We start from the raw sequence: 72,089 nt of genomic DNA, 5'->3' as shown, positions 1-72,089 counted from the left end.
TTGATGTATGTATTGTTATAATTATCAAAATCAATATCTTCACTAAGAAGTGCAACACTTGATCTTTCGTCTTCATTAGAATCATAGTGATCAGACATTTCATCAAGATTTGCAGCAAGACCTTTGTTCCCAGTGTATTTTCTACGGTTTGGACACTCATTCACAAAATGACCAAAACCTTTACACTTGAAGCACTGTGGCATATCCTCGTCATCAGCCTCGTCAGCATCCCTATTTTTAGGAGGAATGCGATTGTGAGGTTTAACTGGTGACCTAGGTTTATCTCTGGTAAACCGTTTACTTCTCTTTAATAAGATATCTCTAAACTGTCTTGTGATCAAGGAGATTGGCTTGTCAAGATCTTCATCTGATGAATCAGCCTCAGAGACATGAACACTTTCACTTTTGTCAAGTAATTTAGTGTTCTTTTGTGATTTGAAGGCAAGATCCTTTCCGATTTTGGATGTATGCTCATGATCAAAGGTCTTTAGCTTTCCAACCAGCGTGTTTCTGGAGAGAGCATCAAGGTTATTTCCTTCAATGATGGCATGCTTCTTAGAATTGTATCTAGATGGCAGCGATCTGAGAATTTTCATCACAATGTCCTTTTCAGGAATAGTCTTACCCAATGCAAAGGATGCATTAATAATTTCAGAGACTTTGTGATTAAACTCATCAAATGAATCTTCATCTACCATACGAAGGTTTTCCCAATCGGAATTAAGGTTTTGAACCCTAGATTCCTTTTCACTGGTATTCCCTTCGAATACGGTTTCTAAGATGTCCCAAGCATCTTTAGACCGAGTGCACGTAGTCACATGGTGCTGAAGATCTGGGGTAATGGCATGTATAATGGCATTCAAACTGTCGGGGTTTTGCTTTGCATCAAGAATCTCAGCAACGTCATATGCACCAATATATTTAGGAACTTTCGCATTCCCCACTGCCACAACGGGAGCATCATAGCCATTAACTACATAAATCCATGATTGAAAATCATGTGCTTGAAGAAAAACACGCATAGCAATTTTCCACCACAAGTAATTTAAGCCATCGAAGACTGGTGGTACGTTTATAGAGATAACACCTCTGTCCATATCAAATCGCTACAAACACAGAATTATGAGGTCTTTAATGTGTTCGCCTGCTCTGATACCAATTGAAAATGCGGGGGTATAACAACCACGCCCAACAATTCGTTTGGCAATCTGAGAGGACTTACTCCAATATACTTTCTAGAGAATCAACTAGACAGTCAGACTCAATCTAGAGTAAAGTATATCAAAGAGTTTAATATCTCTAAATCTTAATTCAATCCGCAATCAGCAAATAGAAATGTGCGAGCCCAGTTGAATATAAGAGGAGTTACTTGAACGGTACCAAAGACCAATGTTCAAGTGTCATTCGATGTAAATCAACAACCAAAGGTTGGATATTCTAATTGATTGATCTTAACGCACAACCTGTGGTATTATAATTATATAACAGAATATAATGCGGAAAAGAAATAACACAGACACCAGAATTTTGTTAACGAGGAAACCGCAAATGCAGAAAAACCTCGGGACCTAGTCCATATTGAACACCACATTGTATTAAGTCGTTACAGACTCTATCCTAATACCAATTAACTTCGTATTTGACTGTAGTTGAACCCTAATCAGTCTCACACTGATTCAAGGTACAGTTGCGTTCCTTACGTATCTGATCCCAGCAGGATACTACGCACTTGATTCCCTTCGTTTATATCACCCACAACCAAGAGTTGTTACGACCCAAAGTCGAAGACTTGATGAACAAATCTGTCTCACACAGAAAAGTATATAGATTGAATAAATCTGTCTCCCACAGAAATACCCAAGAGTTTTTTTTATGTTTTTTGATAATTCAAGGTGAACATGAACCAATTGATAAACCGGAATTATATTCCCGAAGAACATCCTAGTATTATCAATCACCTCACAATAATCTTAATCGACTAGCGAAACAAGATATTGTGGAATCACAAACGATGAGACAAAGATGTTTATGATTTACTTTTATCTTGCCTATCTGAGAAATTAATCTCGAGTCAATTATTTCAATTGTACTCAATACGATAGAATCGGGCAAGATCAGAACACGCAACCACAAAGAAAATAGCTGGGTCTGGCTTCACAATCCCAATGAAGTCTTTGAAGTCGTTAACCTACAGGGTCTCGATAGAAACCTAAGGTTAAATGAGAATCGACTCTAGTTATGCAACTAGTAACACACATGAGGTGTGAGGATTAGGTTTCCCAATTGCCAGAGTTCTCCTTTATATAGTTTTCAAATCAGGGTTCACAATCCAAGTTACCTTGGTAACAAAGCATTCAATATCACCGTTAGATGAAAAACCTGATTCAACCAAGCTAATATATTTCAACCGTTAGACCGAACTTAGCTTGTTACACATAAATGAAACGTAACCTCATTTAGGTTTATGTAACCGTACCTAAACGTGTACTCCATGTTGGTTCACAAATAGTTAACCGAGGATAGCCATATGATTACTCTCATATCAACCTTATTCATCTTAACCATAACTAGTTCAAATAACTCAAATGAAACTAGTTAAAGAGTTGTTTAGTTGCTATATTCTCATAGAATTATACAAGAACACAATTGAAGCAAAATCGGTTTGATTCACTCGAATCAATCATGAAAATCATAGCCACGGTTTGCAAAGATTGCATTCCTTATTATATAAATGTTTATGTTCATGTTAAAACCGATTTTAGAACTTTAAACTTCAAGTATGCAAACGGGTACGCATACTTGAAATACCCGGACTAAGATTGAGTTACGCCAGTACGCAAACGGGTATGCAAACTTTAAGTCCCAGCAGAAATTCTCGGACATGAACCTGTACGCCAATATGCAAACGGGTATGCATACTTAGGTTCCCGGATTTCTCAAACCAACAGGTACGCAAACGGGTGCGCATACTATGGTTCCAGGACATGGATTACATATGTGCAAGAGTGCACAACATGATATATCCAATAATGGTTAAGTGTTCTAAACTCTTATTTCAATCATTGAAACTTTCTTAGAGGATGACAATAGCCGTTTTATTAGCATCAAAGCAATTTTTAAGTTATTGAAATAATCATTACGAAATATTCCAAGACAACACCAAATGATTGTATCACACAAACCATGTAGATTGTTACTCGGAAATTTTCACATGATATAAGATGAACTTGGTCGAAGCGAAAGCTTGCCAACACATATTTCGAGAAATATGTAAGCGAGTTAAACTCAGCTCGAAATCTCGAATGTGTATATAGAAAACTATATCGTAATACGACTTATGTCTCAATATAGGAGATAGAGTAGAAATGGACTTTCCAAGTGATAGATGTGTTTAATTCTCCACATACCTTTTGCCGATGAAGTTCCACAAGCTCCCCTTAGTAACTCTTCGTCTTCAAATGATAAACGCCGTGAAAACTAAGCTCCACTACACAATCTATGTCCTAGTCCGAGACATCTATATATAAGCTAGAAATTAAGACTTATAGTTTTGATCACTAACATTGACAAACATGCTTGAGATAGCAACGCATGCGAGTTCGACCGAGCAGTGTTCTAACAATACCTAACCATAAAAAGAACTCGGTTGGTTTACCTAACGATTTCTGCTTTTACGACTCGGAGTTCCATCCGTGTTACCACTCCTACGGTTGGGAAACCCAGCCGTGGGAAGGAGGGTTGTTTTTAGATAACAATTATAGGAACTTACGTCTAGGTATTATGAAGAAACGACCTAGCCGTAAGTGCTCAACAATTTCCATTCTATTGATTTTTTCATCATTGTACTTAGATTTAGACAAAAAGAAAGACTAACATTGGTTCATAATGCAAAGTTATAAACATTCTCATTGGAGGGAGTATCCGAGTCCTCGCTGGAAGAAGGAGACATAACCCTCTTTCTTCTCCTTGGTCGGTCCTCTTCATAAGCATATAGACCTCCTTTGTCAGGTTTTATTATGCCTTTGACTCGATTCCAGAGTAATATATGTTCAAGGACCGTTATATTCTCACTCGAATTAATGTTACGGGTCAGGTTGTCAACCACCCAGTTAACTCGTTCAACCTATTTTTTCATATCAAATATACAAACTGTAAGTATTCATAGATAATTAAAAAAATAAACATATAGCATAAGTACCACCATGTCCCTCCAGTCACTTTCATCATTCGTTGATGTCATTGATTTCAAACTCTCTCTTTACTTGAAGTATTTCCTCGCCTCCGGATCCAAGTTTTCCACATAAGTAGAAGACCACTCTTTATACTGTTCCATGTAATTCTCATCTGCATCGGAAGTTCCTTGAGAATCTTTAAGCGCTCTTCAACTCATTTTGTTTACTGCTCCAGAGCGAGCATTCCAATGATCAATCAACAATGTTGGTTTATAGGTAAACTTGACATTTTTGTCCTCAAATTGGGAGTTGCTTACGCTCAGTTTAAAATGAGAGGCTTCAGGTACTATTTTTTGGAAATACCAATTTGACGAGGAGTGTTCTACGAGGATCTAAAATGATGAACCCAGATGGATGAAACAAATACCCCACATAGGTCGCCACATCAGAAAATACTCTATCACCAACTTCATCTTCTGCATCCTCATCAAGTCTCAAATATGGATCAAAAACCACATCATCTATTGCCAAAGCATCCAATGTTTTCCTCGGTTAAACAATTTCTTTCTATTTACCCTTGTGTTGGGTCCCTCGAAAGGGGTATCTTCCACATGTAGGTTTTTCTAGAACCTAATGCTTATCCGGAGAAGGCCTCAAGACTATAGGGAAAAAAAATTTGTAATAAGATATTACACCCAAACCAATATAAAAGTAAAATAAATAAATTGTTATTTGGAAACAAAAAGATACCTGGATAGAGCAACACATCCCATAATCTGTGTTTTGTTCCACATAGAAGCTTTGCAAATATTTTCCATTTCACTAGAAAGGAGGACGGCTCCCTACGAGTACCTATGTACCTTGTTTATTTTCAGATCGAGACTGAGAGTCTTCAACCACTGCAAATAACAAGCATTTATCTCATTTCCTGATAAATCGGGAAAGAAGACAGTCCTAAGAGAGTGAAACAAATAAGCCTTTTTTGATTAATAAAATTTGCTTTTTTTAAAAAAAAAAGTTATAGTTGTATGTCTAGCTCTTGCTACGTCTATCAACACCCGTCCACTAGCAGTCTTGGGACCAGAATCCTCAAACTTCTCCCTCAGACGAACCATGTTAATCTTCCTTGCCATATTAACTGTTTCTTGACGTTCACCTGGTGCTCTGTAGCTCTAGGCAAGGCCCCGCCACCTATCTCAAACTCTTCTTCCGCTTCAAGTTTACCCCTCCCAAGACAGTCTTTCTCCAAGACATAAATCTCTTTAAAAGGAATATAATTGTTGAAACCCACTAACTTTTCCTTCTAAAGCCAGACCGGTAATTTTCTTTGCATCATGCAGAGTGATAGTCATCTCGTTGAACAAGAGTAGTATAGTCATGGTTTCGGGCTAGAATATTTTTCTAAACTCACAAACATTCACAATATTATAGGTCTTATGCAAAGCCTCGATTCCACAACATAACCTTGAAGCTTTTAACAAGGCTACCACATGTGGATACTCTCTATCTAACAACCAAAACTTTCCTTGTTGGTGATTTAGTTTAGGGACCGATTTATCGAAAAATTACAAACAATAAAAAAAATTGGTTGTTACAATTAACAATCCATAATAAAATTAAAATAACTCACATTAAATTTGATGTATTACCTTTGCGGCAAAAACCCTAGTATCCCATGATGACTGGTAACCAAACAAGACGGATCGATCTTTTAGCTCACCCCAAGGTTTCCCATTTTTCTTGGCTGATAAAAACTGCATAGAATCAATGATTTGTCTTGCCGAGTATTTTGGTGGATACTTCTTCTCGTCCTCCATCATGCCTTTACCCTTATCAATAGCAGCAGCACTTATTTCGGCCAAGAATTAATCTTCAATCTCTAAATTTAGTTGTTCAACAACCACATTTGCACTTTCTCCATCGGCGGTAACTCCACCTTCATTTTCCGCACCTTTCATTCCTCCACCTTCATTTCATCCACCTTTAATTCCTACACCTTCCATTACTCCACCTTCTATTCCTCCACCTTCACTTCCTCCACCCATGACAGCTCCACTTGCATTCCTTGAATTTGCACCCAATGATTTTATGTGACGAGGTTGCATAGTCAAGACATTATAAGGTGTTTCTTATTGTGATGTTTTCTTCATTTCATTTACTTTGTTCAAAGTTGATTGCATATCAATACAAACAAGACCAAAAAAATAAATAAAAGCAAACAAGTAAATACAACTGGAAAATTTAGAAAGAACTAAGTCGTGACACAAAATAACGGCTAAGAAAATTGATAGTTCCAGACACAACCCAGTGTAAGGATGGAAAATTAGTAATCGACCAAGACGTAATGAAAAAAATGGCTAGGAAATAAAATTTGCAGCTTGGTTACTCAAATTACGAATAGGAAAATCCGAGACGTAAACGCTACCGCTGGATTAATTTTCAACATAGTAGAAGATACGGCTAGGAAATAAAAACTTAGGGATGAGACTGAGTAACCGACCAAGACGTTACACACGAAGCATCTAGGAAATGACAATTTACGGCTAGGAAAGAAATTACGGTTAACCTAGACGTAAACAATACCGCTGAATTAAATTTAGAACACGGATGAAGATACAACTAGGAATAACCAAGCCGTAAACAAATTATTGTGGTTAGGATTTCTCAATTCTTCTGTATCAACTATGTTACGGCTAATAGATCTTAGTGACCCCAACCGTAAGCGGTATTTACGGCTGGGAAAAAAGGAACTCCTAGCCGCAAGAAGTTTCAGAAACTGTTTTTCAGACCTAATTTTTTTTCGAAACCAACTGAATGATCATTCAAACACTTAAATAAATAGTGGATTTTTCTATTCATACCTTAATCCAGTCATATCAGGAGTCTCAGAGGCTGGTTCATCTCCTTCATTCACTTCTTCTTGAATTTCAGTTTCATCTTCACTTTCAGACCTTAATATATCTGGTTTAGGGGGAGGTTGTTTCGACGATCCTTTATTTTCCTTTGTCTTCAACATGGTTTTAAACAATAAATTTAATCGACGATGAATTTTTTTGAATCGTCGAGTAATCGTCTCAAATGAAGAAGAGAAGAAGAAGAATAAAAGAAAGAGATGAGAAGAACAGAAGAAGAATAAAAGAAATCGATCGGTTTTTTCTAGTTAATGATTTTCAGTTTCTTTTTTTTTAGTATTAGATTAATTAGTTAATTGAAGGTCAAAAGGGTAATAAGTTAAATTTATTGAGGGTATTTTTGAACTTTTACATAGATTACCCTCCCCTCATATCCACATCTTGGTTATAGCTATCATATTTAACCTTCAAAAGCCAATCCTATTTGTTGATGGTGGTTTCTAGCTTAAGGCGAAAACTGTAAAAGTCTGTCTACCTGACCCCGCATCAGAAGTAGTAGACCTTGATATATATATATTTCGCAACCATAGGCGGCCCAATTTTCTTCCCAGTCGATCGACTTTCTCATAGTAAGTCAATGACGCATCAAAATATTCGATCGAACTAGGACGGACGCGGCTGCTTTGAAACCCTAATTTATGTTTGCGGCGGTATGTTACTTCCGCAAATCGATTATGACCGCCCATCTTCGACAACCTAATCGGATGACCTAGATTCGATCTCACTCAACGAGTAAGGTACGGATACGTTCACCGGCAATCCAGCTACACCCATGGTTGATCGACTTGCTCACGGCAAGTCAGGAGCGTATAGAATCGTTCACCCAAAGTAGGGTGAACGCGCTGCTTTAGAAACCCTAAGTTGCGTTTGCAACAACAAGGTACTATCGCAAATTAATCACGATCGTCCGTCTTTGCGTGCCAAAGTAAGTGGATTAGATTCAATTTCATGCGGATCAAAAGAGGTCAGCGCGCTCACTGGTGCCCTTCCTTTGCGTAGGATCGATCGGGCTGCTTGAATTAGCACGCAGCGCTTCAAATCGTTTAGCCAAAATAGGGTTGGACGCACGGCCCCTAAACCCTAAAACTACATCAACGGAAATAAACAACTGTCGCAAATCATCTCATCCATCCAACTTCGCTAGCCTAGTTGGGTGGTGTAGATTTATTTCCAGAAAACCAACAAGGTAGAATTGTGACCACCGGCCATCACTCCTCCACAGGGAGCGATCGACCAAGTGATATCTTACCCATAAGGCCCTTAAATGATCACCCAAAGGTGGATGATCGTGCTCCTGTTTTAAGACGCTCAATTCGTGACTGATTCAATCGAGCTCTAAAACTACGATGCATCCAGCACATCGATTATTTTCAGCTGCTTGTTTGAAAGCGTTGCTTTATAAACATCTACTATAAGCGATGCTATGCAAATATTGATTTCACAAATAACTTATTATTTAACCTAAAAGCACTATGTGCTGATTTTAGCGGCGAGTCTCATGACTTGACCCATTTATTCGAGACATCAAACATGTCACAAACTGGGGGATACTCACTGAGGTATTGGTCTGGCGGTGCGGCGTGCAACGCGCCCATTACGAGAAAGTGTCAGGAAGGACGGACGGTTAACAGTAATGAGAGTAGTGGGTGAAGGTGTGAGTAGTCTTCCTTCATAACGGAAACACGATGATCACCACCTTCCGCACTTCTCCACTACTTAACTTTCTCCACTTCCTATAAGATCAGGGTGCGTTCAATGACTTATGTAAATAGTTTTTCAACCTATTTCAAGAACGGAAGTGTTACCAACACAAGTAGCCAAAAACCATTTTCTGATACAAGTCATAAAACAGCCACACCTTCATAATTCAGCATTCTGATCTCAAACACCTTCTTCGCTTCCCTCCCTAAGATCAACCCTTCTCCTTCACCTTGTGACCGAATTTAATCTGGAACGACCATTTCTTGGTTTAGGCCAGAGTCTTACAGATTGATCTCTCGAATCTAAAACTACTCTCTGCATTGCATTTTTTTAGGGTTTGAATTCGTTTCTCATCAACACACCAAAATTTACCAAAAACAGCAGAATCAGTTTTTACCCCAAAACAAGTGGTGACCACAGTGGGAGATTGATCTCTCGATTGAAAAAAATCATTTCCCCTATCTCGTTTCCAATTTCCTAAACTTCTCAATATGGTTGATCTTAGGAATGGATCAGAAACCCTCACTCCCAATTTTACTTCTCCCAGCACTGACAATACTTCACATGTTATTCTTGAATCCGTTCTTTCATTCAAAACCCTCGTCAAGGCTATGGAGTCTCAATATTAACAAGTATTCATGATTTGATGAAAATCATGAATGATATTGTCAGGAATCAAGCTACTATTGTCAATACGCAAGACGGAGTATTTGCGCTTTTGAAAGTCCTCACGGATCAACTATAAAAGGAAACGACGCGCATTCATTCTGAAGGAAACACCACCAATAATTCATTTTGGATCAATACTGATGGTAGTAGTCCTTCTTCCAAGATTCATATTCCTATTCCTGGTGAGGAAGATGAAGCCTATGGTCACGTCGAATGGAAAGGAAGCCACCAACCTAACGTGTCTGCTCATGAAGATCGAGAGATGTTTCCTCAAACTCAGAAAGAAGACTCGTTGGATTTATCACGTTCTCATCAGAGTCCTCGCAATGAAAAGGTGATTTCATTATGTGCGTCCTTCCTGGAAATATCAATTCTCATATTGCATCAGAAGCTTCTAAGAGATCCGCTGCTGCTTTACTCAATCGATCAGAACCGTCCCAGAATGAAGAAACTCGTAAAGATGTTCAGGAAAGCAAGCGTCCTTCCAATAAAAAATCCAACCTCCAGACAATCGCTAGTGAGGGTGGAAAGAGAATGCATCTAGGGAACGGCTATCGACAACCCAAACGTGCGGCACTAGCGCAGTATACAACTCAAACCCGGAAAGCTGCGACTAAGACGCCTGCACAAAAATAAGAAACTGAGAGGCTGCTCAAATTTTCCCGTGTACAATTGAAGAGGTAATCGAAATCCTAGAGGCGTGGATTCAAGATGGCGTTATCAAGCTACCTCCTACCAGACGTCCTCCAACTAAAGAAGAAATGGCAAATCCAAAATATTGTCGTTACCATAGGTTCGTCCATCACCCCACCAACGATTGCAACAAATTGAAGCGCATTTTCAAAGAGAAGGTGGATGCAGGAGAACTTAAACTAAGCACTGAAGGAGTGCACAAAGATCCTCTTCCGGTCAGGAGTTGCATAGTTTCTGGGGACTCCGTCCACGAAATCGTACAGACCATGATGGAGCATTCATACAAGCAACAATATGAGAGTTTCCACACACAGAGAATCGGGGAGGAGCTGCATCACCAAAAATAAAGAAGGCAGAATAAACTCACATACGTGATTTATCAAAGCCCGTCCATGTTCATGGTCGTGGCCGACCAAGGTTCGTGCTCGTAGCTGCCGCTCTTTCCTTTCAAGATCCATGATCGTAACCACCACTCATCACTGCCAAGGTTTGTGCCTGTAGTTATAACTCGTCCCTGTCAAGGATCTTGATCGTAGCCATCCAAGATCCAGCCTACTTGTTTTGTACATAGTCATCAACATGGATGCAAGAGGGTGATACCCTCATCATGGTAAACCCATCAACCATACAGGATAGAACCACGTAAACTAGGGATTGAGGGTCAGCATGAAATTCCTTCGCCGTCATTCAAGGACTTCTTCAACACAAGAGAGACGTTCAATCAAGAAGCATGTAATTTGCAAGGGAAAATCAAACTGAAGGTTGGTCGAATCCTTAACCATTATTGTTATCTCCCCTATTTCGAATCACCGAAGAGAGCGTCGCATGTGTTGAGATGTTACAATAGAAACGATATTCTTTCCCATGAGGAGAAAACACGACTTGCCGGCCAGCACTATTTTTGTGTCGTCTTCTCATCTGCCATATCGTATCGCCTTAGAAGAATGATAAGAACTCATTTTTCGAAATCAAGGGTTAAGGGCGCCCTCACTGGAGTTCTCTCCTGAATCCTCTTTAACTCTCTCCAAAAGAAGCCGCTTCAATGCTATATCCAGAAGCCGCTTCAACGCTCTTTCCAGAAGCCGCTTCAACGCACACTCTCTCCAGAAGAAGCCGCTTCAACGCTCTCCAGAAGCCGATCCAACACACGCTCTCTCCTGAAGCAGCTTCAACACTCTCTTCAGAAGAAGCCGCTTCAACGCTCTCTCCAGAAGCCGCTTCAACGCACGCTCTCTCCTGAAGCCGCTTCAACGCTCTCTCCAGAAGAAGCCGCTTCAACGCTCTCTCTAGAAGTCGCTTCAACGCACGCTCTCTCCTGAAGCCACTTCAACGCTCTCTCTAGAAGAAGCCGCTTCAACGCTCTCTCTCCAGAAGCCGCTTCAACACATGCTCTCTCATGAAGCCGCTTCAACGCTCTCTCCATAAGAAGTCGCTTCAACGCGCTCTCTCCCGAAACCGCCGCTTCAACGCTCTCTTCAGAGGCCGAAGCCGCTTCAACACCTCAGCAAGCCACACAGACCAACTGCATCATGTCTGCCACATCACCGACAAAATCAGAATCAGTGTTTCTAGATTTCCAATTTCCTATGGAAGGGGTGCATGAGCTGCCAAAAGTTTGGATACAATACAGATCTATCAAACACGACTCTGATCAACAATTGACGAATCCAAAAGATTGCCGCCTTCATCAATTCGTCAACCACCTTGCCAGCAAATGCAATGGAAGTACGTCTTTCAAGAGAAAATAGGCTCAGGATAATTATACCTGGGGACTGCCAACACGGGATGCCTTCACGTCCCTCAACCAGGTTATTTCTGATATAGCATCATTACTGTCAAAGCTTTACGAGTTGCAGGAAGTTCTCAACATGAAGCCGTACACTGCATCAAAGACTCCAAAGTACGCTGAAGAGATATTTTATGTATCCGGCCACGCCATCAGATCTAGTACACATCTACACCTCCTTACAAGACCGCATTGTATTCCTAAGCCGACTCAAAAATATAGCTCTGGTAACCATACAGAAGTGTAATTGGGGACTGCTCATCGCATCCCATTCCATACAACAATCCAAGATTCAGAAGATGATTCAAAGGATGTCTCTTGGAACGAATTCGTTGAAGACTTGATAGCAGCGCGTCGGCAACAGAATGCCTCTCAGCTCATCTACTTCTCTCAACGGCTCCGGAAGATCTTGACCGTACAAGCTTTCCAACCATGTCATCATCGCAATCATAAAGGAAAGAATAGGTCTATGAGCTAAAGAATCAGAATAAATACAATTTCGTGCCAGTCAATGCTCAAGAGTTTAAAGAACATTTCAATTGCAACTCAGCAGTCCAGACACTAAGCAACTTAAAGTCAAGGCCTCTTGCAATTGAGCATAATGGAGTTTGGTAAATTTCGAAACCCACTGGAGAAGATCGATGGTACTGTTGGATGACTACAAATAGAAAAGAACACCTATCTTGAGTTCTCCTGGATCGCCTTGCTGCTAATTATAACTATTGGGGATTGCTTTGTTGCTATTGACGCTCGCTCTACCGCCGCTAACAAAGAAAGTCATTCACACCGAGCTAAATATACAAGTTTGATCAACCACCCATGGAAATTACACTCACAGCTAGGATACGAAGACAAGATGAACTTACCTTGCCGCTGACGATTGGAACGCTTATGATCGAGCTGCTGACAGTGATGAAGAAGAGCCGACAGCTGCAGACGAAAGTACGGAGCCAGAAGAGCAACAAAGACAGAAGAGCGTCGATACCCCTTTTCATACGAACGGAGTTTCTAGAGTTTGAACAGACGAAGGATTCATTCTTACTCCATGAACAGGAATGGATGACCGATCGCACTGCACCCATACCCCATAGCTGAGCTAGCAACATGCTACTACGAAAGCCATTGGCCGCATGATCCCGCTGCTGAAGGTCGATTTGTATTTCCCTGGTAATATCTACCTGCTTCGTCTTTTCAATTTATTTTTTGCCTGTCACCATCTAGTGCATACCCCGCAACAATGTCATTGTTACGTGCTAAGCAGGGGACTTAATATTGATGGTGGTTTTTAGCTTAATTCGAAAACTGTAAAAGTCTGTCTACCTGACCCGGCATCAGAAGTAGTAGACCTTGATATATCTATATTTCGCAAGGAATTTGGAGAATATATCATAATCTGATGAGTGCCTATGTCTCTCTTCACATTATATTGAAACTCAAGCTCCTAGATGAATTGTTCACTAGTATAGAGCCTAATGAGTATTTAAGCTCCTAGTTGCATTACTCACTAATGCCGGAGCCTGCCTAGTGTTTTCCTATGCTATGTTCTTAGCTGAACTCTCAATATTGACATGACATGACGATTAATGTTCACTCTCAACGGAGTATCATAAATCTCCCGAAGTGTCAATATTGAGACCTGCATGAAAACACTCACATAGGCTACATCACCCTTTGACAAAGAGATTAGCGTGTTAACACGCCTTTAGTTAAAAGTTAGCGCGATCGAACGCGTTTAAATTCCTTAAAGGAAATCTAGACTGTCCATATCAGTCTTATGAAACAATCACTACCACATGATTTGGCCACACAATTCAATACACCTAGTCTACTTCTGGCGGAACTAGTCGATCAAAAGATGACCACTGGCGGGTCCACTAATACCCCAACCGGTCGTACTCCATCTAGCGCACTCCAACATCATTGAACGCTAACCCCAATGTGGGTGATCGTGGTGTTGGCAAACCGATCTCAAATGAGCTTAGACCAGCAAAAACGGTCTCAAAATCCATCGCGCCCGTCCAACTTTGCTATCCTAGTTGGAAGGCTTAGTTGGACGTCCATCAATGTGTTCATAGGCGGCCCAATTTACTTCCCAGTCGATCGACTTGCTCATAGCAAGTCAATGACGCATCAAACTTTTCGATCGAACTAGGACGGACGCGGCTGCTTTGAAACCCTAATTTGTGTTTGCGGCGGTATGTTACTGCCGCAAATCGATTATGACCGCCCATCTTCGCCAGCCTAATCGGATGACCTAGATTCGATCTCACTCAACGAGTAAGGTACGGATACGTTAACCGGCAATCCAGCTACACCCATGGTTGATCGACTTGCTCACGGCAAGTCAGGAGCGTATAGAATCGTTCACCCAAAGTAGGGTGAACGCGCTGCTTTAGAAACCCTAAGTTGCGTTTGCAACAACAAGGTACTATCGCAAATTAATCACGATCGTCCGTCTTTGCCAGCCAAAGTAAGTGGCTTAGATTCAATTTCATGCGGATCAAAAGAGGTCAGCGCGCTCACTGGTGCCCCGCCTTTGCATAGGGTCGATCGGCCTGCTTGAACTAGCGCGCAAAACTTCAGATATTTTAACCAAAATAGAGTTGGCCGCACGGCCCCTAAACCCTAAAACTACATCAACGACAATAAACAACTGCCACAAATCATCTCGTCCATCCAACTTTGCTAGCCTAGTTGGATGGTGTGGATTTATTTTCAGAAAACCAACAAGGTAGCATTGTGACCACCGGCCATCACTCCTCCACAGGGAGCGATCGACCAAGTGATAGCTCACCCATAAGGCCCTCAAACGATCACCCAAAGGTGGCCGGTCGTGATCCTGTTTTAAGACGCTCAATTCGTGACTGATTCAATCGAACTCTAAAACTACGATGCATCTAGCACATCGATTATTTTCAGCTGCTTGTTTGAAAGCGATGCTTTATAAACAACTACTATATGCGATGCTATGCAAATATTGATGTCACAAATAACTTATTATTTAACCTAAAAGCACTATGTGCTGATTTTAGCGGCGAGTCTCATGACTTGACCCATTTATTCGAGACATTAAACATGTCACAAACTGGGGGATACTCACTGGGGTATTAGTCTAGCGGTTTACAGCGTGCGGCATGCAACGCGCCCATTACGAGAAATTGTCAGGAAGGACGAACAGTTAACAGTAATAAGAGTAGTGGGCGAAGGTGTGACTAGTCTTCCTTCATAACGGAAACACGATGATCACCACCTTCCGCACTACTCCACTTCTCCACTACTTAACTTTCTCCACTTCCTATAAGATCAGGGTGCGTTCAATGACTTATATAAATAGGTTTTCAACCTATTTCAAGAACGGAAGTGTTACCAACACAAGTAGCCAAAAACCATTTTCTGATACAAGTCATAAAACAACCACACCTTCATAATTCAACATTCTGATCTCAAACACCTTCTTCGCTTCCCTCCCTAAGATCAACCCTTCCCCTTCACCTTGTGACCGAATTTAATTTGGAACGGCCATTTCTTGGTTTAGGCCAGAGTCTTACAGATTGATCTCTCGAATCTAAAAGTACTCCCGTGCAGTGCATTTGTTTATGGTTTGAATTCGTTTCTCATCAACACACCCAAATTTACCAAAAACAGCAGAAACAGTTTTTACCTCAAAACACTATTGAAGGGCCAATAATAGGATTCCAATATTATACTGTTTCCGAAGGGTGTGGACATTGTCTTGCTTTTACGAGATTATATTGATGATTATACTCCCTCCGTCCCACTATTAAGTGACCTATTTACTTTTAGATTTTATCCCACTATTAAGTGACCAATATCACTAAACAAGGAGATATTTCTAAAATTATCCTTTTAATTGATTATAAGAAATATAAGAAATATGCATAATTTGATAGGCATTTTCTTTATGTAGGTGTTTTAAAATGCTTTTCAATGGTATGAAGTTTGCGAACACCTGTGGTGTAGTTTGAGAGATAAATCATTTCAAAATTTTACTAATTATTATCCATACGGGTATAATTGTAAAAAATGCTTAAATATACTATTTTCCCTTACTTGCCTTAAAAATTGTGCAAACTTGAACTTGGTCACTTAATAGTGGGACGGAGGGAGTACTTTTTTGTTATTATGTGGATAGAAAATCACGTCGTCGCGTGGAAGAATCTTAAAACTCAAATAAGAGAAAATAAGATATAGAAGAAAACACCAAATGTAATCCGAACAATTGATTTTGTTTGAATCGAGATATCTACTCCTATCCCAGGATGGGTGGAAAGTCTTAGCCAGGTCGACAATCAAGATTAAAATAAGTAGACAAATATTCAAGTATGATTCAGAAGGATCAGAGCGATGGAATTATAGTTTGACTGGACATGTGGCGAACGAGCATTCGTCGGGGAGCAGTAAGATAACAACATCTCTATCGAAGGTCACCAAATTTACTTCGTTAGGAAGAAGGTTAATAATGAGGATAGACCCTACGCAAGTAATATTGTTGAAAAAGATCATGTTAGAGCATTGCTCGGTCTAACTCACAAGTGTTGCTATCTCGAGCTTGTTGTCAAATTTAGTTGTCAAAACTATATCTTGATTTCTAGTCTACAATTAGTTTAGTCTTGGATTAGGATAGAAATGTAGTTGAGAAACGGACATCACGGCAGTCATTATTGCGTTCTACCATTTGAAGGCGAAGATCAACCGAAGCTTTTGGAGAGTGTCTTCAACAAAAGGTAAGTGAAGACTGAACCACCTGTTTCTCAAGCATCTTTCTATCTATAAGACGTTGTCGCATAACTAATTAGACTATCGTAAGCATATTAAGAATTTCGAGTCAAAATTATCTTGTAATTAGTTCTCGAAATATGACTAAGCTTAATGAACATTTATTCATACTTGATGAATTTCGATTAAGAACAATTTATTGTTCATAATCAAAATCATGATTAAAGAATTATCATTAGAAAATAGTCTGGAACAGTGATATGTGTCATTGAAGTTATTCGGAAATATTTCGAATACGTTTAGAGAGAAATATAGAACTACTATAAATTCAGATATAAGAAAGTATACATGCCAGTCTTATAAACTAGGAAAATTGTTACACGTCTGAAGTCGTAGTACATGTACTCTGTACACGTAACGCAGTATTTATATGTCGACAAACAAATTTTTGGTACGCATACTAGTATACACACCTTAAATAGTCTGTGAACTCGTGAACCCAGATCGATACGCAAACCAGTATGCGTACTAGAAAAGAACTGTTGGTCCCGGAATCGGTTTGGTATCCATACCGGTACACGTACCAGAAAAGTTCTGTGAACTCAAAAACTCGGTCATGTCATAAGGAATACATATCGGTACATGTACTTTGACTTAACTGTTCACAAACATGTTAATTATTTGTACCTTGTACATCTACTTACCATGTCTATTAAACCCATTTGCACGTAAATTATTTCTCCTAAATAATTAGCATTTGAATAATCTCGAAAGTCACTATAGACGTATTTGATCACATAATTGTGACTCAAGGTAAAGTCTTAAGTGTTTATGAAAATGCTCAAGCTTATAGTTCAGTTGGCTAGTTTCGACTAACCATTCATGAGCGTGGTATGTGTACACGGTTCAGTTACGCTTCATCTAAACAGAGTGTATATCTTGTTATGTAAATCAGATTCAAAGATTCATCTAATGGTGGATATTGTTTGCTTTGTTCCAAAGCTATCTTAGCTTAAACCTAAAGCAACCTATGCTTTGAATGTCTATAAAAGGAGAACCTCAAAAAACTGGTATCTTTGAATACCGACATTACTTTTTGGTGTGCCCTAGTTGTAACTAGAGTCATCATCTTCTTAAAAACTTTTTAGATTTTGGCGACTACAAAAACTTCATAGGGATTCATGAAGCCAGGTCCAGCTATTTTTTATTTGATAGCTCAAGTATCCTGATATTGATCGATTGTTGAGCTTGCTCCATCCATCAAGATAAATAAAAATCATCAAAGTTCACTTCGTCTCAGACTTTGTTGATTCCACAAGTTTAATACTTATGAGGTGAATAATAATCTAGGATTCTCTTTGGGGAAGCATAAGTCCGGATTTTGAGGTTAGCTAGACTTTGTCTATTGCTATCGATTTCCATTCTCACCTTGATTTACGACCAAAAATCAAATCACACATATAGGCTTATCGGTGTGGGGGAGGGGTGCATATTGATTTAAAGTCTTCAATTGAGTTGAAACAACTCTTAGGATGTAAAAGACGTCAGCTAAGGGAATCAATTGCGCAGAGTCATGTGGGAATTCAAGAGGCATAAGGAGCTTGACTGTAACTGAATTGATGTGAGGGTTTAATTTTGTTTCAACTACAGCCCAGTCCGAAGTTAATTGGTAGTAGGCTAGTGTCTATAGTGGCTTAATACAGTTTGATGTTCAATCTGGACTAGGTTCCGGGGTTTTTATGCATTTATGGTTTCCTCGTTAACAAAACTTCTGGTGTATGTGTTATTTCGTTTCCACATTAAATTGTTTATCTTTATAATTGAAATATTACAGGTTGTACGTATATTCAATCAAGTAGATGCACCCATTCTTGTTTGTTGGATACGATTTGATAGATTACTTGGAAATTGATCTTTGGAATCACCCAAGTACTCTCACACGTAAATCAGGTTCACGGACTAGTCTCGATAAAATTTCTGATTGTGAGAGAAAGAGATATAAGTCTATATATTATTCCTTGATTAAGATTCATTAAGTTGAACTCTCGGAATTGTATTTAACTTTGTCCATACAGGTTGCCTAAGAAAAAATTGGTAGTGTATTTCGATACCCCCGTGTTTTCAGATCATACCGAATACTATATAGGGTGCCAATAGCAAGGATAAACCCACTACGCAAGTAATATTGTTGGAAAATATCATATCGAAGACTAGCTAGGGTTCCAACCAGTGACATAACCTGCTATCAACTATCGAGTTTTGCTTATATGAGGAAAATGTAAAGGGTGTAATATGGGTTGTGATTTTTAAGGTTCATAAGAGAGATCGAGCTTTGAGAGAGAAAACACCCTTGTACCATAGAGAAAATGCTTGTAAACATCTTCCAATTATAGTGAAATCATCACGTGGATGTAGGTTTTAACAATGAACCACGTAAAACTACTCGCTTTTTTAGCATATAACTTATGTAGAACCAAAAGAATACCCAACTGTGAATCACCTACTTGTCCAAGGCAAACCTAAATTCAAAAACCTCTCATCTCTCGGTGTCATATTCTTCAGAAGCCTTCAAACTCTCAATCAAAGAGTACACCTTCGATAATGGTGCCTCTAACTTCATCACGCATATATCGACGACGACAAACTGATTCAAGATCCAAACGATCAAATTGTAACTTAACAACAATCGGTAAGTCTTCACTATCCCCATAACAAGACTCTTGAAGCAGATGCAACGCCATTCTTCCATGGATGCCACAAACTCCTTCAATATATATATATTTCTTCTAAATGAATGAACACCTCTGGGATGCACTGGGGACTTGATCTTATTGGAAAGATCAATTCAAATCTATTTTAATAAATTTTATCCACATAACAAGTCATTGCAGATTGATGTGATTCCATGAAACATCATCAACGACACCTCTATACATCATAAACCCTACACGACTGAGGAACTTCCTATCCTCATCGATCACATCCAAAATGGCGACTATTGCTGTTATCTGCTACATCGATTCCCTAATGAATCCACCTAACGGTGAAGTCATACTATTCAGGAGCATTTGGGTTGAACTCCCAGTACACCTTCATTTTTGAAATACTCAACCCACCAACTAGTTTTATCATAATATTTCATTACTTCAATTCACGGATTTTCACAGCTGAATTCCATGGACTAGTAGTAGATATTCACTTTTCGGGCATATGGACCACCACTAGGGCTGCACAAGACCCGCCCACGATACCCAAACCCACCCGTACCCGCTAAAACCGTGGGTTTTTAATCCATACCCGCCCGTTGTGGGTGCGGGGTTGGTTATGAAAAAAAAAAACCCGCTGTCTGTGGGTGCGAGGTTGGTTTAAGCTAATACCCGCCCATACCCGCCCAAAAAACCCGCAGATTATATATCATTAGATAAAACTAATCCTAGTCGTCCATTATGAAACCCTAATACTAGTAGATAGGATAACTGATAACCCTCATTCACTTTCTACACTCTTCTCTCTGTTCGGCCTCTCCTCTTCTTCCTCCTCGGTTCTTCTTCTTCACCTACGAACGACAATTACCAGAAATCTTCACCAGAAATCGACAACAACAACTTCGAATCTTCACCAGAAATCGACAACAACGAAAAATCAACAGATTCAACACTTAATCTTCATCTGTGAACTTCCTAGATATGAATATTTTGGGGGTTTTGGTTTTTTTTTCTCACTTAATCAAGGAGAATAGAAGTTACTCTAAATACTTGAATATAAAGCGGGTTTAAACCCGTTTAAACCCATACCCGCCCAACCCGTAGCGGGCGGGTAACAAAACCCGCCCGCTGTTTGTGGGTGCGGGGTTGGTTATGAAAAAAAAAAACCGCAGTCTGTGGGTGCGAGGTTGGTTTTAGCTTATACCCACCCATACCCGCCCATGTGCAGCCCTAACCACCACCGAGTAAGCCCTGAGAAAACGGTGTGAGTGTCCTTAGCAATAATGCACGAACGATCACCCAAAAATATAGACGAATGAGGAAATATGAAGAGCTAAGCAAAATTGGAAAAGGAAGATATAATAATATAAATAAATAAATAATAATAATAATAATAATAATAATAATAATAATAATAGCGGGCACCTAGCTCAGCTGGTCATCCCCGTTTCCCAAAGTTTCATGCGCTCCAGGAGGTCCCAGGTTCGAGCCCCCAACGGCGTAATATTGCAGGAATTAACATGGAAGGTAGAATTAGCTTCCCCCCTTGTGACACAATCCGAGCCCCCATCCGCTTCGTCTCCCTTGGCTAGGTTACTCATGAGGCTCGCTGGTAGGCCAGCACGGCAACCTGTTTAAGTAATGTAGTAGTACATTGTTGGAGCTTAGCTTGTCAGATTTCCAACTAGTTAATAATAATAATAATAATAACGTAGTAGTACGCTGTGGGAACTTATCTTGTTAGGCTTCGAACTAGTTAGTGTAATAATACTCTTTATCCAATAATAATAATCATTTATAATAATAATAATAATAAGAGGCATCATGGGACCGGGACCGCTGGCCAGCCATGCCACGACCATGGTCGGTCCCACGCCTTTCCAACTCTTTATTATTATTACTATTATTATAAAAATAAAAATAAAAAACTGAAAAGTATTTACACAGGGTTGGCTGGGAGTTTAGCAACAATCTGCGTTCCCACACCTTTTTGAATAACAATACCTAGCCTATGAAAGAGGGAACCACCAAACTTATGGTTGGCATCATAACTAACTTAGTAATTCCTTAAACGTTTCAGTAAAGAAATAGTGTCGACACCGAGTTCACCTAATGTAGAAAAAGCCAAAACACCAAAACCGTACCCATGAGTCACACATTTGTCGAGATAATTAGTGCATTTACGAGTGACCGCCGCAGAAATAACATGCCCTGGTATAAAATTGCGAGTCCTAGCACTTGTGAAGGGAGACACACCCGTGACATCGAAGCATACGTCCTTCCCATCTTCCCAATTATACACAAGAATATCAGCGGGTTTCAAACCATTTTCAGTATCCGACAAAAAACCCAAAGATACTTCCTTCCTCGCTGCCACACCAGCTTTATAAAGCATATCCGCTAGGGCATCTCTAACCAGGTCGTGCCTAAATTTGGGACCCACATCCTTAGCGCAATGCACCGCATATGATCTCCAAAGATATCCACAGCATGATTACAACTGTGACACATACTTTCTTTGGCAAAGAATGGGATGCCCAGCCGATACATGAGCACAGAACTGAACTGTCGTGGCGCAACTGTCTGATTAATCCCACTAATTGGGATGGCTTTGAGAAAGTCCATTGCATGTTCAAATCTATTGTACTGCCATAGAATGGCATCTCGCTCAGTTAAGTTGTAGCAGGTAGGAATTCGTTCCTTAAAAACACCAAAGTATACAACTTCCAGGGACTGCATGTACTTGGGGGAAGCATCTTGATGTTGAAGTTGGCAAGAGATAATCCACAAGCTTGAGTGAACGACTGCAGAGCATGCTGAAACCTATGGACATGATCTATATCTGCTGGTAACCGCATGACAGTGTTTTGCAAATAATGAGTCTGAGCTTGAGAGTCTAAGTAGCAATACTTACCAGTGTCTGCCATAGTAAGAACACCTAAACCTCCATCTTTAATTGGCAAAGTGGCAATAAGTTGTTGAACCAAACCAAAGCCCGCACCATCACCCACAATTAACTGCCGCAAGTACTGCATAAGATTGCTATCAAAAACTGAGGTAACTTCTTGCAAATCCATAGGACTAGTGGTACGGAGTGCAAAGTAAAGTACGGAAACACCGCTGCAATTATCTAAGAGAAGAAGCTCACTCTGTGGGTCTTGGAGTTTCCTAACTTTCTGCATTAGCTATAAAGTTTTATCAATCGTGCTCATAACTAAATCACTGTAATATTGCATATCTAGACTGACAAGCCCTCCGAGAAGTTTGACTCCACCTGCAGGTTTACCAATATGTGCTGGAAACACACCTGCTGGCCAAAAGATCTCTGTTTTCATGACATTAAGATATAAGCCTCTACAGGGACCTTCATCTTGTATTATTCTCAAAGCTTTAGACACTTCCAATGTGTCACCTGCTAGAGTGTCATCATCTAAATACCATGCGTGAAAATCAAGGGTGCAATGAGAAGCAATTTTTTCCGCCAAAGGATGTAATGCTAATGCAAATAAAATGGGACCAAGTGGGTCACCCTGTTGAACACCTTGAGAAGATGAGAGCACTGAGTCATTGTAATATAATCTGGCTGGGGTTGAGTAACAAAACTCTACCCATCTGGAGATGCTAGGGCAATGTTTTCTGACTTCGTTAATCATGGTAGATCTATCCACCAAATTGAAAGGATTAGAAAAATCAATCAACAACATGGTCTTAGTGTTGTCACTACCCTTCATGTCTAATAACCTGTTTGCTGAGTGCAAAATCCCTTCACCGCCACAAGGTATGCCTACACCAAATTAGTATGTGCCTAAATATGTGATTAAATCTTTGCAGGAAGATGTTGCAGCTAATTTAGCACACGGTCTTCTCCAAATGGTCCCAACTGCAATGGGCCTTAGGGGAGCACTAGCAAAAAAATTCACCAAGAACTGAGGGGCACTTACCTGCCAACCATAAGTTTACGACACCTGCTATGGACTGTAAAAGATCCTCCGCAAAAGCTGCAACATTAACACTCAGTGCATCTAATAAATGCTGATCTCTAAGACCGTTTCTTCCACATGAGGTGCCCTTAGGAAAACTACGTAGAGCAGCTAACACAACTTTAACATCAATTGCCAGCGCAGGAGTAGAGATTTCTTCAACAGGTATATATGGTGGTGAGGCAGGTGGGTATTTTTGTCGAAGCTCATGCAAAGTGTCTGGAGTTGAGGGTGCAACACCGTCGGAGGGGAGACTACAGATAGCATCAGAGTAATGGCCATAACTCAACTTTTTCCTGCAAGCAAGCAAAGTAGAATCCTGCTTCTTCATGTTAGAATGCTCTTTCCTGGGGATTGGGTGAAAGAGTCCCAGCAATTCTTGAGTCATGATAAAGCATCCATTGGGTTCTTTCCATCTTGTTAGTGCCTGATTAATTGCCGAAATTTGGAGTTTCTTTCTATTGCTAGAACGGGCTTCTCTAGAACTTTTTGGCACATAAAGATGCAAGGTGCATACAGTAAGTAATAAGAGTTGTAACCAAGCAGTTACATCAGAGGGATGGGCAAGCACATTATCAAGAGCCTTTTTCAGGGTTCTAGAAAAGTGCAATCTACATGGAGGGGGGATACTTACAATTGTAGGGATTTTTCTCTGAAGTATAGTGTTAAGCATCTCCACTGTAATGTGCAATGTAGCATCTCCACTGTTAAGATTGCTTGACTCTGGAGAAACAACTGCATTATGATCAGTACATGTCTGTGGTTTAGTTACTCCATGAATGAGAAAATCAGTACCTAAGCCATTAAATGGACCTGCTATAATATCCACATGGTGTAAAGGGGAGCAACAAGTCTTCTTCCAAGCATGGATATGCAAACATTGAATGCATAACCAACACTGCAAATCATTCAAAACTTTTTCCCAAGCTATAAAGCAAGCCAAATAATTACGAATCCTATCACTACAAACCTCCTTGGCACTTGTTGTAGGAAAATGCTTGTCAGACAAATGTCGATAAATAACACTTCTAGCATATCCACTACCTCTAACACCATTGCCACATCCATCATAATGTTTGAAAGGATAGTGAAACTTATCCTTTTGGGAACATGGTAAGGACCTGTCTTCAACACCAGTTGTACAATCAACAAAATCCCTGGGAGAGCACTGCAAAGATCTGTTAGCAGATTGTAAAACACAACCTTGAGAGATAGGACTCTAGCATTGTACCTGTTTAGACCTGGTCAATAGGCATACTGAAGCAGAAGAATTAGAGTTTAGTGTATGGAAATCTAAGGTTTCAAAAAGCAATGAAAACTTAAAGTACCATACAGAAAAACACTAATAAAGCCTACACAAAATCTTCAATAGACTCCTCAAAGGAAAACTACAGATTCTCTTAATCAATCACTCAGAGACCAAAATTCAATCTTGCTTCAACAAACATAAAAAATAAAAAGCCCGCAACTTCAAACCAATTGCAGAAACCCTGCTTCTAATTCTTCCCAATTACTCGAAGTAAACCCCCCAATTCAAATTCTACAAACACACGCAGACGCAAAACCCCAAATCCTTAAAACAACATCTTCAATTACACCTAAGAAAACCTAGGGTTACGAAGAATTCAAAACCTCCTATACTAATTGAGAAAAATAAGGCTACAAAACCCTAAAAGAACCAGAACCCTAACTCTGACAAACTAAAATCCTCTCTACAACTAGTGAAAACAAGAATTCAAAAATCAAATCGAAACACCAAAAACGCTGAAGAATTGAAGAAAACTATCATTGATTGTTAATTCAAACACCATAAAGAAAATTGATGGAGAACGAGAGGGGAAAAAAAGTTTAGAGGGGAAAAAACAAGAGAAAACTATCATTGATTGTTGTTATTATTATAATGAATCAAAGCGCCGAGGTGGGCATTTTATTAGCAAAAGCAAATACAGTATATTACATGTCGGTAGTAGGTAGCCTAGCGACCAGCTGGGCACCTACACCTTTTTGAATAACGATACCAAGCCTATGGAAAAAAGAGTTACACGACTTGTAGTTAGCATTACGACTAAGGAGACAGTTGCGTAATCTCTTCAAAAAGGATATCATTTCTTCACCTAGCTCGCCTAATGTAGAAAATGCTAGGACATTAAATTCGTATCCATGAGCAGAGCACTTCTCCATATATTTATTACGCTTCCGAGTGACATCCATGGAAATGGTTCGGCCTGGAGTGAAATCGTACGTACTGGCTGTAGTGAAGGGGGAAACACTCGTAACATCCATGCATACATCTTTCCCATCCTCCCAGTTGAGTACGAGGATATCAGTAGGACGGAGGGAATTAGCATTATTGGACAGAAAACCCAGTGAGACTTCCTTCCTTGCGACCACTTCTCCTTTGTAGCATATATCTGCAAGAACGACTCTCACCATGTCATGCCTAAATTTTTTCCCTACTTCTCTGGCACAATGAACTGCGTGGCCGCCAAAAGTGTCCATAGTTCTTTTGCAACAAGGGCAAACACCGTCTTCGGGGAAGAGAGGTATGCCAAAACGGTACATGAGAACTGAACGGAACTGCCTGGGACCTATGGATTAGTTGAGGCCTTGAATGGGGGTAGTCTTGAGAAAGTCCATCGCATGCGGTGTTCTGTTGCTATGCCACAGGGTTAAGTCACGTCTTGTTAACGAGAAGCTGGTGGGAATGTTTTCCTTTAATACCCCAAAGTAGATGACTGCCAATTTCTTCATAAACCGGGGGGGGGGACCTGTGTCTGGAATATAGAACTGTAGACTTCCCAAGGATTGAGCTTTGAAGGTGTTGAGTCTGCGCACAGGAGGCCAGGAAGCAATACTGGATAGTGTCCTTCATAGTGTACACTCCTAGACCACCGTCTTTAATAGGAAGCGTAGCAAGGCGTTGTTAAAGAATGCCGAAGCCGGCACCATCACCCACAACAATATACTGAAGATATTGCATAAGGTGTTGATCATACAAAGCAGCAGCCCCTTGAATATCAAGTGGGTTCGTAGTACAGAGTAAAATATAACCTAGCAACTCCACTACAGTTCCTCAAGATCAATAACTCGCACTGAGGGTCCCGTAGTTGTTTTACCTTGTCCATGAGCAGAATGGTTTTCTTAACCCTGCCGTGAATCATATCGGAGCAGTAGTGCATGTCCAAACTGACCGGGCCTCCTAAGAGTTTTACGCCAATAGTTGGCTTGCCAATATCTGCAGGAAAAGTCCCCACGATATCTCTCCTTGGATCCAACGCAGGCCAGGATATTTTCGTTTTCATAACATTCAAATGTAGCCCTCTCTGTGGACCGTCTTCTTGGATAATTTTGAGTGCCTTAGAAACTTCCATTGTGTCGCCTGCGATGGTCTCGTCGTCCAAGTACCATGCGTGCAGATCCAAGGAGCATTCAGCTGCAATTTTCTCCGCGATGGGATGTAAAGCAAGGGCGAATAATAAGGGTCCAAGTGGGTCGCCCTGTTGTACTCCTTGGGAAGATGAAAGGATCAATTCATTATAGTATAGACGAGCTGGTTTGGAATAACAAAACTCGATCCAACATGAAATGAAAGGACAATGGTCTCTGACTTCTTTAATAATGGTGGACCTGTCGACCAGATTAAAGGCATTCGAGAAGTCTATGAGCAACATCGTCATTGTATTATCAGTTCCTTTCATCTCCAGAAGTTTGTTCGCTGAATGCATTATGCCTTCACCTCCGCATGGGATACCCACGCCATATTGATATGTGCCTAAATAAGAAGCCATATCTTTGGTGACAACAGAGGCAGCAAGTTTAGAGAATAATCGTCGCCAGATTGTGCCCACGGCTATAGAGTCTGATGCCCCCACCTGGCTTAAGTAGGGGGTTAATGGTGCGCTTGCGACGAATTCGCCAAGGATGGATGGGCACATACTTACGAGCCATAAATTCACCACACCAGATATCGAAGCCAACGGTTCTTCAGCTACAGCAGCAGATGCTCCGCTTAATGCGTCTAAGAGGTGTTGCGCACGAAGTCCATCGCGTCCACAATACGTCCCTTTAGGAAAACTTTTCAGTGCATTCAGAACTGATATAGAGTCGACAGTCAATGGAGGATTTAAAATGTCTTCCTCAGGGATGGAGGGGGTGGTGCGTAGGGATGCTTTTGCTGGTGATTGAATAGTGTGTCTGGGGTAGATGGTGCAATACCGTTAGACGACAAAATACGCACAACAACTGAATAATGACCCAAGCTAATTTTCTTCCTGCAGGCGTCAAGGTTGGGGTCTGTCTTCTTCTTATTCTTGGCAGATTGCTTAGGAGGGGGCTTTTGCTGTGAAAGCAAATTGTGAATCATCTTAGAGCATCCGTTAGGTTCAGTATAAGTCTGAATGGCTTGGTTAATGGCTGCAACCTGTAGTTTTTTCCTGTTTCCTGAGCGCTCCTCCATGGAAGATTTCAGAACGTATATCTTCAGTGTACAAATAGGAAGAAGAAGTAGTCGCATCCAGGCATACAAATCCGTAGGGTGTAGCATTACCTTGTCCAAGGCAAACTTCAAGGCACGAGAAAAGTGCAATCTGCACTTATGGGGAATGCTTGTGATGGTGGTAACACATTTCTGGAAAATAAAGTTTAACATCTCTACCATAAGATCAGTGGTGTCATTGGTGGTGGTGCTGGCTTCAGATAACTCGTTATTAGAATCTGGTTTCGAAATCCCATAGATAAGGAAGTCAGCACCATCAGCAGGGTGTGATTTGGATGTACAAGGTTTTTTCCAGGCGTGGATTTGTAAGCATTTAGAACATAGCCACACGTGCATACAGTACAAAGAAGTCTCCCAGGCGTTGTAACAGGCGATGTTGGTTTGTATCATATCTTTGCAGACATTCTTCGCCTCCGCAGTGGGAAAGTGTCGATCAACGAGATGCTTGTAAATGACGCTTTTAGCATAGCCGCCACCTCTGACTCCACCACATCCGTCAAATCCCCTGAAGGGACACGAGAGTTTATCACTTTGCGAAGCAGCAGGGGAAGAAGGGGGTGATGGAAGACCTGGTGAAGGTGTATGTTGTGACAATGCGGGGCATGATGATTTAGAAGACGACGGTCTGGAGGATGATTCTCGGCGTTGTTGTGATGAAGATGAAGATCTAGAACGAGTGTAGGGCATTGAAGATATTGTTTTGTAAAATAACTGCCATAACTGCTCAAGGTTGTGAAGGCAAAGTGAACGAAAATGGTGTCAGGCTGAAGTAAATAACCAGGGGAACAAAAAGAGGAAGGTTTTAAGAAGATCTAACGAAAGAAATTCACAAAAATTCCGTGGCAAAATCTCAGACTTTCAAGCGCCTGGGAGTCGCCCGGACTCTCTCTCTCCTCCGACAAAATTTTATTATTATTGTTTCTCTCAATTCTTGACTCCTACATTCATGCTAACTCCTAATTCTCCATATTTCTCCAAATATTGCTCAACTCTCTAAAAAAGCCTAACCCCACGAATATTTGGCCTTTTTTTACCAATAATATTAAAATAATGTTATTTTAATATTCTAAATATTGTATGTGCGAGCAAAAACCCTAATTGCTCATTCAAGCAAAAACTATGAATTTCAGTCAAGATCAAACTCTTCTGAAAATACAAATATTGCACAAATGTCCAATAAAATACCTAAGATTTTCAGGAATAGACGTGCGAGGGATATGGTGACCGGACCTAGACGATCCCTTGTCCATCATGGTCGGCCGGTCCCACACCACTTCATTATTATTTCAAGTAATTATCCATATTTTTTATAATTCTCCAATAACTCTCCACATTTTGGTGAATTCTTTTTCACGAACATTTATCCACACGCTCAGACGTTCATCCACCACTAATGGCCGACTCTCATGCTCATTGGTTGGTCGATATTCCTTGACTCACATTAGAAAACTCTCCATCTTCAGGAATCAGGGTTCTTCAAAGTTAGGGTTTCGAATTCACGGTAATTCGATAAATTTCGATAACTTTTATATTGATCCAACAATCAATATTTTTAGTGTTCGATGCTCTAACAACATTTTAATTGCTCGAGTGTCCGAGAGCACCATCATTTGGATGGCCATCCACTTGGCCGATTATACAATGTTTCATTGGACGTTCATAGATTTAATATTCACTAATACTCTAATCCTACTTTGTCATTCGACAATTAATGGCATATAAAATCAGGAATGAACAGTCCACATAACGCATAACTCAGCAACATCTGATTTTCGGTCAATTGCTCAACATATCAGAATGAGTCCATGATTGAGCAATCTCATTGGACGGTCTTCAATCCAAATTATCAGAACATCATTATTTCCTTAACTAGTAAAATGATACATCACAATTCATCAGACTCGGCGTTTGTACATTGTTACTGTCCCTGCATATACCTTACCCTCAATCCATGAGTCTCATAGAATACCATATTCATTCATTATGCTCGACTCATCAAGGATATGACTCATGGTCTAGTCAAATCAATATTTGATCAATCAAATACATGTCTGCCTTGCAGACTCCACATTCATAAGACATCAATCGTATCACATGGGAGGATATTCACTAGGGTTTTGGTATGACGGGCTACATCACGTGCGTACATCTACGATGAGAAATGTGAGTAAGTCGTGCTAGCAGTTTAAGGAATTAGCGAAGTAGTGGATGGACAATCAACCAATTCTCCCATGTACGTGAACTGGTTTAACCACGATTTCCCACTTCCACACTCTTCCCCTCCTATGAAACCGTCACACTTACTAGAAATCAATGTGTTTACTATTTCTGCAATATAAATAGGTTCATCAATCCATGATTAAGGAGGCTATCCGACTAGAACTCAACCGGTCATAACATATTTTATCTGAACTCAACAGTTCACAAAACTTGCATAAGTCTCCAACACATTCTTAATCCTTCGATCATCACTGATTTCACACACTTCTTATCTTCCCTCCTACAGATCGGCCCTCATCCCTCTTTGTGACCGAGTCGACTCTGGAACATCCATTGTCTTAGTTTAGGCTGAAGTCTTACAGATTGATCTCTCGAACTCAAAGCACACCCGTGCAGATCGAGGAACCGCTCGTCTCTCCATTTTTCCTCAAAAACCAGCAAATCGTATTCACCCATTGTTGATGGGAAAAAAACGCTTTGCTGGTTTTCTAGGAAATAGAGAAACGACCGAGCGGACGGAGGCTCCTCAACCGAGCAAACTTTCTAACCTCAAACAGATGCACTGCACGAGAGTGCTTTAAGTTCGAGAGATCAATCTATAGGACTCCGGCCTAAACCAAGAAATTGTCGTTCCAGAGTCAATTCGGTCACAAAAAGGGAAGAGGGTTGATCTATAGGAGGAAAGCTGAGAAGTGTGTGAGATCAATGGTAATCTGTAAATGTGTTGTAGGTTTCTGCAAATGAACTGCTGGGTTCGAATAAGTTCTGGTTGATTGATTGAATTCTTGAGAGTGATTGCTCGATCAGAATTCTTATGTTTGACGAACATTGTCTGTCCTTGTTTAATCATGGATTCAGAGACTTATTTATATTGCTGGAATATAAACACATTGATCTCCAGTAAGTATGACGGTTGTTCGAGTGAAAGAGTGAGAAAGTGGGACATCGTGGTTGCACCAGTTCCTCGTACGTGAGAGGGTTTGTTGATTGTCCACCCACAACTTTTCTAACTCCCTCAACTGCTTTCACGACTTACTCACATTTCTCATCGTGGATGGACACACGTCCGTAGGCCGTCAGACCAAAACCCTAATTAATATCCCCCCATGTGACATGATTGATGTCTCATGATTTGTGGAGTCTGCAAGGCACATGTGTATTTAATTAGTCAATTGTTGACTGATTAGATGATGAGTCTAAGTATTGTTCAGTTAAGCATGGTTTCTGAATGCCCTATGATTCATGAATCGAGCGTCTGCTAGGACGTATAGTTCTCGAATAAATGTTAATAATTGGAACAACATGATGAATATTGGAAATCTGAGCAAATATTGCTCGTATGATGAATTGTTGAGTATTGATAGTTGAATCAATATTGATGGACTGAGCAAATATTGCTCGTCTGAGCAAAAATTGCTGCTTGTACCCTATTACATTTACACCAAGAAATGGGTTTACATAGGCCTAAAATTCTCTTCTTGTTAGCTAAGCATGGTTCATTGGGCCTAAGCATTCTTCCTTTATAAGCCAAGTATGGCTAACTAGGCCTCACAAACACCTTACATAGGAGCCCATGTGCATAAGTTCAAATCAAGCAAATAAGGAGACCCATCACCAATGCCACATCAACAACAGTGGCCAACAAATAGGTGACAGGTCAGCAAGGTGCCACGTCGTCAGTGCCAAATAAGCTTTAGAAGTTGCCACGTCAGCACTAATGCCACGTCAGCAGTGTATGCCACGTCGGCTTGCCAAGTCAGCAAGTATGCCCAACCAGAATGCGTCACGTCAGCTAAGAAGAACAGTCAGCAGATGACGTCAGCAAAGTTGACGACGGCAGCATATTCCGTTAACGTCGTTAGCATATTACCTCAGTGTTAGTAACGCCGTCGGCATATTCACATAATATACCATCAAGGTTAAATATCGTCAGTTTAACGTCAACGGCGTCAGTTAGCAGCGAATCTGGGTCGTTCATCTAAACGCCGTTAGATGAGCCGTCGGTTGCGTCAGCGCAGCGTCAGCAAATGACGTCATATTGACGTCAGAGCATCTTCTCAGGCGATGGAAATCGCCGGTGCAGTAGCAGGTTTTCGGTGGCCATGCCCGGAGGCCACCTCCATCCGGCAACGATCCCGTGCAGCTTCAGTCGTCCAGCCGCATCTGTCCGGCAACAATTGTGTTACGGTGTGGCACGACGCAACTTTATCCCATGAATCTGTTTCGGTGCAGCGCGGTAGAACTTAATACCGTATCCCCGATTCGGCGCATTGCGATGTAACATAATCCTGTAGCCCACGGATATTTGCGCCCTAGTTCTTTTACTCTGAGGATGTTTACGCCCCGGCTGCTTACACCCACTTCCCTTACACCTTAGGTTATCCGCATCCTCTTGCCTAGCTAGTTCCTTATCCCTAATGGAAGTTTCTGGAAAATTCTAGGAGGCATGCAGGGGATGTCAATGCCAGAGCCATGCAACCATGCAGACATGCAGGAAATTAATCACAAGGAGGCATCCAGGGCCAGTTATTGGAGGAGGCATACAGGGCCATTTATGGCAATCGATGCCTACCTTGAACTCAGAGAAAAGAAACGGAAATTCGCACCATATAAATCCAGGGGTTCACAATCCCAAGAGGTAGGAAATCTTCCCCATACAATTATCTGTCAAAAATCCCTAGCTAACTTAAGCATCAGAGGATTTTTTGCAGGTAGCCCCCCTACACTATTAAATTGGAGAACAAAACAGCGGATCGATCTTCAACAAAATCATCATCAAAATCGTGTTTGGGGTAGAAGTAATTTTACCATACAAACATTGGCGCCGACCAAGGTTTTCGAGAAAAGATTATCGTGTTTTACCAAATCGAGTTATGGCAGTAGTCAAACAGACTGCATGAAGGGTTGATTCTGTTAACAATTCTCAACAGCGCAGGAGACGCGAATCTGAAAGACACGAGATCGAGGTTCAGTCAGCTCCAGCAGTACCCACTGGAAACAGGCATGGTCAAGATCGTGCTCATGACAGAGCCCTAGATCATGGACGAGATCGAGATCGTTTCCATGACAGAACTCCAGATCCGAATCGTAGAAGAGAAAAACAACTGGTGATCCAAGACGAAGTAATGGATGTTGGTGGGGAAACCCACAAGTTCGAGGAAACAGAGATCATGTATTCGGCAGTCCGTCAAAGAAGAATAACGATCGACTGGACTCACGAGACAGACGAACTGCAACTCCTAGTACATAGGAAGAATTGTTGCGCGATCGGCTGAACGAGGTGGAGAAAGAGAACGCTCTCTTGAGACTAGAGCGTGAGAACCAGTATCGACCTAGGTCGGGAAATATGAACAACCAGAGGGGTCGCTCTGTATGGCAGCGTCTTGGAAGTTGAATTAGCCCACAAGCTGCAGACCGAAACAGACAAGTGATCGATCTTGATCGACCAGAGTCAAATCTGTTGGTCATTAGAGATCTACCTAAGCGAAGGCGTGTACGACCCCGGCGAGCAGGGACCCGGACAGCTGCAACTCAGCAGAGTGAGGCCAGAACCACCACCCGTTCAAAACGTCTCAGGAATGATGAAGAAGAGGTTCGAGATCAGTACGATGACAGATAATTTTCACCTGATTACTATGCTCGTTCGGAGCAAGGCAGAGCTGGAAGAGATCCCACTGGGGCCCAAAGGAAAAGAATGAGATCTAAAGCTCATTTTCCAGAGGATCGAGATTATGAGCAGGAAGACAGTTCCTCAGATGGCGATGTGGATGCAATAACAGAAGCTCGCCTTTGCAAGATGATCGAGAAAGTAATGTCTGAAAAAGCGGGGGTCTAACAACACCACCAAATATTTCGCTTAGCAATCTGTATGGACTAACTCCGAAATACTTTGTTAGAGAATCAACTAGACAGTCAGACTCAATCTAGATAAAAGTATCTCAAGGAGTTAATATCTCTCTCTTGATTTAATTTTTACTCATGCTAAAATCAATAGCGAGTCTTTATCAAATACAAGGAATAACTTGGACGGTACCAAAGACCAATGTCCAAGGATTAATCAATATCAATCAACAACCAAAGGTTGGATTTACAATTGATGATCACGAACGCACAACCTGTATTTCAATTATATAAAATATAATGCGGAAAAGAAATAAAACAGACACCAGAAGTTTTGTCAACGAGGAAACCGCAAATGCAGAAAAACCCCCGGGACCTAGTCCAGATTGAATACACATTGTATTAAGCTGCTACAAACACTAGCCTACTACAAGTTATCTTCGTACTGGACTATAGTTGAACCCCAATCAGTCTCCCACCGATCCAAGGTACAGTTGTACTCCTACGCCTCTGATCCCAGCAGGATACTACGCACTTGATTCCCTTAGCTGATCTCACCCACAACCAAGAGTTGTTGCAACCCAAAATCGCAGACTTGATAATAAACAAATCTGTCTCACACAGAAAAGCCTATCAAAGGATAAATCTGTCTCCCACAGATAAACCCTAGGTTTTGTTCCGTCTTAAGATATGAAATCAAGGTGAACAGGAACGAATTGATAATCCGGTCTTATATTCCCGAAGAACAGCCTAGATTAATCAATCACCTCTCTACAATCCTTCCTGACTACACATGCGGTTTGCTGAGGAATCACAAACAGTGAGACGAAGATGTTTGTGACTTCTTTATCTTCCATATCGGAGAACTCTCACGATCTCAAGCCAATCAAATATTGTACTCGTACGATAGAAGATGCAAGATCAAATCACATAACTACGATAAAAGTAGTATCGTTCTGGCTTCACAATCCCAATGAAGTCTTTAAGTCGTTAACCTGGTTTTAGAGAAAAAAAGCAAAGGTTAAAGGAGAATCGACTCTAGTGAGCGCACTAGTATCACACAGACGTGTGGGGATTAGTTTTGCACAATGGTAGATGTCTCCTTTATATAGCCTTCAAATCAGGGTTTTGCCTTAGTTACAAAGCAATCCATATTCACCGTTAGATGAAAACCTGATTTAGATTCAAGCTAATATTTCTCAACCGTTAGATCGAAAACTTAGCTTGTCACACACACTTGGGTAGACGTTTACTGGGTTTGTGAAAACCATGCCCAAACGTGTACGTGTATGTTGGTTCAACATAGTAACCCCAAAGGTTAACCATATGAGCATTTCATATTAACCTTGTTCTTCTTCACCATAACTAGTTCAATTGACTCAAATGAACTAGTTAGAGAGTTATTCAATTGCTATGAGATCTTATGCAACTACACAAGACACAATTGAAACAAAGATGATTCGATTGAATCGGCTCATGAACTTTATAGCCACGATTTGCATAAAGCATTCCTTAGTAATTTAAGTTTCATGTTTAGAGCACATCTTTAGATCATAACCTCTTAAGCTCACAAACAAGTTCGCGGACTTAAGACAACCGGTGGAGTTTTTCCAAACTCAGCAGACAATCTTGGAAAAGAGACTTTCGCCAGTTCGTGGACTAGGTTCGCGGACTTACACGCAAACGAGTTTTTTGGAAAAATCCCAGCTGAAATTCTCGGTACAAGAACTTTCTTCAGTTCATAGATTGAGTTCGCGGACTGGGTTCACGGACTTGGAAAAGCCAATTCCTCCGGTTTCTCTCAATCAACAAAGTTCGAAAACTTCGGATTAAGGAATACATGGTTATGTAATCTAAACTCTCATTCCAATCATTGAAACATTCTCAGAGGACGTTATATAGCCGTTATTCACAGACCGTTTCGCGTCAGAGAAATTCTCAAAGTAATTGAAACTTTTCATGACTTTCGTCACTAGGTGAAGATAAACTTGATCAAAGCGAAACGCTTTACCAACACATGATTTCGATATATAGATAGGAGATATATACTCGGCTCGAAATATCAAATGTGTATGATCCAGTCTATATAGCATACGACTTTTGTCTCATAAGAAGTAGGAGATAGAAGAGATAGACTTTTGAGTGATAAATAAGTTCAAGTCTCCACATACCTTTTTGTTGATGAAGTTCCACGGTTCCTTGAGTAGATCTTCGTTGTTGTATGATGAATCGCCATGAAGCCCTTGAGATCAACTACATTTTTATATCCTAGTCTGAGACTTAGCTATGTAGGCTAGAAATCAAGACTCATAGTTTTGATCACTAACATTGACAAACATGCTTGAGATAGCAACGCATGCGAGGTCGACCGAGCTATGCTCTAACAATCTCCCCCTTTGTCAATTTTAGTGACAACAATATTAATACATATGGAATACAAAAAAGATAAACTTTAGTGGCTCCTATTCTATTGTCTAATCTTCAACGTTCCCTGAAATCTTCGTCCTTCCAAGTACTCCAATGATCCCAAAGGTTGTAAGTTTAGCATCACTGTTTTTGAAGATCCGTAGCTATAACAATGAGAGAAATCGAGATTCTCGATCATTATTATACAGTGTCATAGTATTATTATGTAACATCAAAGTCCAATTGTATCACGACTTTAACAATAATACTATGGTGATATGTGTCACTCCCCCTTAGTCAATACTCCATATCGATCATGGAAACCACTCCCCCTTACACAATGATCCAAAAACCATATGTATTTGTAGTGTGAACTACAATATTTCTCCCCTTTTGTCAATAAAATTTGCAAAGGTACAAAAACGGGATCATAATGAAATTTCCACAAGAGACATTTCATAGAATAAAAGAAAAATACATACCAACTTAATTTAGATGTAATCATAAAGCCGAAGCTAAATGCATTCATCAAGGAGTTTTAAGATACAAGATAACCCCTATAAAATTCCACAGCCGCACACCCCGCAAGATATTACCATTAAGCACAAGTTCAAATGAACTCTCCCCCATTTGATTTCATTCCCGAAAGAACAACAAGAGCGACCTTAATTTCGAAGGAAAAGAAGGATTTTTAAATTGGACACCAAAAAACCATATAAATGATTTTCTATATCCAAAACTCAACCAAATTAATCACAAGAAAACACATGATTAATTTAATTGGAATACGCAACTAAATCAAACCAAAAAAGTGATCAATTTAATTGAAGGTGCTCAACATAAGTAAACTTACGGATCTACGACTAAGGTAATCATACGGAGACGACTAACTTAATCGTTCACATACTCAACATAAGAAAAAATTACGGAATATACGACTACATCAACCAATAGAACATGATTAGTATAGCCGTTCATATACTCAACACAAGAACTTGTGGAATATATGAAAAACTCAACTAGATTAATTACAAGAGAACCTACAATTAATCTAATTGGAATACACAACCAAACTAATCACTGAAGCAATCAATTTAATTGTCAAAAGATTTTGCTCGACAAAAGAATACTTTCGGAGCAAATAACTAAATAACCAATCAAGATGATTAATTTAGTTCAAGAATGCTCAACATATAGCATCTCATGGAACAACCAACAAGGCCAATATTAATCGACTTAGTGGTAAGGTGCTCAACATAAGATACACAATGGGGCCTTCACGGTAAAACATAACAAAATGGATCAATGAAGATCAATACCGTGGATAACATACAAGGATCTATTATATTTTCCATCACTATTTGCATAACGACATAATAGACTTTATCCTTGTCAAAAAAAAGATTTCATCCTATTTTCCATCAAATAAATGACTGCATAGGCATAACTTTTGTAATTATCAAAAGTCCATTCGTCCTTTCATCAATACGAATATCAATTTATGAACGAATTTATTTTTGACACAATATGGGACCTTTAAGTTCCCGGACGCAAACAATACATATCCCATAAAAATTTTGCAATACTTCAAAACAGATTAATACTGCAATAATATCATCCTCCAAATATTTTTAGAATTTAAAACCAATAAACCTAAAAAATAACATAAGAAGATGAAAACAAAAATAGTTATGTGTAGTCACAATCATTGCTATTGAAAGCACTAGTTATTCTTCCAACTAATCCAAAAAGAAGACATACTAGGCATATAAGAAGATAAATTACTCATCACCTTCATCATCGGACAATTTCCAAGTAGCTTGAATTGAATCCAACTCTTCCTTGAGCTCGGGACACTTGGTTCCAATTAACGACACTTGATCTTTTAAGCACTTTAGTCTTGCATTCACCTTGCATACACCCTTGTAACCTTTTTGAATAAGCCTCAAGGTGGTAGGGTCTTCAACATCAAGAGGAGTACCTCTTTGTCACTTGCGAACATTTTCCCTTATACGCCGAAAGGTACATGGACGAACAAGTTTGGGAACCCCAAGAGAATTTCCAATAAAGTCAAGTCCATGATCACGGCAAATTTGGCTAATCAAACAAGGATATCCTAACATCTTGATATGATAAGTCATCGTCATCATTTGAAAGATGATAAAACCACAAATATCAAGATTTGTATTGTCGGATGCAAGGAAGAAGACCAATTCTGCAAACTCATAACTCCACCAAGAATTCTCAATTGTGGAGGGACAAAGGTTAGAGATGCCGAGTTTTCCAAACGTCATTAAAGCAATACTAAGATCATTAGTAGGAAACTTTCATTGACTCCAAAAAACATTCTTTCCACAAATTACAATAGAGATATCATCATATGATGGACGTTCATCACTTGGTCTAGGTAACCGTATGTTGCCCAATGGTATTTCGGTGACCCTTGAAATAAGCTCTCTATTAACAAGAAACCTTTCTCTATTTATCATGGATTTGAATTCCATCTTCTTAAAATCAACATCATGAATGTTGGCATAGAAAATCCTTGTTAGAGAATCAAGACCTTCACCAAGGCCATTAAAGATATTCCCAAGATTGAACTTTTTGAAGCAAGCTAAATCCTTTTCATGTCCACTAAAGGTTTCCAATTTCTATTCTAGAATAAAACCTTTGGAAGCAATCCTATCAAATGTTCTATCACAAGAATCATTCACAAACCTAATTCTAAGAGAATTTTGATCACAAGGAGGATTCAAGCTAGAGGATTGTGAGCTTTTAGAACTCCTTTTCATGCTTCTAGAAATCATCATAAAGAGATATACAAGAGAAAATTACTTACTTGGATTGAATACCCTTTCTCTCAATTTCTCCAAAGAAGCTTTAATGGAGGCAAAACATAAAACCCTAGAAGCTCACGTACGCGGACGAGAAGAATAGGGAGAAGAAAGTTCGTGAACCACATACACACATATATCCCTCATTCATGGGCTTGGGCCGAACACGAACCGTGATCCACATAAGACTTATGGGATTTTCTTAGCCATTAGAACACTAAAGGTTATGCAACCCGTGACAACATAAACAACGGATACAGTAGAAAGCACATCTGTACACAACACAATCTATTTCTTGTCCCTCTACAAGATATATACAAACGGGAAGTGCCAGTATCGTTACCAAGAGGCAGAATGTGCAGAGATATTCTCATGCGATATTTTTGGTTGATATGTGTGAATAGTCCCTGTGGTATAATCAAAGTAATGATGATAGTCAGGATAGTTAGATCTTTATTTCTTTCGTTTGTTCTGGCCTGAAGAAGGATACCTCCGATTTCTGGGTTGTTCAGTATTAACATATTTAACACATACAAAACCCTTTTCGGAATGATTCTTTATCAATTGATCCATCTCGATAGTATTCCTCAAAAAGATCAAGAGTTAATCTAGTGAGTTTCCATATCCTTGAACGTATTGAGCGTTTTCTCAATCTTTCCTTCTTTTTATTTTTTACTTCTGATTGATTCTTAACATCTAAAACTTCCCTTTTAGATGAAGAAGAATTATCATGAGAATCCAAAGGTTTTCTCCATAATAATCTCTGAACAATCTTTAAGGAAATCTGGCGTGCGTTACAGATGCCAGGAGCAAGTTTTCCAAAGAAATTTCCCATAGGGCAATTTATAAGAAACGAACAAACACAAACTTATTAGGTTTACAGTTTTTGCCTGCTCTGATACCAATTGAAAAAGCGGGGGTCTAACAACACCACCCAATATTTCTCTTAGCAATCTGTATGGACTAACTCCGAAATACTTTGCTAGAGAATCAACTAAACAATCAGACTCAATCTACATAAAAGTATATCAAGGAGTTAATATCTCTCTCTTGATTTGATTTTTACTCAAGCTAAAATCAATAGCGAGTCTTTATCAAATACAAGGAATAACTTGGACGGTACCAAAGACCAATGTCCAAGAATCAATCAGTATCAATCAACAACCAAAGGTTGGATTTCCAATTGATGATCACGAACGCACAACCTGTATTATTTCAATTATATAAAATACAATGCGGAAAAGAAATAACACAGACACCAAAAATTTTGTTAACGAGGAAACCGAAAATGCAGAAAAACCCCGGGACCTAGTCCAGATTGAATACACACTGTATTAAGCTGCTACAAACACTAGCCTACTACAAGCTAACTTCGGACTGGACTATAGTTGAACCCCAATCAGTCTCTCACCGATCCAAGGTACAGTTGTACTCCTACGCCTCTGATCCCAGCAGGATACTGTGCACTTGATTCCCTTAGCTGATCTCACCCACAAACAAAAGTTGCTGCAACCCAAAATCGCAGACTTGATAATAAACAAATCTGTCTCACACAGAAAAGTCTATCAAAGGATAAATCTGTCTGCCACAGATAAACCCTAGGTTTTGTTCCGTCTTAAGATGTGAAATCAAGGTGAACAAGAACCAATTGATAATCTGGTCTTATATTCGCACAGCCTAGATTAATCAATCACCTCTCTGCAATCCTTCCTGACTGCACAGGCGGTTTGTCGATGAATCACAAACAGTGAGACGAAGATATTTGTGACTTCTTTATCTTGCCTATCGGAGAACTCTCACGATCTCAAGCCAATCAAAGATTGTACTCGTACGATAGAAGATGCAAGATCAGATCACACAACTACGATAAAAGTAGTATCGGTCTGGCTTCACAATCCCAATGAAGTCTTTAAGTCGTTAACCTGGTTTTAGAGGAGAAAACCAAAGGTTAAAGGAGAATCGACTCTAGCGAGTGCACTAGTATCACACAGACGTGTGGGGATTAGTTTTGCACAAGCAGATGTCTCCTTTATATAGCCTTCAAATCAGAGTTTTGCCTTAGTTACAAAGCAATCCATATTCACCGTTGGATGAAAACCTGATTTAGATTCAAGCTAATATTTCTCAACCGTTAGATCGAAAACTTAGCTTGTCACGCACACTTGGGTAGACGTTTACTGGGTTTGTGAAAACCATGCCCAAACGTGTACGTGTATGTTGGTTCAATATAATAACCCAAAAGGTTAACCATATGAGAATTTCATATTAACCTTATTCTTCTTCACCATAACTAATTCAATTGACTCAAATGAACTAGTTAGAGAGTTGTTCAATTGCTATGAGATCTTATGTAACTACACAAGACACAATTGAAACAAAGATGATTTGATTCGATTGAATCGGCCTATGAACTTTATAGCCATGGTTTGCATAAAGCATTCCTTAGTAATTTAAGTTTCATGTTCAGAGCACATCTTTAGATCATAACCTCTTAAGCTCACAAACAAGTTCGCGGACTCAAGACAACCGGTGGAGTTTTTCCAAACTCAGCTGGAAAATCTCGGCAAAGAGACTTTCGCCAGTTCGCATAATGAGTTCGCGGACTTACACGCAAACGAGTTTTTTGGAAAAATCCCAGCAGAAATTCTCGGTACAAGAACTTCCGTCAGTTCGCGGACTTGGCAAAGCCAATTCCTCCGGTTTCTCTCAATCAACAAATTTCTAAAATTTCGGATTAAGGAATACATGGTTATGAAACCGCTGGGGCTCCTTTCAAACTGAATATCAGAGAATTCCGGCCGCCAATGAATTTTCAGGTTCCCAAACTGCCAGAATTTGACGAGAAAACAGATGATCCAGATCAGCATGTTTTACACTATGAAACCGCCGTGACTCTGTGGCAGTTCAGCGATGAGTTGATGTGCAAGATGTTTCCACAGTCACTGACTGGAGGGGCAATAACGTGATTCAATCATCTCCCGCCACAGTTGATCGGGACTTACCATAAGTTGATTGACGAATTTTGTGCTCACTACAAATACAACATACGTGATCGGAAGGGATGCCACACATTGTTCCTTCTGGCAATTCGGAAGGAGGAAAGCATCAAACAGTTTACTCGACGCTTCAAGCAAGAGGTGGCCGATGTGGATGGTGCTAATGATCAAGTCGTCATCGCGGCTTACAAACAGGCGTACCAGTATAATCAAAGGGGTATGTACGGTTCCTTGGTCAAGAGACCAGCAAATACTTTGGAAGAACTATATGATCAAGCAGAAGAATACGCTCGAGTGAAGGATGATTCTAAAGCTCGAGAAGAAGTTAACAGATCATCCAATCATCCAAATGATGGGAAGAAAGACAAGTGAAAGAACCATTCGAGCGGACAGCATAACGATCGAGGTGAAATTCGAGAGAAAAATCAAGGGGAACGAATGGAAACTGGATATCAGAAGTATCATGATATGAAGTTTACACCGTTAAACATATGGCTGACAGAGTTGTATGAAGAAATAAGCAAGGATTTGAGCCCCCCTAGGCCTTTGCCAGCAGAGACACGTGATAAACGTGATAAGAGCAAATACTGCAATTATCATAAAGATCATGGTCACAAGACTGAGAATTGTCGCTCTTTACAGACCGAAGTCCAGCGAATGATAGACGCTGGAAAGCTACAAGAGTACGTGAAAAAGGATATTGGGAAAGGTTCAGGGAAATTTGGCGCAACACGTGATTAATGCACATGTGATTAATGTCATTCATGTCAGGATCCATTCAATGACCAGGCGGGCATCGGAAGATGAAACCAGGAGAAAGCTCAGGCATTTAAAAGAATGGTACTTGACCAATCATATCGATTTTGTCAGTGGAAATGGAGCCGAAATTCGGGAGCTTGGCTTCACGAAGATCGAGTTCTCTGAGGCAGACATGATAGGTGTGTATGCTTCCCACAATGATGCTATCGTTATAACTGCTTGGATTGGCATGTTTCATGTACACCGGATTCTAGTGGATACAGGAAGCTCAGTGAGTGTGTTGTTTTCAGGAGCTTATTCCTCTATGAATCTCCCACACGACTTGATCGAAGAGGATGAAAATCCAATTATCGGTTTTAGTGGCGAAGTTACAAAGGCGATTGGAAAAGTGAAGATACCTATAACAGTGGCTGACAAGTCCGTTCTAGGCAATTTCACGCTGCTTGATTGTATATCTCCCTACAATGCGATCGTGGGACGAGACTGGCTGCATGAGATCGGTGCATTCACATCCTCATATCATCAATGTTTGAAGTTTATTGCCCCTGAAGGAGTCGTGAAAGTTAGAAGTGACTAGATGGCCGCCCACAAGTGTCAGGAGAGTGTTATGGACGAGTACAAGAAGTCAGAAGTTAGCGGGAACCAAATTATGCGAGTCGAGCAGAAATAGTAATTACAGAATCCTCTCCCTCCAGAATCATATATGGGAGAGGACGCAGCTGAACTCCCAACAGTTGAAAAACTGATCGAGGACCAGATTGGAGATGAGAAGCACAAAACAACGTTCGTAGGGGCAGATATGCCTGCACACGAACGTGATGGTTTGATTACATTGCTAAGGGCAAACGCTGACGTTTTTGCATGGAGTTTTGCTGAGAAGCCTGGGATAGATCCGAATGTAGCCTGTCACAGGATAAATATCGATGAGAAGTTCCATCCAGTTCGTCAGAAAATCAGGAATATGGCGCAAAGCAAAAAAGATGGAGTAACTGCAGAAGTCAAAAAGATGTTAGAAGCATGCTTTATTAGACCAGTGCAGTATCCTCGCTGGCTGTCAAATGTCGTACCCGTTCCAAAGAAGAATGGTAGAATTTGTGTCTGTATCGATTTTACTGATTTGAATAAAGCATTTCAAGTGATCCGTACCCGTTTCCACGGATAAGAGATTTGGTGGATGCAACCTCAGGGTATGGGAGACTGTCATTCATGGACGGTTTTTCAGGGTATAACCAAATACCTTTGTTCGAGGAAGATCAAGAGCATACTGCGTTCGTGACTGACAGAGGAGTTTACTGTTATACTGTAGTGCCGTTCGGGCTAAAAAACGCAGGGGAGACCTACCAACATTTGGTAGACCACATGTTCAAGGATCTGATTGGGAAGTCGATGGAAGTGTATATCGACGATATGGTAGTGAAATCTGAACAAAAGGAGTCACATTTTCTTGATCTGCAGAAGATGTTCGATATCTTGAGGCAATATCGTATGAAGCTCAATCCAGCAAAGTGTTCATTCGGGCTGACGTCGGGAAAGTTCCTTGGATAATTGATGACGCACATAGGAATCGAGGCGAATCCAGAGAAAATCAGAGCTATTAGAGAGATGCCATCCCCAAGAACGAAGAAGGAGGTCCAGAATCTAGCGGGACGATTAGCATCTTTAGATCGTTTCATTTCACGCTCTTCGGATCGATTCAAACCATTCTTTGATGTGTTGAAGAAAGCAGTGAATTTTAGTTGGACGGATGAGTGCGAAAAAGCTTTCGATGAGATCAAACAGTATTTGTCAACTCCTCCAGTTTTGGTGATCCCAAAAACTGGACAACCTATCGGAGTTTATTTGGCTGCAACGGAGAACGCGGTAAGTGCAGTGCTGTTTGTTACAGATCCACATGAAAAACCTGCTTACTTCGTCAGTAAATCTCTGACGGGGGAGGAAACACGATACAAGAAAATTGAGAAGATAGCGCTTGCACTTTTCCATGCATCTCGCCGCCTCAAGCCTTATTTCCAAGGCAGGAAGATCGTAGTCTACTCGGAATACCCGCTGAAGAGAATCCTGGAACGTGCTAATGATTCCAGTCGACTGTCCATATGGTCAAATTTTCTGGGGGCGTATGAGATCAAGTACGAAAGCAAAACTGCAGAGAAGGGACACGCCCTGGCCGCACTGCTAGCATATTTTCCTGTGGACGACATAGAAACAGTTGTCGGGGAAGAAGAGGAATTGTTCAAACCCATAGAGTCAGCCACTGATCAGACTGGGGGCGATTCCGCAATGGAGGTCGATACACCTGAACCATTATGGACTGTATTTACTGATGGGTCATCAAATGTCGGTGAAGCTGGAGTTGGATGTGTCATCCTTACTCCCGAAGGATGGAGGATCGAGAAAGCGACCAGATTGGGTTTTCAAGCATCAAACAATGAAGCTGGATATGAAGTTTCAATTATCGGTTTAAAGGCTGTCAAACAGTTAGATGCGAAGAACGTGAAGCTAGTGACTGATTCCATGCTAGTAGTTAACCAGTTTCTGGGGACCTACAGAGATAAGAAAGAGAGGATGGCCTTGTATTTGGATCATATGAGAGAGATGGCAAATGAGTTCGACCAATTATCTATTGGGAAGCGACTGCGGTTGGAAAACAAGCACGCAGATGCTTTAGCATACCCTTCTTCCGCAGTCGAAACTGATACCACCTGTTTCGTTGTAGTGGATTTCCAAGAGTTTCCTAGCATCTCCGACAACCATTTTGTTCTGGCTCTAGAACACGCTAGTGGGGGAGAGAGGACAAATACATCAGCACATGGAGATACCGAGAACATTGATAGCAGTATGGATGTTGACAGTCCAGTGATAGATGATTCAGGCAATCCTGCAGAAAACGTTTCAGACTGGCGTCAACCTTATATCCGGTATTTGACAACCAGTGAACTCCCAGAAGATGAGAAACTTGCTTCAAAGGTGAAAAAGAATGCATGGACATATTCAATGATTGAGGGGTTGTTATACAACAAACTGTAGCTTTGGAGCCATTTTTGCGATGCGTATCAGCCGAGAAAGGACAACAGATATTGGCAGAGGTTCACGAAGGAATATGTGGCAGCCATTTTGGAGGGCGCAGTCTCGCGCATAGGATACTTACCCAGGGGTATTTTTTTTGCCATACATGCAGAAAGATGCTAAAGAATACGCGCAGAAATACGTACCATGCCAAGAGCACGCCCCAGTTCCTAAAAGACCTGCCAACGAATTGCATCCAGATTTTAGTCCCTGGCCATTCTCAATGTGGGGAGTAGACATCGTCGGATCACTTCCCAAAGCTCCTGGAAGTGTTAAATTCATACTAGCCGCTACTGATTATTTCACCAAATGGGTCGAAGCAGTGGCACTGGTACACGTTACCAGACATGATGTGAAAAGGTTCATATGGGAGAATATCGTCTGCAGATTTGGAATCCCAGACGCGATAGTATCAGACAATGGGAAGCAGTTCGATTCTGGGGTGATCAAAAACTTCTGCAAGAACCTGAATATTCGCCACAATTTCTCATCTCCTTATTATGCTCAGAGCAACGGGCAGGCAGAAGCGACCAATCGCGTTATTATGGACAATCTCAAGAAAAGTCTGGAGAAGGCGAAGGGAAAATGGACAGAAGAATTCCCTGGAGTCTTATGGTCCTATCGAACAACCCCAAAAATATCCACTGGATTTTCACCATTTACACTGGCTTATGGGACAGAGGCAGTCATACCCACCGAGGTACATCTCAAGAATACCAAAACTCTTGCTGTCAAATCTGGGAAAAATGACAACATACTAGCTTTGGATAAAGAGTTGCTAGAAGAACAAAGAGAAACATCCTTACAACAGTTGGTCCAGCAGAAAATCAAGCTGAGATATGATCGTAAAGTTAGAGAACGGTCATACAAACCAGGGGAATATGTCTTGAAGAAAACCCGAGCAGCCACAATGGAACCAAACTGTGGGAAGCTCGGAGCAAACTGGGAAGGTCCATACATAGTGGACATGCCAGCATCTCGTGGCTCCTATTACTTAAGGAACCTCGATGGAACTGAGGATTCAAAACCATGGAAGCCGTGGAATTCGGTCATCTTGAAGAAGTTCTATCATTAGCTTGATTTACGTAGGAGTAGTTTCCAGAAAATCCTACTGTGTTGCACTCTTTTTCCTTTATGTTGGTTTTGTCCCACTGGGTTTTCCACGCAAAGGTGTTGTTGACGAGCAGTAGGTACTTATCTTGTATTTCTATTCAGAAATTTAATTCAGCATTATTTTGGTATTTCACGCTTTATCAAAATTGTTCGTGTTTAAAGCTACTACGGACGTTCGAATCCGCAGTCAACCCTAAATGGTAAAAAAGTACAGTCCAAGTCTACTGTCAGCAGCATCTCTGACACCTCGCAGATAGGGTGAATGCACAGTTCGAGCATTTTTACCCTATTCCAATTGTTTCCCCATCATATGGGACATCAACAAATGTGGCGAACATTTTCACCTGTCCAGGCATGTGAAAATGTACACATCTCAACTCTGCGCGCATCTTGAATAGTAGGATTGGACCCCTGCGCGAATTCAAGATGGCAGAAAAACTCAACTTCTCATTTCATGCGCGAGCAAAATGCAGCAGGGAGATGCACCTTTGCGCGAGCATTGAGCCGCATGACTCCACTACATACTGGGGGCGAGTTATAAATCACCTCAGCCATTTGGGGGCGAGATATATACCACTCCAACGCAATCATTACATTCTTGGGGGCGAGTTGCATAACACTCCGAACAACGCGTTTGGGGACGAGTTATGCGACACTCCAGAATGATACGAATTCAGTTGCCGGTAGAATTGGGGAACACAAACTTATTAACCCATAACTAGTCATGGATTAAGAGGGGGAGATGTTTGTACCCTATTACATTTACACCAAGAAATGGGTTTACGTAGGCCTAAAATGCTCTTCTTGTTAGCTAAGTATGGTTTATTGGGCCTAAGCATTCTTCCTTTATAAGCCAAGTATGGCTAACTAGGCCTAATAAACACCTTACATAGGAGCCCATGTGCATAAGTTCAAATCAAGCAAATGAGGAGACCCATCACCAATACCACATCAGCAACAATGGCCAACCAATAGGTGACAGGTCAGCAAGGTGCCACGTCGTCAGTGCCACATAAGCTTTAGAAGTTGCCACACCAGCACTAATGCCACGTTAGAAAATTGGACGAACAACAATGTCCACGTCAGCAAGTATGCCCAACCAGAATGCGCCACGTCAGCTAAGAGGAACAGTCAGCAGATGACGTCAGCAAAGTTGACGTCGGCAGCATATTCCGTTAACGTCGTCAGCGTTAGTAAAGCCGTCGGCATATTCACAGAATATACCGTCAAGGTTAAATGCCGTCAGGTTAACGTTAACGGCGTCAGTTAGCAGCGAATCTGGGCCGTTCATCTAAACGCCGTTAGATGAGCCGTCGGTTGCGTCAGCAAATGACGTCATATTGACGTCAGAGCATCTTCTCAGGCGATGGCGACCGTCGGTGTAGTAGCATGTTGCCGGCGGCCACCTCCGTCCGGCAACGATCACGTGCAGCTTCAGTCGTCCAGCCGCATCTGTCCGGCAGCAATTGTGTTGCGGTGCGGCACGACGCAACTTAATCCCATGAATCTGTTTCGGTGCAGCGCGGTAGAACTTAATATTGTAGCCCTGATTCGGCGCATTGCGATGTAGCATAATCCCGTAGACCCCGGATATTTGCGCCCAAGTTCTTTTACTCTGAGGATGTTTACGCCCCGTCTGCTTACACCCACTTCCCTTACACCTTAGGTTATCCACACCCTCTTGCCTAGCTAGTTCCTTAACCCTAATGGAAGTTTCTGGAAAATTCTAGGAGGCATGCAGGGGATGTCAATGCCAGAGCCATGCAACCATGCAGACATGCAGGAAATTAATCACAAGGAGGCATGCAGGTCCAGTTATTGGAGGAGGCATGCAGGGCCATTTCTGGCAATTGATGCCTACTATGAAATCAGAGTAAAGAAACGGAAATTCGCACCATATAAATCCAGGGGTTCACAACCCCAAGAGGTACGGAATCTTCCCCATACAATTATCTGTAAAAAATCCCTAGCTAACTTAAGCATCGAAGGGTTTTTTGCAGGTACACCCCCCCCCCCCCCACGCTATTAAATTGGAGAAAAGAACAGCGGATCGATCTTCAACAAAATCATCATCAAAATCGTGTTTGGGGTAGAAGTAATTTTACCATACAAGCAATTGTGAATTGTTGAATATTGATAGTTGGATCAATATTCCTCGTGTGAGCAAATATTGCTCATTTGATAAGTTACTTAATACTGATAATTGAATCAATATTCCTCGTGTGAGCAAATATTACTCGTCTGAGCGAATATTTCTTATTGAATATTGATAGTTGAATCAATATTCCCCGTGTGAGCGAATACTACTCGTCTGACCAAATATTGCTCAGTTGATAGATTATTGGTAGCATGACCAAATAAAATATTAATTAAAATATTAGTAGATAGACCGAATATTATATAATTAATTATAATGTTGATTGTGGGATCAACATACAATTATTAGCGCTTGAATTTTCTCAGAATTATGATTTGCAGAAGATTCAGTTCAAAACCCTAATTTTGATCGATTGCTGATATGTTGATGACTTACTGAAAATAAGTCACTGAACGAAGGAGGGATCGGCTACATTGGATGATGGGTCGACCATGTAGCTTCCAGGTGCTCGAGTGAGCATGCACCAAAGTCCTTTGTTGAACAGTTGGTGAAAGGATGATTAAATGTTGGTTTAATCATTTATTGAAATAGTGCTCGTCTGAGCGCTAGGTAATAAAATCTAATTATGAAGAGATGAGGGACCGACCAAGGGGAGTCATGGGACCGTCCCTTGGTGGTCGAAGTACCAGATGATGGTCGTTTGAGAAAATTCCAAGTTGGTTGGAAAGAGTTTGGACCCAATATGAGCAATTGAGAGCAAATTAGGTCAAAATTATGGGGATGTATGGGACTGCTCCTTGCAAGCCTTAGGGCCGGCCTTGGTCGGTCAAGGTAGCATGACTGTGTTTCCATGATTTACGTGTCTTAAAAAGTTTTTGTTTTTCTGGTGCGCGTTTGAGCAATATTTTGGATTTTCAGAATAGTTGGATCTTGACTGAAACTCTCGATTTTGCTCGGATGAGCAAGTAGATCTTTTCTCGTGCGACCAATATTTTGAGAATATAAAAATAATAATATTTTAATATTTGACTTGAGTAGCCTAGTCGGTCAAGTGACCATTTGACTTTTTGGCTTTTCCACGGTTTGAGCAATATTTGAGAAAATATTGAAAAACTAGGTTTTTTGCTCAAATGAAAGAGTTTCATGAGATGAAAGAATAATAATATGAGAAAATAAGGGATTTTAAGGTGTGGGACCGGCCACGGCTAGGGCATGGGCGGACGGATAGGTGGCCCGGTCCCTTAGACGCCTCTTATACATTTTTATTATTATTTTTGTTCCCTATTTTGCATAGGTTTTCCTCGTTTGTGCATCATTGCTAAGTACACTCGCATCATTTTCTCGGGGCTTACTCGGTGGTGGCCCAGATGCCCGATAAGTTATTATTTACTATTAATTCATGAAATTCAGCTGAGAATCAGTCATGAAACGGAGTAATAAAATTAGTTGAGTATTTATTACTAATCCATAGAATTCAGCTGAGAATTCAAGGAACGGAGTAATGAGATAAAATGATTATCTATTATAATCCATGGAATCCAGCTGACGATCAGTCATGGAACGGAGTAATGAGATAAAATAGATTATTTTCTAGGAATTCAGTTGATGAATGACACGGTAGAATTAATCTATTTGCAGATCGAGATATGAGATAATTGATGCATCATACTCGTTCTGAGGGGGTCTATAGTCAGGGAACAATGAGCAGCGTGACGTCCTGAAGGAGTTAAGCTCTCTAACAAACATTATGTCTAGGAACCGCCAAATCATTAAGAGATTCTATACACGGTCTCTTTACATAGTCAGGGAACAACGAGCAGCGTGACGTCCAGAAGTAGTTAAGCTCGATAACAAACATTATGTCTAGGAACCTCCCAATCATTTTGATTCAATGTAGAGGTGATGATGAAATGTGTGAAGCATCTGTTAGAGCATAGCTCGGTTGAACCCACCAAGCGTTGGTATGTCAAGTTTGGTTGTCATATTTTAGTGAACCAAAACTCATTTAAGAGTCGCTTGATTAAATGTACTAGAGTCAACTTCTTATAGGTTAGCTTGAAAGTATTAGGAATTGAGACATTACAAGTATTGCGAAGACTTGAAGAAGTGAAGAAGTAAGGAGCTACAACCACAACATCATCCTTCCACTTGAGGTTAGTGATATTTGACTTTAATTATTTCATTCCCTAACGTATCTTTCAAGTCGTGCATATTGAAAACAAAACTGTGAAGCATGAACACTCTAGATAGACATAGTATTAAGGAATACAATACGAGGTTTATTGCTTAACCATTAAAATTTATAGATAAGACATCGACATAATCGTTTGAATGCTATAGTGATTATGTATGGGTATGAGGTGAGGATTTCATCCTAGGAAACAATGTTTTTACATGTGTTTTAAGGAAGTAAGTTCATGAACTTTGTTTGTGAATCGAAAAGGAAATCGCCAGGCGTTATTGGGATTGTTCTTCATTGCATATCTTATGAACGACCAATATGTGTGATTAGTATAACCGCTCATGAATTGTTTGTGTTCTTGGTAAAACTATTCACATGAGGCCTGACTTTTGTATTGGTATGACTTTTATTAGTGAAAACGATCTTAAGTAATCACCTGATGGTATGATCGAGTTTGTGTAGTTTGTAAGACCTAACACTGGGTAAAGGGGAACCGATCCTAGTAAGAGGTGCACCACATCACAAAGGGGAACCGATCCTTGTATGGGTGCAGCAAGGTTTATAACAGAAAGGGGAACCGATCCTATGGACATGTGCAACACGTTTTTAGGCAAAGGGGAACCAATCCTATGGACATGTGCAACACATATGAGTTAGATACCATATATATGTGGAGAACCGATCTTAGTACCTAGTCAACCTAATTTTGGGAAGCTAGTGTGACTATGCACAATACTCACATGGAGGTAGAACTGAAACTTGTTTTGGTAGAACCGTTAAACCCATGATTTGTGATTGAGAGTTCTTAATCAATCGTATAGCTCTTGAAAGTCAGATGAACCAATTCTAAACTTGTTTGGAATCGTGGTAAATCGGTTTCAAGTGTGTAAGTATGAAAGAGGAGTTGCAAAGTAAGGATGTCGATACACTTTGAACATGTGCATTTATGCGTATCTTTTATTGTTTAAAGATATTCCTTAACGGCTAAGAAGGAAGTAAATCCCAGGATCAAAATTAAATAAGTTAGAATCTTTTAATTAAGGTTTTTAATTATATATGGAAAATAAGAATTAGTAATGTGCATTTACTAGTTAAAGATTTTCCAAGGAGATTTTCGATCATTATTTTTGACAAAGCATTTTCAGGAATTATGAAAACCGAATATGAAAATTATTATTAAATATCTTGAGAATATTTTCGGTTTTGGAAATTCCTTGGTGTCCAAACTTCCTTGTCTATAAAACCTTGAAGTTTTCATTTCAGGCAAACTAATCCTTCGTGATAGTAAACTTCCTCTGTTGTACTGTTACTGGTGAAGCCGCCTACTCGGAGAGGAGAGTAACCTAATTAGGAGAAATCTCTTACGACCGCTCAATTTAAAGATTTTTTTGAGATTGAGAAGCTCCAGCGTGTACCGTTGGTGGGTAACTAGATAATTGTGGTTTATCTTTTGTTTTCGATGGATTTGATTGACTAACGGTGGTTGAAATTTGATTGCACCTAGTTTGTTTATGCTTGAGAATCTTCTCTTCTGATATAAGATTCACTCAAATTAGTTCGAAGTTTCGATGGGAATCTTTAGACTGTTGTTAGTTCTAAAGACGATCTTATGATAATCCTTTGTTAACAGACTCCGTTCTGTGTGTGATTGATCACAAGAGATTCAAGTAATTGTGTGCAGGTGTTTATTGAAGATCTAAGAAGATCTGAAGACAAAGAAGAGATAGAAGATTTCTGACTTGGTTATATAAATCTTTGGTGTGCACAATACTTGTTTTGGTAAAAAGAGGATCTCACTATAATCGGTTTATCCTTGTGGTAGACTGGATAGAAAAGTTGAGTAGATCGGCATCAATACGGTTCCTTAGAATTAAAGGTATTGATTGCAAAATCTTATGATTAGTTTGGGTAATCGAACATAAGATAGATCTAAGAACCTGACGAAGGAGTTTATGTTAAGATAAACAGAAGAGCCTTTGTCTGACTCATATCACTTGGTTGAAGAGAGTTGATACCAAACAGATTTGTTGTTCCTTTACTATTTGGAATACGAACCAAGGGAATTGTTCCAAGTACGTAACTTATTTATAAGTTGGAGGCGTGGTAATACAGACGGAACTAGGTGAACTATAGGTTTACTTGCTTGGTCTCAACTATACGAAGTTGGTTTATTTTGTATAGCGGCTTAATCCTGAGAGTATTCAATTCTGGACAAGGTCCCGAGGTTTTTCTGCATTTGCGGTTTTCCTCGTTAACAAAATCTTGTTGTGTCATTTACTTTTGTTTTCCGCATTATAATTGTTTTATTATAATTAAAGTAAATTACACAAACGTTAATTCCTATTTACTTGATAAACAATCCTATTGTGTTTGATTAAGTCCGAACCTTTGTATCAAGTAAACATACTTCGTTGTCGTATTGTCTCGATCTCGTATCCATAGACGATCACACGAAGTGTGAACCGATTAGTTGTATTGTCTCGACTTAGTCCAAATACAATCACTTTCGGAGAAAGGACTTATAGGAAGAAAAAGTTTTATCTTGAGGTATATTTGGGTACCCTCACCTTTTCAATTGGTATCAGAGCATGCAAACACGAAAAGATCTAACAATATGTGTTTGTTGCGATCCATCCTATAAGCACTGAATTCATGTCTGATTCAGTTAACGTTTTGCAAGTGTATGAATACTCAAAAGTTGAAGATGCTACCACTTCGTTAACTCATGATCCAGGAGTTGCGAAAACATCTATGTCTTTTTCTGATGAAAAAGAAGATGCTTATAAAGAGTTGGTAAAACTCTTAAAGCCTATAAAATCTCTATCTTCTAAAGTTCTTATATTCAAGACAGGGACAAATCTTCTTAAACAGGAGATTAGAGAAAAAGACAGTCAACTGCATAGTCTGTCTAAAGAGAAATTAAATATCATTGCCAAATTAGAAGCTCTTGGTAAATCTTTTTCTCTAGGAAAAGAGACACGTCATATGATTCTGACGAATGATTCTGTTGTGATTTCTTCTGATATTCAGGAAACTAAAAGTCCTTGCTCGACTTTTACAGATTGTGATAAAACTGGTTTGGTCACGTATGAAACAGATCAAGATGATGGTAGTTTACCTAACTACATCAAGTCAGAAGAGGATAATAAACCATCTTCTATGTCTACTGATGATAAAACGAAATCTTGTCCAAAGGAAACTTTGAACCGATTCCATGAAAGTAATCTTAAGGAATACACGTTTCAGTCATTTGACAGGAAACTTATACTTCTTCAACATACTGTGGTAAAAATATTGAAAGAAGTTTCATGTCTTAAAAAACTGAAAGACCATTCCTCAGTAGAAAGACAGATTATACCACTACCTGATGAGATCAACTCAAAAGAATCAGAGGTGAGAGTTGATAATCACTTCTGGAAAAAGGTTCCTCCACATTCATATCGAAACAGTTGTTTTGATGAAAAATTCCAGAAGAAAGGGAAAGAGAGAATCTCTGCCAAAAGAAACAATCAGGAATTACCGATAATTGTTTCAGACAATCACACTGACGTGAATCATAAGGAAGTTCTTAGAATGAGAAAATCCTATGAAAATATCATTGAAAGAATTAAGAGAGACCTATCAATCTCTGAAAATTCTCACATCAGTAAGTTTTCTCTACATGATCATATCTCTAGAGCTAGAAAAGATCATCGTCTTGAGAGAAAATATCTTGGGCAGAAATTCCCTAAGAGAAACATGAACTATGTTTCTGATATTCAATGTAAGCTGGAAAAAGCTTACTCAGATGCAACTTAGTTGTATCAAAATTTGTGCACTCTCATCCTCTTCCGTGCTCTTTTTCATGGATGGGAGAGGCACAATAAATTTGGAGCACATCTATTTGTGTAGTTGATTATCAGAAAAGTTGTGACACTTTATGGATAGCTGCAAATCCATGGTTTCTTAAAAAATGTTCATGTTTAACATGATTTTCCACAAATAGGTTTTATTTGGAGTTTTCGAATTTTAATAAACCTTCCAACTTGAAAATTTCGGACAAAAGGAAACGAAATATTTTACTGTAATATTTTCGGTTTCTCGGATTTCGATCTGAAAGTTTCGTTTTAAAGGGAAACTATTTCTTACCTGTATTCTGATACCATGTTCAATCCTTTATACATTTTTATTTTCGAGCATGCCTCCAATAACTCGCAGTATCTCAAAGGCTAATAAGGAGGAAGCTCAAAAGGTTAAAGATTGTCAAGGAATCGATATAGAGAGGAAGAAGAGAATTAGATCAAAAATCATGTCTGATTACGATTCTGATAGTTCAGAAGGATCACAAGATGAGTCATGTCTGTTGGCTTACAATAATCAAGATCCAACCAAAACCAAGTGGATTCGGTCGGATAGTATGTCTTAATATATCCAAGGTTTTGAAGAACTAGAAACCAATCTTGTTATGAATATTCGACATCAAGATTGGTTAAAAGAGAAGATCGAAGGGTCAAAAGGAGCTCTTGCTGAACTTAAGGTTCTAATTGAAGATCTTGAAAAACAAGAAGTGGTTGCAGACAAGTCTCTTGAGACATGCTTTAACAGTTTGAACACTGAAGAAACCTCAGTGAACAACAAGAGCACCACTAGAGATTAAGTTATATGCTGTAATACTTAATCTAAGAAAAATATACTGCAATTTTTGATTTCTTTCATTGATTGTATTAAGTCTATTTATGAATAAAAACTATTACGAATAAAGTTATTTGATTTATAATTTTTCTTGTGATAGTTTTTGATTTACATAGCATGTGCTTGAATGCTTTATTTAAAGTTATGTATGTTTATGAGATGTTTGATTTTGGTTTTATTACCTTGATATTCGATCTCATAATATGAACCCTTATGGTTTGGGTGACTTTTTGATTTAGCGGGATTAAGTTCTAGCCCATGTTGGTAGGCTTTATCAAAGGATCATGAGGGGTCTGATAGAAACAATATGTGAAAAAGTCACAATATGTTGAATCGATTTTGGTTTAGCATAAAATCATATGTGTTTCGTGGGTTTTCAACTTTTGGTTGCAATAGTTAAAAACCGATTTTCAACCTTTCTCTGGTAAAGGTTGGTTGTTGTTATTCTTTTGTTTTGCATAAGGATGACAACATAATGATATTTCGATATCAATTCTCCCTGGAAGAAGAAGATGCGATCATATTGGAGAAGTTGGATGCGAAATTGAGGTAACAATCTTGTTAGTTAATTGTTTTCCTATTTAAGAAAAGCCTAATGTTATTGCTTATATCTTTTTGCTTTTGATTAACAAAATTTCGGTACAATTGATGTTTTATTCTATTATGTGTGTATGGATGTGTGTGTGATTCAATTGGTTCAGGTTAAGAAAAACTATTGTTATCTTACTTTGTTGTGTGGTATCAATTGTTTAGGCTTACAAAATTTATGGTGCAATTGCGGTGCTTTAATGTTTATGTTGTTTCAATTGCTTCCGATTGAGGTGAATAATTATGCAAGTTGATTTGTTTTGGTTTGTATGAATTATTTATGGCTTGACAAAAGAATATGTTTACGGGATGAGTTGTTTAGTCCAATTCGATTCTGGATAAGAGAAAGTAAGTTAATTTTGATCTTAGTTAGACTTATCAAAGTGGAGGTTTCGGTTATTCAAGTCTAATCGAATGCCTTAACAAGAAATGCTAGTCAACTAACCTAGTATTTGGCTTCTTTAAAATCTAAAGGTCTAAGTTATATGGATAATTAGAACCTGATGAGGAAAATAGAGTTATCTTTATTTTGGTCTTATCGAATGAAGCGATTGTATTTGTACAATCGGTTTAGCAAAGGAACTAATATGCTTAGTTGATTTTTGGTTTGCTAAACTAGTTGGGAAAATTGCTTCGGGCAATTATTGCCATGAAAACATATCAAAACATAATTACTTTGTAGTTTCGGTTTTGATATTGGTTATCAAAAATGATGTGTGGAACTCTCGTGCTTGACTCAACAGGTTGCAAGTCTATTTTGAGATTTGTAAGATCCTTTTCCTGTTGTCCTTTATTTTTTTCATTTCTTTGTCATTTTGTGACAAAAGGGGGGAGAAATATATGGAGTAAGCAAGTGATGCTGGTGTCAATTTATATTGATTGGTGTCACTAGGGAAGAAGGACATTGGTGCTTGAACGTTTATCTAACAAATGAGGAAAGCATAGACTAAGGGGGAGTAACATATCATATGATTTGGTATAACAAAGGCGTGAGGATTGAAAATATACCTATCTCCTTTAGGGGGAGTATGGGCTTTGTTATTATAATGTCAACAGTTGTTGCATTTTTAAGGATTGAATGTATGCAGGTTATTTGTTGTTGAATTCGGGAATCAAGCGTATGTATAATGAATTCTTGTAATTTTTTTATCCATATGATTGTAATAGTTTTGTCACTAAAATTGACAAAGGGGGAGATTGTTAGAGCATAGCTCGGTTGAACCTACAAAGCGCTGGTATGTCAAGTTTGGTTGTCATATTTTAGTGAACCAAAACTCATTTAAGAGTCGCTTGATTAAATGTACTAGAGTCAACTTCGTATATGTTAGCTTGAAAGTATTAGGAATTGAGACATTACAAGTATTGCGAAGACTTGAAGAAGTGAAGAAGTAAGAAGCTACAATCACAACATCATCCTTCCACTTGAGGTTAGTGATATTTGACTTGAATTGTTTCATTCCTTAACTATCTTTCAAGTCGTGCATACTGAAAACAAAACTGCGAAGCATGAACACTCTAGATAGACATAGTATTAAGGAGTACAATACGAGGTTTATTGCTCAACCATTAAACTTTGTAGATAAGACATCGACATAATCGTTTGAATGCTATAGTGATTATGTATGGGTATGAGGTGAGGATTTCATCCTAGGAAAAAATGTTTTTACATGTGTTTTAAGGAAGTAAGTTCATGAACTTTGTTTGTGAATCGAAAAGGAAATCGCCAGGCGTTATTGGGATTGTTCTTCATTGCATATCTTATGAACGACCAATATGTGTGATTAGTATAACCGCTCATGACTTGTTTGTGTTCTTGGTAAAACTATTCACATGAGGCCTGACTTTTGTATTGGTATGACTTTTATTAGTGAAACCGATCTTAAGTAATCACCTGATGGTATGATCGAGTTTGTGTAGTTTGTAAGACCTAACAATGGGTAAAGGGGAACCGATCCTAGTAAGAGGTGAAACACATCACAAAGGGGAATCGATCCTTGTATGGGTGCAACAAGGTTTATAGCAGAAAGGGGAACCGATACTATGGACATGTGCAACACGTTTTTAGGCAAAGGGGAACCGATCCTATGGACATGTGCAACACATATGAGTTAGATACCATATATATGTGGGGAACCGATCCTAGTACCTAGTCAATCGAATTTTGGGAAGCTAGTGTGACTATGCACAGAACTCACATGGAGGTAGAACCGAAACTTATTTTGGTAGAACCGTTAAACCCATGATTTGTGATTGAGAGTTCTTAATCAATCACATAGCTCTTGAAAGTCAGATGAACCAATTCTAAACTTGTTTGGAAGCGTGATAAATCGGTTTCAAGTGTGTAAGTATGAAAGAGGACTTATAAAGTAAGGATGTCGACACACTTTGAACACGTGCATTTATGTGTATCTTTTATTGTTCAAAGATATTCTTAACGGCTAAGAAGGAAGTAAATCCCAGGATCGAAATTAAATAAGTTAAGAATCTTTTAATTAAGGTTTTTAATTATATATGCAAAATAAGAATTAGTAATGTGCATTTACTAGTTAAAGATTTTCCAAGGAGATTTTCTATCATTATTTTGGACAGAGCATTCTCAGGAATTATGAAAATCGAATATGGAAATTATTATTGAATATCTTGAGAATATTTTCGGTTTTGGAAATTCCTTGGTATCCAAACTTCCTTGTCTATAAATACTTGAAGTTTGCATTTAGGGCAAACTAATCCTTCGTGACAGTAAACTTCCTTCGTTGTATTGTTACCGGTGAAGCCGCCTATTCGGAGAAGAGAGTAACCTAATTAGGCGAAATCTCTTACGGCCGCTCAATTTAAAGACTTATTTGGTATTGAGAAGCTCTAACGTGTTGGTGGGAAACTAGATAATTGTGGTTTATCTTTTGTTTTCGATTGATTTGATTGACTAACGGTGGTTGAACTTTGATTGCACCTAGTTTGTTTATGCTTGAGAATCTTCTCTTCTGATATAAGATTCACTCAAACTAGTTCAAAGTTTCGATAGGGATCTTTAGACTGTTGTTATTTCTAAAGACGATCTTGTGATAATCCATTGTTAACAGACTTCGTTCTTTGTGTGATTGATCACAAGAGATTCAAGTAGTTGTGTGCAGGTGTTTATTGAAGATCTAAGAATATTTGAAGACAAAGAAGAGATAGAAGATTTCTGACTTGGTTATATAAATATTTGGTGTGCACAATACTTGTTTTGGTAAAAAGAGGATCTCACTATAATCGGTTTATCCTTGTGGTAGACTGGATAGAATAGTTGAGTAGATCGGCATCAATACGGTTTCTTGGGATTAAAGGTATTGATTGCAAAATCTTATGATTAGTTTGGGTAATTGAACATAAGATAGATCTAAGAACCTGAAGAAGGAGTTTATGTTAAGATAAACAGAAGAGCCTTTGTCTGACTCATATCGCTTGGTTGAAGAAAGTTGATACCAAACATATTTATTGTTCCTTTACTGTTTGAAATATTAACCAAAGGAATTGTTCCAAGTACATGACTTATTCATAAGTTGGTGGCGTGGGAATACAGATGGAACTAGGTGAACTATAGGTTTAGTTGTTTGGTCTCAACTATACGAAGTTGGTTTATTTTGTATAGCGGCTTAATCCTGGGAGTATTCAATTATGGACAAGGTCCTGGGGTTTTTCTGCATTTGCGGTTTTCCTCGTTAACAAAATCTTGCTGCGTCATTCACTTTTATTTTCCGCATTATAATTGTTTTATTATAATTAAAGTAAATTACACAAACGTTAATTCCTATTTACTTGATAAACAATCATATTGTGTTTGGTTAAGTCCGAACCTTTGTATCAAGTAAACATACTTAGTTGTTGTATTGTCTCGATCTCGTATCCATAGACGATCACACGAAGTGTGAACCGATTAGTTGTATTGTCTCGACTCAGTCCATAGACAATCACTTTCGGAGAAAGGACTTATAGGAAGGAAAAGTTTTAGCTTGAGGTATATTTGGGTATCCTCGCCTTTTCAGCATCGAATGCTCAGCTGAGAGGCCTTTCGAGAAACATATTCATCATAGCTCTGGGAGGAATGTTCGCTCAGTCAGAGATCGTGAAATGGTTCACGGATCATAAAACATGGATGGTCACATAATTCCTGAAGCCGGGTCAGAAACATGCAGTATCATGATTTTACGATTTTTTCCTTTGTCGAAAATCCACCATCAACACCCATCAACAAGGAGTGTGATAATTTTTGTTGGAAGCAATGATTGCAGGACCTTCTACCCAGAATACAAGATATCCAGGCTCTAAGATACCATTTGTTATGATCACACTAGGAAAGACACAGTAGATGATAAAAAAGAAGAATTGATAATGGTTAACAAAGAAGTTAAAAGAAAGATGATGGGTTTACTGATCAACCCTACGTCCAATTTAGGCTTATAGACGAGCCTTCCATCCAAAAGCAACACAGGAATGCTATTTCTCTTCAAAATAAACTTAATTGATGATTTCCATTCTCTTCAAAATAAACTTAATTGATGATTTCCATTCCCTTCCAAATACTTTTAAAATAGAGAATACGATCAACCGACGACTTTAAACAGTCGGAAACTCTTCCCACTGATTAAACCACGACTCTTAAAAGATGAAAACCAATTCACTTATTCACGTCTACCACTAACTGATTAACTGGACGAAATTCAAATACTAATAAAACAAAAATATCATTGTCTACCAGTAACTAACTAACTAGACGAAATTCAAATATTAACAAAACAAACATACAGTAGAACCTCTCTATATTAATATTTTTGGACATCCACAAAATTATTAATATAGGGAGGTTATTATTATAAAGAGGTATCCATAGAAAATGTACAAATTTAAATTCAATGTATGTCCAATGTATTTGTAGTTATATTTAGAAGATGTATATACATTTTTATAGTTCCACCATCTAGTGCATGTATATATCTTGGAATTGTAGTTCCAAGAAGCTTGTAAGCTATAAACATGCTCGAAAAGTTGGAAAATAAAAGATACTACGCATACGCAAGTTAAAAGATGTTGTAGTGATCCAAAAAAATTACTTCTTCTTCTCAAATAAGGGTAGATAAGTATTTTCTTTAATCATAAATTTAATGTAACTAAATATATATTTTTTAATATAATATTAATTATTACTATTTTTTGAGGTAAATTCTTTAAGGCGGAACTGGAAAAAATCATTAATATTAAACTGGAGAGGTTATTATTATTTCTCACTGGCCAAGTTGGGACCATAAATTTTTATTAATATATAGAAGTTATTAATATATGGAGGTTATACTGTATTATTAAACTTGACCGAACATCGTTAGACAATCTTCTCTGGTTTTAATTTCATTTTAAATTATAACTTTATTGTACAAATTCTGAAAATGACTCTGACTATTTAAACACCAGAAACCGATAACTCACGTAGCAGGTGGCCGACGTATGCATTAACTATCACCTGGCAGTTACCACACACACCAGGCACATGACTCTAAAAGCACACACGCGTTTCATACAGATTTTAGTTTGTTTCCTAACCGTGCTTCATGCTCCAATTGTAGGCAAAGGGAAATTCGACTCTTTTGCGAACTGCAAGGGCTAGTTACATACATAATGCGAATGAGGTTGCAAATTAACACAAAATTGGTTAAAAAGACCACAATCAACAATTTCTGGGTGAAAAAGATTTGTACATTTTGATACTGTTTAAATGGACAAAAATTAAAAAGATACTGTTCAAATGGACAAAAATATAAAAATAGCCAGGATGTAACCAGTATCATCCTACCCATTTTCAAATATTTTTTCTTATTTTTAGTTTATATCAGGATGCATCCAGTTTCATCCTTGTTATTTTTTAAGTTTAAGCCGCGATGAATCCAGTTTCATCCTTGCTATTTTTTTTGTGTCCATTTCACCCATACTAATTTTTACTCGTCCATTTAAACCATGTTTTAAGATTTTTTGGACAAATGACCCATTTTCCGGAAAAATTAAACAGCTATTACCTGATGAGCGGGAGTACATATTGGATGATGCTGTTGTATGAGAGAAAAAGGAAGTAGGTTGTTGGGTATGTCCATATAGCTCGAGCATGAAATGCATTTAGTTCGTTCATTTAAATTTGTTAATATGGGACAGGGCCGGGCCAATAGGGTAAGCAGGGAAAGCCCCACTTTCAGGCAACAAGGCCTAGGAGGCAACAAAAAAATTGCTTTGCATTTTGGGTATGCATCATAATTCAATCATTTTCAGGGGCTTATTCTTAGATTATGTAATATACTAATAAGTAAGACTGAATTGTGTAGTTTTGGTTAGGGCTGTCAATGGGTACCCATTACCCGGAACCGGAACCGGATTCGGTAGACTTGGGTCCGGTTCCGGGTCCTAAAGTTAGACCCATTAGCAACTTAGGACCCGACGGGTAATTACCCGATTGGACCCGAATCTAAACGGATCCAAACGGGTAATACCCCTTGGGTACCCGCGGGTATCGGGTACCCGTTTATTCATACTTTTATTCATGTTTTTGCTAGTTTTAGCTTTGATATTTTACTCGTTTTAAATTTTTCTCTTACATTTAATCTTTATTTAGTACATATAAGAAATAATAATAAATTGTATAAAAGTTATTTAAATCCAAGCCAAAAAGAGACAAATATTAAGTTTTTGAGGTTTTTTTAATATTTTTCTTAGACCCAATGGGTACCCGGGTATTTAAACGGGTCCGATTCTGGGTCCACAAGTGTAGGAACCGGACCCGGAACCGTTAGGACCCGGATCCGACCTTTATAAGTAGGGTCCGGGTCTAGTGATACCCGGGAGGACCCGGACCCGTTGACACCCCTAGTTTTGGTGCTTAAATGAAAGTTTTCTTACCCGTTACATTAAATAATCCATACGAGATAGGAGTTGTTACTAGGATTTAGGAGTAAAGCTAAATAATCCATACCAAATAGGAGATATTATTAGGATTTAGGAGTAAAGTTGTGTAAACCTATTCTAATTCTCATTTTACTATGATTATTGTTGGATCATAATTCTCATTTTAATTTCCCATTCCTCTTTTGAATTCTTGTATATGCGAATTCTCTTGTACTTTACTTTGATTATTGTTGTATCATAGGAAAAAAAAATGATCATCGATGTTTGGTAATTTTTTAGGCCATCAATTTTAGATTAGTTTGAGTTTTTGGTTATAAATTTTGGAGTTGAATTGGACTACATCTCATTATGTTACTACTATCTATACAAACTAAACTAGACGTTACCAGGTTTGTGGTAATTGAATTTGGATTATAATGTGAAATGCAAAAATAGTATTCACCCATCATAATTCTTGTTTACTGCACTGCCTTCACTTAAAAAAAATAGCATTAGGGTCTCAAAATGGAAAGAAGAGTTCTTGTTAGTATAAGCACACCCGCAGTGTGAAAAGATAAATATAGTAATGGGGGCAAAAAAAAAATTGTCGACTTCGGGGCAATAAAAACTCAGGACCGGCCCTGTATGAGATCAAGTGGAGTATTGATGCAGCTGTGATCATTGCTTAAGGTTAGGGGCTACTTTGATCAAGTGATATGTCCTGGTCCAGCCATATGCAATTAAGAAATGAGTATTGAGGCAGCTGTGATCGATTTTCAATGGATTTCTACCGAATACAATTAAATAATTATACGTAAAATTCACATCGATCATCATTCAAGTAGAATCGATCATGGAAATCCCGATATAAAATAACTTGTAAAAAAAGATTGGACCCAGGGATGTGCAGAAAAGAAACGAGTCAAATGGATTTGATGATTGAAAGTTTAGATTAAGTTGTCTAAACATGATTTCTACTACCAATTTAAATCTTTAATCATGGTCATTATAAGTTAACCTAATAGGCATTAGAAAAATGAACCACTTTCTTGTATAGATAGATGGAGCGTGCAGGCATAGTCCTGGTTGTTGGGGGGACCATTTTTATAATATGAGGTATAGCCATGAGGTGTGAGTTTAATTGGGCAACACAGACATGTTTTAGCCATTTAGAAGGAACGGGTTAAGTGCCACCAATGCAATACTATTAGAGACATAAAAAGCGTCTTAGAACAATAGTCACCAATGAAGATATGAACAGAAGCAGACAAACAATAGTTAAGGAGACTGACTGTACACTCATATGGAACTTGTCCATGGCTGATTCTGGTGAAAATATATTCTTGCCAAAGTTTAATCCATTCTAGGATTGAAATCAGGATTTGGATTGTAGGAGCCAAGAAGGACATTGGGAAATCTTTGCAATAAGCATTATCTTTGTAAGACAAGGTCCATATTTCCATGGATAAAAATTAAAAACAAGGTCAGAGAGATTGGGAGAATAAACTCCAAATAAAAACTAAAAGAGATCCATCTTCCTAGTACTGAAGAATAGATTGCATTGTGTAACCCCTCGTCTGAAGAATAAATCCATATACCAAAAGACAAGGAGAAGGTTGGGTGGGGGGGGGGGGGGGGGGGGTGTGTGTGTTAAGTCAAGATGACAATCACTGAGCAACAAAATTGGAAGCCTGTTCCTACATGATTTAGAGGGGAGTTTAATGTGTTTCGAGCAAGCATTATGGAACTGTGGTTGATTCTGAAGAATGCAGAAAGGCCGAGGGCAATGCGGGTTGAAGATCTATGTATTAGTAATCAAGGAAGATGAAAGGACTGTATGGAATTGATATACCTTTTCATGCGTAGCTACAACACATTACTGGAGATGATAAAGTTTGTGTATGAAGGAAAAGATGGTATGAACATAGATGACAGACAGAAATGTAGAAATACCTGAAGAGATGAAAGTTATATTGTGGGTACGAAACAAGACAATAGTGAGATAATGTTCAAAAAATTGGACCTAAAGATGACTGTTGAATGGGGTTTTCATATATTTAATCAGTTTGAACTACGAACGTCGCCTCCAATATTAACACGTGAAGGAACAGGAGGACTCCGACCGAAAAAGAGATGTGGGAGAACAGGTCCACTCTTTGAGAACATTGAACCAACTAAACCAGTAGAGTTAATAGAAGATGGTAATCTAGTCGAATAAGAGATGTGGGAGCCTGTAATAAACTCAGGCTGGAATTCTGATGACGAGGAAGGGGGAGCAGGGGTAGCTAGTGAAGAGCAGACTGGGTAAGGAGAAACTGGCATGTCAACAAGAGCAGGTGCAGATGATCTATAGCTCAACATCTCCATGGGGTGATCAAATTTGCATGTTGGCCCGAACTTGCATATACCATGTTGCATATAGAAGGTGCAAGGTGAAGCCCCCTGCTAACCAATGTAAGAAAATCAGTCGTTATATAGATAGGGTGCAGAACATCTATCAGCAGTGACAGACGAGAAACATTCCAGATAAATGATAAGAAGAGTGTTTTGAGCTAACCATCATTGACTTATTGCAAAACTTAGTAAAATCTGGAGAACAGACGTTGAGTTATCAGGTGGGAAAAAAAAGGGGGGCATATATGAGAGATATACAAGCCAGCTCACAGTTCACACTCACAATAGCGGAGAAAAAGGGTTTAACAGACAAATTATGTGCAAGTTTACAGCAGAGATGCAAAGTGTTTAGGTAAAAAAAGTGCACCGTGCTGATAATCACTAAACATATGCGCATTTTCCTGCTCACATCTCAGGTCAATGACATCAAAGGCATCACTGCATAAGAATTTGATGAAAACAAAGATCGAGTATCATGCATAGACACACAAGTGATAACAGAAAAGTTTTTGCAACACAACTGAAGAATTCAATGGATAGGCTATATTTTGTAGTGTGCTAAAAACTTCACCACTACCCTGGTGAATCAGTAGATTACTACCAATTGTTCCATCCATTAACTGGAGACAAGGGGGTAAAACTTCAGATGATTTCAGACTAGCAATAAAATATAACACTTGGTGCTCTATAACAAGATAGACCCCCTTTGGCATATGCACAAGAATCAAGACAAATTTTAGATGTGGATCACACACCAAAGAACCTGTACAATTTCTGAAGGACTGGCTTCTTGGTTCTCACCAAGCCATGGACTCTATGGTGGAAGACGATATTGAACAGTTGAACAGGGGATCTCCTTTTCGCATTTTACGATAGGGGTCTTTTCTTTAGAAGGTGTTCATTCAGACTACAAACTATTGGTTGGTAAACCTTAGATTTACCCAGCAAATGAAACTAAACTGATCAAAATAAATAAATTTTGATAATCTAACCACTTATAAACTGTCTTAATAACTTCTTACCTTTGACCAAACTAACACGAAGATATGTACATCAGCTATACTTGAGCTACGTGATCGAAATGATTGTAGAGTAAGAAGATAATGACCAAAACTTTGTACTATGCTTTAAACAAGGTTGCAACTTTCAACTAGAAATGTTATGGCATAATCAAAATCAAGAAAGATAAACACAAACTCTACCTTCCAATACAGATGATATAAAGGATTAGGTAACTAAATGCATACCGGGCGCAAAGGAAGACCCATTGTGCTTAAACCAGAGTTTGTTTCCGGTGCGGCCCAATCTGGAGGATGATGGTATTTGCACGAGGTTCCAAATTTACAATCTCCCGTTCTCATGTAGTATTGACATTCAGGTTCACCGGGCCTTTCTGGAAACATGCGCTCTTTCATGCTACTGCTTAAAGAAACAGCCAGGCATGGGAGTGGTCGATAAGGCCCCACATATTCTGTTGCAGAAGAAGATAGCTGTGCTACCCCATAAAGTGGACCTGCTCTGACAGTAGGTTGAGTACCAGGAGATGCCACTGGGCTTAAAGGTGCCTGTGCAAAGTAAGTGATCTCACAGTCAGATTTGAAAGTAATTCCTGGTAATACAACATCAAGTCATATTTGCCAACCTAATACAATTAACCAAGCAAGCGCCTAAAACTAATCATCATTTTCTGGAAGTTTATAAATTATTTTAAAGAATATCAAATGCAGAGATATAGAGAGAGAAGAGGCGTTTATGCATGTACCCGATAAGGACTCCAACCGGAGACAGGAACCATTGCTGGTGGGAGCAACATAGGCGCATAAGCTCCTTGTACATATGAACCAGATAAAAGAGTAGGTCTTGGAACTTGCCAGCTGGTAGGCACCCCTCCATAAGGCTGAGAAGGAACTGAAGGAGACTGCACCATGGGATAAAATGTAGGTGCAGGTGCAAGAGCAGGTGCAGGTGCAGGTGCAAGCATAGAAACACCAGCTGGATTTGGATGATGGAATTTACATGCTAAACCAAACTTGCATTGCCCCGTCTTCATATAATATGAACACTCTGTCTCACCCTGTTGGTGTAATATAAGCAGTCAGTATTACGAGCTTAATTGAAAAACTACTACCTAGATAGCAACAATTAAATTATTGCAAGTGTAACTAAAAATTTCGGAAGTAAGCACGGAATTCTAACCGGTCTAATTGGGTAACCATAATAATTTAATGCCGCAGGGATCATGGTACCAGCTCCAGTTCTCGGATGGTGGTACTTGCAATACACACCAAATTTGCAAGTGCCTGTCTTCATATAAAACTGAAATAACGAACAGTAACATAAGCAGTCCAATAAGGAGCCAAACCTTCAATCCGTTAAAAATAAAAATGAATCAAAATACCGATAATCTAAGATCTAACTATAATCATATCTCGAAGTCATCAGTAGCTATAGTTAGAAGTAAATAGAAGCGACTAGACTAGAAAGTACCTCACAAACAGGCTGTCCCTCCCGCTGTGGATACTCCCCTCCTTGTCTTACAGCTCCCACAACCTTCGTAATGTCATAAAAAATTCAGTCAACATATTCAACACATGTATTCCAAATACAGTAGAGTAAAATGTACACATGGTGAAGCAAATCAACAAAGTTAAATCAAATACAAACAAAAGAACAACTGCTTGGTGTTAAACCTGACACAACAGTCAACAAGCATATGAAACGCATACAAATTTGCCAAAAACTCACATAAATTGGGGTAAACTACATTACAAGCTGACATTAAATCCCTTAAAAAACACCACCAACATTGAACTAACTAGGTAATAACGACATTCAATCAATCGAGAAGTTACCAAACTACTACGATCGCGTGGATGATTATAACGACACCTGTCACCATAACCACAAAAGCCTGTACGCATATAGTAAACACAGTTTGGCTCAGCAGGTCGTTCTGGGTAGGATGATTCCTGGTTACCCAATCTCAACTGTAACATCGCTACTGCATGTCCAAACAACAAACAACAAGATCAAACTCAAACTCAAACCCAAACAACCAAACAAAAACCTCAATTTAATCACATTATTATACAAAAACCCTAAAATAAAACAAAAAAATCAGAATCAAAATGTGAAAGGGAAAGTAAAGAGACTAAAGAGTTGCTACTTACCATCAAGACTAGAGGTTTGAGAAAGTTGAATAGAAGAAGAGTTCCATCCGAATTGTGGATCGGATTCCATAATAAGTTGATTTTTACCAAATCTCTCCATTTTTTTTCTATATATTTAAGTGAGAATTTGCACAAATGTACAGTAAAATATGTATATCAAAACAGAGGAAATTGAAGAGAGAAAGAGGGTAGAAGAGTAAAAATATGAAAATACTTAGTATGAACAGAAGATCTGATGATCAAAGTTGAAGAGAGATGAAAATGTGTTGAAGATACTACGAATTTGTTGTTGTTTTGAGTTTGAGTTTTGAGTTTCAGTACTTCTTTTTCTTTCTCTCTCTCTCTCTCTTCTGGTTCTTTGGTTTCACACTCTCTCTCACTACATTTTGGGATCTTTTTCCGTCAGATCGTTTTTATACCCGCCAAATTAAGGAAAATAGAAAAGGGAGCTTACATTAAAATAATGCTCAATTCGTACCTGAAATGTCTAGTGAACTTTATCAGTATGACCTTGACATTCGTTTTCAACGTTATTACGATAATACCATAAACCTCCCCTCTCGCGAGATAATAATTTGGTTACTTGCTAATGAAGGTGCAAAATGGGTAGATGAATTAATTCATTAATGGTTAAAGTTTATCACCCTGACAGCCATTAGATTGTGTTGTATTTAAGGGTTTTAGGCTTTAGCTACCCGTCACCCCAAATAAATTATGCATGCATAAAAGAAATACAATAAAACTTTCTTAAAATAACTCGTTAAAATAATAAAAATCTTTTGTCCCAATTATACTTGTACAGGTTAAATTTTTTCTGGCTAAAATAATATTTTCTTTAAAATAATAATTTTTTTCCGTCCCAAAATTATTATTTTAAAAAAATTTACCGTAACAACGTTAAAGAGGTAAGGTGAGAATTATTAGTGGAAATTTGTTGTTGGCATCTCATCAATGAGAAATTAATAGTTGACACTAAATATCATTGAAAGATGGTCAAATACACCCTTAGAATGGTAAATTATTGACAGCTTTCTTTATTATCCCCACTGGAAACACCGTACCCATATATAGAGGAATTTAAGGGGACCATGATCGCAAAACAGAAAACGGGATAAAAAAACGTTTCGAATATTATCTCAGTACCGTCCATCAATCCATCCATCATAGGTTCCTAGTGTTATGCATTTTCCTGTTCGTACAAATCACTATCACGTAAGCTGGTCGCCACAAAGGCTTCTTAGGATTATTAACTTGTCATTTGAGAATCCGCGTAAAATGGAGAGGAAAGGATAGTTTCGTAAATAAGGGTATTGAGCAGCCTTAACAAGTCATTTGATTGAGAAAGACAAAAGACCATCAATGGCTTGTTCATAAGTAGTTGCTAATGGAAAGAAAAATGTCGAATAAGACATAACTCGAACTCAATTCGCGGTGAACATCCAACCAGAATAAGACAAGTGTGCATCCAAGTCTACTACACTAGTCCAACGGGTCTACATCACTTGTTGCAATCTCAAGGTTAAAATCAAATTCAAGTATGATCTTTCGTCATAAAGTTTACACGTTATCATCTCACTTACATAATTTATTAAGCGCTCTGTAGTAGGTGAGTAAAACCAATAAGTGAAATGTCAGGTACACGACCGGTTATGACCCGTTCCTATTGTACGTTCGAAAGGTATATACCGGTTGAACTAGTTTAACTACTACTGGCTGGGAAAGTGATTTTGTGTCCTAACAACGTGTCGGTAACATTTAAACTTTTAAGACTTTATGTTCTTTCATTGTCTTTTATTTTCACGTGCAAGGCATCCTCTGGGTTGCATTTTATCGTTAAAATATCATATCGTGAGCAATTGAATGCAGAGAGGGAATGGATACTATGCGTCTGAGCTGGACATCTGGTTTGCCTTTACTTGGAGAGAAAGTTGGTCTGTTGTCAGACCTATGTGCCTACTAAGATGGTGTACTTGTTAGCTCAGGGCCTCAATTGTTCATAGCATTTACACGGTGTCCGACTAGAATGGCGTTAATTTTCTACAACATGGTACGATCTGGTCGTGTTTTCGACAGCTAACATTTTCCAAAACCACACCTATGTCAAAGATATCAGACTGCTCACCAGCTTTAGCATTTCTAGAATAGCTGTTAAAACAAAAAACCTCCTGTAACGTCTATGATATATCTCAAGGTTACAAGGTATCTCAAGGGGTATGAGATATTAGATATACTCAAACTCTTAGTTAGCAATTCGGGATACAGGGATAGGGAAAAAGTTTGTCGTCCGGGCTGCAAATATGCTAGTATTATTCGTTTTGACGAAATGTAAATCCGATCCACTATTCGGTCAAAAATTCGTGATTTTAAAATGATTAGGAACGGCATAAGTGCATGTATAATATATTTTAGAAATATGAATTCGAAAAGATAAATTGGTTATATATTAACTTGTAAAATATATCATTTTTAATATGGTATTATTTTTGCTTTCTATGATTATTATTTTTTTGATGCAAAATAGGGGATTATTATTGATTATAACTCGAAGAAACTACACTGTCTATATCCTCCAATATTGCACTTGTAATAAAATTTGGAGGATATTCAAACCAAACTTAAGGAACATTGAAAACTCTAGCATGTTTTGCCAGCTTATCAGCTGTCAGATTTACTTTCATACTTATATATTTGCATATTCAGTCTGGAAGCATTGCGAGAATGTGTTTCATATCTAATATCATAGAATGATTTTCCCACGCAGTGTGCTGGATGTCTCCATTAACTGCTTTGATAACTAACTCTGATTCCATTTCAAAACAAGCAAATTGAAATGCCAACTCTTCTGCATACTTCATTGCATGTAGAAGTCCCTCGCATTGCGCTGCTTCATCATTTAAGAGATCATTGGCGTACTCACATCTTGATTGATGAAGTTTCTTGCAAAATCACGATGTATTAGAGCACATCCAGCATGTTTAATAGAATTAACAATTTAAAAAGAAGCA

General features: G+C 39.1%; 4 protein-coding genes across 7 annotated transcripts; 2 read left to right on the top strand and 2 right to left on the bottom strand.

Moving 5' to 3' along the window:
- Window positions 1-21,218: 21,218 nt before the first annotated feature.
- On the bottom strand, window positions 21,219-25,209 carry LOC113357496. 3 transcript variants are annotated; one of them, XR_003363651.1, is made up of 3 exons: window positions 23,317-25,209; window positions 22,290-23,159; window positions 21,219-22,198 (listed from the first exon to the last, which is right to left on the bottom strand). XR_003363651.1 is itself a non-coding variant. In XM_026600906.1 (3 exons), exons 2-3 carry the CDS (start codon window positions 24,026-24,028, stop codon window positions 22,561-22,563), a joined length of 1,311 nt encoding a protein of 436 aa, XP_026456691.1. In that variant the 5' UTR covers window positions 24,029-24,078; window positions 24,151-25,209; the 3' UTR covers window positions 21,219-22,560. The 3 variants fall into 3 exon arrangements, 2 of the variants coding, with proteins under 2 accessions (XP_026456691.1, XP_026456690.1); XM_026600906.1 differs by having other exon boundaries at window positions 21,219-23,159; window positions 23,317-24,078; window positions 24,151-25,209; XM_026600905.1 differs by having other exon boundaries at window positions 21,219-23,159; window positions 23,317-24,078; window positions 24,169-25,209.
- Window positions 25,210-42,584: 17,375 nt separating this feature from the next.
- Window positions 42,585-43,482, top strand: LOC113360025. Its single transcript, XM_026603577.1, has 2 exons — window positions 42,585-42,829; window positions 42,918-43,482. The coding sequence occupies exons 1-2, from the start codon at window positions 42,585-42,587 to the stop codon at window positions 43,480-43,482; spliced, it is 810 nt and encodes a 269-aa protein (XP_026459362.1).
- Window positions 43,483-44,453: 971 nt separating this feature from the next.
- LOC113360024 lies at window positions 44,454-45,929 on the top strand. Its single transcript, XM_026603576.1, has one exon. It carries the CDS (start codon window positions 44,454-44,456, stop codon window positions 45,927-45,929), a length of 1,476 nt encoding a protein of 491 aa, XP_026459361.1.
- An 18,985-nt stretch (window positions 45,930-64,914) lies between these two features.
- Window positions 64,915-69,501, bottom strand: LOC113357495 (zinc finger CCCH domain-containing protein 32-like). Of its 2 annotated transcripts, none has more exons than XM_026600903.1 (7): window positions 69,085-69,501; window positions 68,767-68,915; window positions 68,402-68,464; window positions 68,111-68,230; window positions 67,677-67,988; window positions 67,162-67,479; window positions 64,915-65,965 (listed from the first exon to the last, which is right to left on the bottom strand). In XM_026600903.1, the coding sequence occupies exons 1-7, from the start codon at window positions 69,182-69,184 to the stop codon at window positions 65,582-65,584; spliced, it is 1,446 nt and encodes a 481-aa protein (XP_026456688.1). In that variant the 5' UTR covers window positions 69,185-69,501; the 3' UTR covers window positions 64,915-65,581. The 2 variants fall into 2 exon arrangements, with proteins under 2 accessions (XP_026456688.1, XP_026456689.1); XM_026600904.1 differs by having other exon boundaries at window positions 64,915-65,962.
- Between the last annotated feature and the right edge of the window lie 2,588 nt (window positions 69,502-72,089).

Source organism: Papaver somniferum, chromosome 3 (assembly GCF_003573695.1).
Source record: "Papaver somniferum cultivar HN1 chromosome 3, ASM357369v1, whole genome shotgun sequence".
Lineage (NCBI taxonomy): Eukaryota > Viridiplantae > Streptophyta > Magnoliopsida > Ranunculales > Papaveraceae > Papaver > Papaver somniferum.
The sequence above is the reverse complement of the archived record's forward strand: the minus strand, read 5'-3'. Positions and strand labels throughout refer to the sequence as shown.

Bases quoted from the DNA above. Each gene is read 5' to 3' on its own strand.
- LOC113357496 (XM_026600906.1), bottom strand. From the start codon at position 24,028: ATGCTTAACACTATACTTCAGAGAAAAATCCCTACAATTGTAAGTATC. The intron at 23,160-23,316 runs GTAAGTGCCCCT...AATTTGGTGTAG, and splicing joins CGTAAACTTATGGTTGGCAG to GCATACCTTGTGGCGGTGAA.
- LOC113360025 (XM_026603577.1), top strand. From the start codon at position 42,585: ATGGAAACTGGATATCAGAAGTATCATGATATGAAGTTTACACCGTTA. The intron at 42,830-42,917 runs GTACGTGAAAAA...CATTCATGTCAG, and splicing joins GACGCTGGAAAGCTACAAGA to GATCCATTCAATGACCAGGC.
- LOC113360024 (XM_026603576.1), top strand. From the start codon at position 44,454: ATGACGCACATAGGAATCGAGGCGAATCCAGAGAAAATCAGAGCTATT.
- LOC113357495 (XM_026600903.1), bottom strand. From the start codon at position 69,184: ATGGAGAGATTTGGTAAAAATCAACTTATTATGGAATCCGATCCACAA. The intron at 68,231-68,401 runs GTACTTTCTAGT...TCGTTATTTCAG, and splicing joins AGGGACAGCCTGTTTGTGAG to TTTTATATGAAGACAGGCAC. The intron at 65,966-67,161 runs GTATGCATTTAG...TACATTGGTTAG, and splicing joins TGGGTCTTCCTTTGCGCCCG to CAGGGGGCTTCACCTTGCAC.